This window comes from Saccopteryx leptura, chromosome 1, assembly GCF_036850995.1.
Source record: "Saccopteryx leptura isolate mSacLep1 chromosome 1, mSacLep1_pri_phased_curated, whole genome shotgun sequence".
Lineage (NCBI taxonomy): Eukaryota > Metazoa > Chordata > Mammalia > Chiroptera > Emballonuridae > Saccopteryx > Saccopteryx leptura.
Window position 1 is genome coordinate 255,460,739 of NC_089503.1, and position 69,864 is coordinate 255,530,602.

Consider the following 69,864-nt stretch of genomic DNA (forward strand, 5'->3'; position numbering starts at 1 on the left):
CAAGTAACCCCTTGCTCAAGCCAGCAACCTTGGGTCCAAGCTGGTGAGCTTTTTTTCTTTTTTTTGCTCAAGCCAGATGAGCCCGTGCTCAAGCTGGCGACCTTGGGGTCTCGAACCTGGGTCCTCCACATCCCAGTTTGACGCTCTATCCACCGCGCCGCCACCTGGTCAGGCAAGCAAGTTGTTTTATAAAGATTTATTCTGCCAAACTTAGCAAAAATCCGACATAAAGTACTTGGTAAGTAATTATTATTATATGCTTTAACTTGCTGTTACTCTGCTTTATAAATTTTATAAAGTAAAGTTATTTCCCTACTTTATAAATCACCATTACTGTAGAACCGGTGGGCAGTAAGAAAATTTTATTACTAACAGAGATACAAAAGTGGGCGGTAGGGGCCCTGGCCGGTTGGTTCAGTGGTAGAGCATCAGCCTGGCGTGCAGGAGTCCTGGGTTCAATTCCTGGCCAGGGCACACAGGAGAAGTGCCCATCTGCTTCTCCACCCTTCCCCCTCTCCTTCCTCTCTGTCTCTCTCTTCCCCTCCCGCAGCCAAGGCTCCACTGGAGCAAAGTTGGCCCGGGTGCTGAGGATGGCTCTGTGGCTTCTGCCTCAGGCGCTAGAATGGTTCTGGTTGCAACAGAGCAATGCCCCAGATGGGCAGAGCATTGCCCCTGGTGGGCATGCTGGGTGGATCCCGGTCGGGCGCATGTGAGAGTCTGTCTGACTGCCTCCCCGTTTCCAACTTCAGAAAAATACACACACACACACACACAGAACAAAAGTGGGCGGTAGGTATAAAAAGGTTGACTACCACTGATCTACAATGTCATGTCTATCAATAGCTCATTCCTTTTTATTTCTAATAGTATTCCATGGTGTAGATAGACCGTGGTTTATTTTTTCATTCACTTGTTGATGGACATTTGTGTTGTTTGCAGTTTGAGGCTATTATGCATAAAGAATGATCATTGCTTGTTCTCTTTTTGTGGGCACAAAGTATTTCATATACTTTTAAATCTCTACCTAGGAGGATTGCTTAGTCATGGAGTAGGTGCCTGTGTAACCCAATGGGTCTTATCTGGGGTGATTTTGTCTTCTCCCCCAGAGAGAACATTAGCCATTTCTGGAGATATTTTCGATTGTTACCACTGAGACAGGTGGTTGCTACTGGCATCTACTGGTTGAGACCTGGAATGCTACTGAACATTCTACAATGGGACAGCCCCCACCACAAAGAATGATCTGGCCCAAATAGCAAAAGTGACGAGGTTGAGAAATCTGGTTAATCTTATTATAAACTGCTGAATCATTTTCTAAAGTGACTCTTAGAAAAGCCCACCAGAGCCTCTCCAGCCCCTGGCACTGTCAGTCTTTTTCTTTTTAGCCCTTTGGGTGGGTATGTTTTAAATCTTTTATATCTTAAAATAATTCTGAAATGAATCAAACCATTATGAAAAATGTTAATATTTATTAATCTTGAGTGGTTAGGTGGTGGGTGTACTTTAGGAGAGGCTCTGATCTTTTCCTTTTTGGATTTAAAGTTTCAAGGTGGGTTGTTTGTTTTGTGAATAAGAGAAGCTCCCACTGGCTACATGAATGGTGGGTGTGCTGGAATGTTTTCCCAGACTTTTCAGCTGGACTCAGGTGGTTTCGGCCACCTCCTCCACAACTCATCTCAGATTATCCAATTACTGTATGCCCAAACTCACTTCCCATCTGCTTTCCTGGGGCACCTCCTCTTTCCTCAGGGGGATGGTTTTCTCTGGGTTTTGGTCTCTTTCTCTACCTTCAGAGGATGTTGGCCAAGTCTAACGGAGGGAGATGGCCTTGGCTTGAATCCCTGGCAGCCCTCGCTGGACTTCAGGTCACATCTCCTAACAATGAGTATGCTAAAGCACACACCTCTTTGTCGGGTGGAGATTCAATCTGTATATAAATTTAAATTTCTCAGGTCAAGGCCTGACCTGTGGTGGTGCAGTGGATAAAGCGTCAACCTGGAAATGCTGAGGTCGCCGGTTCGAAACCCTGGGCTTGCCTGGTCAAGGCACATATGGGAGTTGATGCTTCCAGCTCCTCCCCCCTTCTCTCTCTCTGTCTCTCCTCTCTCTCTCTCTCTCTCTCTGTCTTTCCCTCTCCTCTCTAAAATGAATAATAAAAAATTAAAAAAAAAAATTTCTCAGATCAAGGCTGAACACTAGGGCAGGGCCTTGGGTGAGGAGAGTAAGGCAATTGCCTCAGGTACATAATTTAAAGGTGTAATCCTGCTGGCAGAGGCCAGGCAGGTTCTCACTGAATTTGGGCAGACAGTAGAGGAACTGTGGAACTGGAGAGCGTCAGGCCATACCCGTTTATTGGAGGCTCGCAAGGACAGGTGAGCAAATAAACAACAAAAGGGAAAGAGCTAATAAAAAAGAAGAATCTGCTATTCGCAGTAAGGGCAAGGGAGCAAGGAAAACCACACCTCACGGTAGGAGAGTGATCTGGGAGAATCGCTGCCCAGGGGAAGCACCCATGGCCTTATATAGGCTATTGTATGGCCAGTAGCCATGGCCACCATCACAGCCGCCTGGCCCAGGCAGGTTCTCATTTTATTTGGACAGACGGTAATGAAACAATGGAGCCAAGAACTGGTGGGCCATTACATTTAATCCTAGCTTGCACCTGGCGGGCAAGAAATACACACAGTGGGAAAACACTTCCCTTTCCATTCAGGGCTTCCAAAGCCACTGACTTATCTGAATATTCCTAGAATCAAAGGTTTCTACCTCACCAGCCTTATTCACTTCTGTTCCCCATTTCCTTCTCTCTGCACAAACTCTGCACAAACTCACTTCTCTTTCAGCACTCCGCCATCTTGGCTGCCTCTCCTTGCAATGTTAGTTTCAGGAACCAAGAGAGAAAGCCCCAGGTCTGTCTCATTTTATAGTGTAGAAATCAAAACCTTCAAGCCAATATACAAATAAGGAAGTCTTTGATACAAAGTCACTTATCTGATGCATAAATGGGATTCCTCATAAGAGTGCACCACCCCACACAGCATGCAACAGTCAAGAGTGTAGGGAAAAGATTAGTGTTGAGAAGACCTTAGTATTAAAAGGGTGGGAAAGGCTTAATCTTAAAACTAAGCCTTAGGCTTAGTCTATGTTGACTTTACCGGCTTACAGCCTGTCTCCCACACCCAATGCAAACTATAAGCGAGCAAACATATATATAATATTAACAAACTTACTTGACCAACAGCTATGCACACGTGCCTTTGTCATGTGCTCATGCACTAATCAAGCACAGTGCTTGCAGCCAGTAAACCCAGGAGCAAGCCTAATACAGCTGCCCCACAAAAGGTATACCAGAATACTCAATATACACCATGGTTTTTTGTTTTGCTTTTACAGAGACAGAGAGAGAGTCAGAGAGAGGGATAGCTAGGGACAAACAGACAGGAATGGAGAGAGATGAGAAGCATCAATCATTAGTTTTTCGTTGCAACATCTTAGTTGTTCATTGATTGCTTTCTCATATGTGCCTTGACTGTGGTCCTTCAGCAGACCAAGTAACTTCTTGCTCGAGCCAGCGACCTTGGGTCCTAGCTGGTGAGCTTTGCTCAAACCAGATGAGCCCGTGCTCAAGCTGGCAACCTCAGGGTCTTGAACCTGGTTCCTTCCGCATCCCAGTCCAACACTCTATCAACTGTGCCACCGCCTGGTCAGGCTACACCATGTTTTTAAAAAATATTTTATGGCTTGACCTGCAGTGGCACAGTGGGTAAAAGCGTCGACCTGGAATGCTGAGGTCACTGGTTTGAAACTCCAGGCTTATCTGGTCAAGGCACATATGGGAGTTGATGCTTTCTGCTCCCCCCATTCTCTCTGTCTCTCTCTCTCTGCCTCCTCTCTAAAATGAATAAATCTAATGTAAAGCCAGCAGGCAGGGCTACCATCACTATAGCCCAGCCCATGCAGGTTCGCATTGGATTCGGACAGTCAGTAAAGAAACAATGGAGCCAAAAACTGGTGGGCCATAGTCTTTAATCCTAGCTTGCGCCCGGTGGGCAAGTAAAAACACACACTGGGCTCCAAAACCCACTCACATTCAGTGCTCGCAAAGCCACTGACTTATCCGAGTTTCCTAGAATCAAAGGTTTCTAGCTCACCAGCCTTATTCTCCTCAGTTCCCCATCTCCTTCCTTATCCCAGATACAAACTCTGCACAAACTGGCATCTCACTCAGCACTCCGCCATCTTGGCTGCTTCTCCTGGCCACATGGCCTCTTTCTGCTCTCTGCTCTGCTCCCTCTGCTCTCTCCTGCTAATCATCCCAGGAACCAAGAGAGCAAACTCTCGTTCTGCCCCCATTTTATATTGTAGCTTCACAACCTCTAATCCAATATACAAAATAGGGAAGTCTCTAATACAAAGTCACTTCTCTGAGGCATGATTGGATTGTGCCACCCCAGGCTACAAGGATTCTCAACACACATTAATATCACCTGGGCGACGGCCTCACATGGGCAGCGCCATTTTTAACAAAGTGAGCATAATACATTTTATCTGCCCAACATCTAAAAAAATATTTTATGTATTGACTTTAAAGCAAAAGGAGCGAGAAACATCAATTTGTAGCTGCCTCACTTTAGTTGTTCATTGACTGCTTCTCATGTGTGCCTTGATGGGGCAAGCCCAAGGTTCTTTTTTTTTTTTTTTACAGGGACAGAGAGAGAGTCAGAGAGAGGGATAGACAGGGACAGACAGAGACAGGTATGGAGAGAGATGAGAAGCATCAATCATCAGTTTTTCATTGCAAGACCTTAGTTGTTCATTGATTGCTTTCTCATATGTGCCTTGACCACGGGCCTTCACCAGATCAAGTAACCCCTTGCTCAAGCCAGCGACCTTGGGTCCAAGCTGGTGAGCTTTTTGCTCAAACCAGATGAGCCCGCGCTCAAGCTGGCGACCTCGGGGTCTCAAACCTGGGTCCTCAGCATCCCAGTCCGACGCTCTATCCACTGCGCCACCGCCTGGTCAGGCAAGCCCAGGGTTTTAAACCGGCAACCTCAGCACTGCAGGCTGAGGCTCTATCCACTGTGTCACCACAGGCCAGGCTCAATATACACAACGTTTTAATGCAATAATTTAAAAAAAGGATTAATGCAAAAAGTCCAAGTCAAGACAGGATCAGTAATCTTGATCTTTTTCTTCTGCCTTAGGCATCAACATGACGTGGCTTCATGCAGCACTGTTACTGATTTCTGTCTTTACTTAAAATTTTGATATTTTGTTTATCATAAATTGAAAACATTAGTTTAGATTTTATTTATTGATTGATTTAGAGAAAGAGACAGAAAGAGAGAAGCATCAACTCATAATTGTAGCACTTTAGTTGTTCATTGATTGCTTTCTCACATGTGCCTTGACCGGTGGGGCTCCAGCTGAGCCAGTGACCCCTTGATAAAGCCAGCAACCTTGGACTCAAGTCAGTGACCATGGTGTCTACGATCTTATCGCTCAAGCTGGCGACTCCTCGCTCAACTTAGGATCTACCAAAGCTACATGCATGACCTAGAGCCCACCATTCCATGGAGAAGTGATTTTATGTTCATAAGAATATCTATACAAGCTTTATTCATAATGGTCAATGTAAAACCAGTAGCCACAGCCATCTTCACAGCTACCTGGCCCGTGCAGGTTCACATTTGATTTGGAAAGATGGTAATGAAACAATAAAGCCAAGAACTGGTGGGCCATTACATTTAATCCTAACTTGCACCTGGCAGGTGAGAAATACACACAGTGGGAAAACACTTCCCTTTCCATTCAGGGCTCCCAAAGCCACTGACTTACCCGAGTTTGCTAGAATCAAAGGTTTGTACCTCACCAGCCTTATTCACCTCTGTTCCCCATTTCCTTCTCTCTGCACAAACTGGCATCCCCTTCAGCACTGCACCATCTTGGCTGCTTCTCCTCTTCTCCACGTGGCCTTTCTCTGCTGTCCTTTAGAGAAAGGACTCTCCTGCTGCATGGGCTCCTCTGCCCCATTTTAGAATGTAGAAATCAAAATCTTTAATCCAATATACAAACAAGGAAGTCTCTGATACAAAGTCACTTATCTGAGGCATAATGGGATTCCTCATGAGAGTGCACCACCCCACCATGCAACAGTCAAGAGTGTGGGAAAAAGCTTAGTTTTTTTAAAATTTTTTTATTTTTCTGAAGTTGGAAACGGAATGGCAGTCAGACAGACTCCCGCATGCGCCCGACCGGGATCCACAAGGCATGCCCACCAGGGAGCAATGCTCTGCCCATCTGGGGCGCTGCTCTGTTGCATCCAGAGCCATTCTAGTGCCTGAGGCAGAGGCCACAGAGCCATCCTCAGCACCCAGGCCAACTTTGCTCCAATGGAGCCTTGGCTGTGGGAGGGGAAGAGAGAGACAGAGAAGAAGAGGAGGAGGAGGGGGTGGAGAAGCAGATGAGCGCTTCTCCTGTGTGCCCTGGCCAGGAATCGAACCCGGGACTCCTGCATGCCAGGCTGACGCTCTACCACTGAGCCAACCGGCCAGGGCTGAAAAGCTTAGTTTTAAAACTAAGCCCTTGCCTGACCAGGCAGTGGCACAGTGGATAGAGCGTCAGACTGGGATGCGGAAGAAACCAGGTTCAAGACCCCGAGGTTGCCAGCTTGAGCGCGGGCTCATCTGGCTTGAGCAAAAAGCTCACCAGCTTGAACCCAAGGTCGCTGGCTCGAACAAGGGGTTACTCAGTCTGCTGAAGGCCCACGGTCCAGGCACATATGAGAAAGCAATCAATGAACAACTAAGGTGTTGCAACGAAAAACTAATGATTGATGCTTCTCATCTCTCTGCGTTCCTATTTGTCTGTCCCTATCTATCCCTCTCTCTGACTCTCTCTGTCCCTGTAAAAAAAATAAAATAAATAAAATTAAGCCTTAGGCTATAAGGATCCTGCCTACTTACTGTTGGAATTCATGGGAGTCCGAAAGACCAGAGTAACAGGCTTTATTGAAAGGAAGAAAGGAACCCTGCCAGGGGAGAAGAGCTTAGGTTACAGACTAGAGGCGAGTTATATAGTGTTTGGGAGAACCTGAGGGGATACTGAGGCAAAAGTCCTGGTTTGTCCAGAGCCCCTCCTTGGGGCAGCTTGTCAGCTTTTTGGAATTCCTCTGTCTCAGGGGCGATAGTCCAGTAAGGGTGAGGTCTGACAGATAAGCGGAACATCAAGAGGGCTGTTTGGAATACACATATCTATCACTTACAGCCTGTCCCCCACAGCCAATGCAAACTATAAGCGAGCAAATATATATATCATATCATATTTACAAACTTATTTGACCAACAGTCAAACACCGTAAATAACCAAATGTCCATCAGTAAGTGAATGGAAAAATTATATTGTGATATAACCACACAGTGGAATAGTATGCATCAATAAAAAAGAATGAAGTGTTGATATGTGCAGCAATGTAGACACATCTCAAATCATTTTTTTGAGCAAAAAAAGCCAGACACAAAAGACAATCTATGGCATGATTCTGTGGTAAGGTGCCAGAGAACTGTAAAACTTAGTATTGGTAACACCATTTTAAAGAGGAAAAGTCAGGTTTTCTGTCCTGTCCTTTCTTTAGAAAATGGAGGGAAAAGGATATAGAAATCTCCTGACTGACAAGGACAACTGGGTCATTTGGTTTTAGTTCTCTGAAAGGATTAAGGTTATCTGAAGAGCTTCCTTTCCCTTTCAATAAGAGACAAAATTAAAAAAAAAAAAATCAGTGTAGGGTGGTATGTAAATTTTGTCTCTCTCTTTTTTTTTTTTTTACTTTTTTTTTTTTTATATATCTTTCTGAAGCTGGAAACGGGGAGAGACAGTCAGACAGACTCTCGCATGCGCCCGACCAGGATCCACTGGCACGCCCACCAGGGGCGATGCTCTGCCCACCAGGGGGCGATGCTTTGCTCACCAGGGGGCGATGCTCTGCCCCTCCAGGGCGTCGCTCTGTTGTGACCAGAGCCACTCTAGCGCCTGGGGCAGAGGCCAAGGAGCCATCCCCAGCGCCCGGGCCATCTTCGCTCCAATGGAGCCTTGGCTGTGGGAGGGGAAGAGAGAGACAGAGAGGAAGGAGAGGGGGAGGGGTGGAGAAGCAGATGGGCGCTTCTCCTGTGCGCCCTGGCCGGGAATCGAACCCGGGACCCTTTGCACGCCAGGCCGACGCTCTACCACTGAGCCAACCGGCCAGGGCCAAAATCTCCTCCTTTAATCAAACTTTTCAAAACTCATCTGGACTTGGTGTCTCTACGTAAACTCGCTGAAGTGAGGTACGGTACTTTGCAGAATCTGGGGTACGGTACTTTACAACAATTCCATTAATATGAAATTCAAGAACAGACAAAACTTTAGTGATCGAAACCCACATAGTGGTTGCCTGGTAAGGGCGAGGAGGGTGGTAGTGTGGTCAGGGGTGTGGTTGACTTGAGAGGGACACAAGGGAACTTGTAAATGTTTAATGTCTTCACTGGGCAACAGTTACTCAGGTGGCAATCTGTTTCCTTTACTATGAACTTTACCTCAGTAAAGAACTGAGAGAAAACATCTTGATTATGATTTTGTGGCCTGAACCTGCTTGGCCACTAGCACAGAGTGTGACTAAGGACATGCCTCCGGCAAACACGAACTGTTACTTGTCCATTTTTTTCATTCCAGCTCCTGAAAGACCCTTTCCCAATTGTAGGGCAAATAAGTTTGCAAATTTGATGTTTATCTTTGCTGGCTTATATTCAATAGTTTGTAATGGGTGCGGGAGACAGGCTGTAAGCTGGCCAGGTCCTTATAGCCTACTAAGGCTTAGTTTTAAGACTAAGCCTTTCCTACTCTTTTAATACTAAGGTCTTTTCAAAACTAAGCTTTCCCCCACACTCTTGACTATTGCATGATGTAGGTGGTGCACTCTTATGAGGAATCCCATTTATGCATCAGATAAGTGACTTTGTATCAGAGACTTTCTTATTTGTATATTGGCTTAAAGGCTTTAATTTTCTACACTATAAAATGAGACAGACGGGGGCTCTTTCTCTCTTTCTCTCAAATCTTTCCATTAGCATTGCAGAGGAGAGGCAGCCAAGATGGCTGAGTGCTGAAGGAGTAGCCAGTTTGTGCAGAGTTTGTGCAGGGAGAAGGAGATGGGGAACAGAGGTAAATAAGGCTGGTGAAGTAGGAACCTTTGATTCTAGGAAACTCGGGTGAGTCAGTGGCTTTGGGATCCCTGAATGCAAAGGGAGGTATTTTCCCACTGTGTGTATTTTCTCGCCCAATGGGTGTGAGCTAGGATTAAATGTAATGGCCCACCAGTTCTTGGCTCCATTGTTTCATTACCGTCTGTCCGAATCAAATCTGCGGGCCAGGTAGCTGTGATGGTGGCCATGGCTACTGGCCATATACTGTTGTAAGGTACCAAAAACCTGCAAATTAATATTAATATTCTGGGAGAAAAGGTCAGGTTTTCCTGTCCTTTCTTTGGAAAATGGAGGAAAAAGAATATAGAAGTCTCCTGACTTACAAGGACAACTAGGGTCATTTGGTTTTAAGTTCTCTGAAAGGATTAAGGTTATCTGAAGAACTCCCTTTCTCTTTCAATAAGAGACAAAATTAACGTACCATCCTACACTGATCCTAGCTCTCCCTCCCTTCCTGGAATCTGAGATTAACGTGTACCTCTAGACAAAGGAGGAGAGATAGATACTAAAAGGATTTGTGAATGTCTTTGATTGTATTACCTTGAAAGTTAACGTTTCTTGTAAATCCCCTAGATAAATGTTAATCTTGTTAATGATTGTGTCATGCTATCATGCCCCCCAACCTGTATGTGGTCAAAGGGTATATAACCAGCCCAAAATATACTCGGTGCGCCTGATTTGGATCTGCAATTGCCCCATGTCAGCCATATGCGACCGGCATATTTAACAAATTTCCCCCTTCTTTAAAAAAAAAAAAAAAATTAATTATTTTTTTTGTATTTTTCTGAAGCCGGAAACGGGGAGGCAGTCAGACTCCTGCATGTGCCCGACTGGGATCCACCCGGCATGCCCACCAGCGGGCGATGCTCTGCCCATCTGGGGCGTCACTGTGTCGCAACCAGAGCCATTCTAGCGCCTGAGGCAGAGGCCACAGAGCCATCCTCAGTGCCCGGGTCAACTTTGCTCCAATGGAGCCTTGGCTGCAGGAGGGGAAGAGAGAGACAGAGAGGAAGGAGAGGGGGAGGGGTGGAGAAGCAGATAGAGGCGCTTCTCCTGTGTGCCCTGGCCGGGAATCGAACCCGGGACTCCTGCACGCCAGGCCGATGCTCTACCACTGAGCCAACTGGCCAGGGCCACAAATTTCCTTCTTCAATAAAACTCTTCAAAATTCATCTGGACTGGGTTTCTCTACGTGGACTCGATGAAGTGAGGTACAGTGCCTTTCAGAATCTGGGGTATGGTTCTTTATAACACCACCAATGCAGGTGCAAAATATCCTCTCCATGCTGGAGTCATTTCAAGCTCCCAATCTTTTCTGAGCCTTTTCAGAGCCTCCTCCATGGAGAAACAGGAAGTCACGATTATTGCCAGTACAAAAGCCCTAAGTTCCGTGCCCAATGTAGAGGTCACATTTTTTCTTTTTTTTTTTTAAGAGAGAGAGAGAGGGGTAGAGTAGACAGGGACAGAGAAATGAGAAGCATCAATCACTAGTTTTTCGTTGCATGTTGCAACATCTTAGTTGTTCATTGATTGCTTTCTCACATGTGCCTTGACCGCAGGCCTTCAGCAGATCCAGTAACCCCTTGCTCCGGCCAGCAACCTTGGGCTCAAGCTGGTGAGCTTTTATTGAAACCAGATGAGCCTGTGCTCAAGCCGGTGGGGGTCTCGAACCTATCCACTGCGCCACCGCCTGGTCAGGATAGAGGTCACATTTCATAAGAGTGACAAACTTGTTACACACAGGTCAATCATCCAGGCTTCAATTGCCAGTATCAAAAATGGCGGTACCCACCGTGAGGCAAACCATGATCACGTGATGCACGCAGCAGCCGATGGCCCAGCCCACTCGAGCGCCTATTTTTAGATTGAGCAATGAACGCGAGGTAGGTAGGCACGCCCTTTTCTTTCTCCACCAATAGTGTCCTGACTTCTTCGCAGAGCTCAATCACTGCTTCCACCTCTCTTGACTGAAAAGCCAGAGGTCCAGTGAGCAGATCCTCAGTCGGACGCAGGAGTCAGGAAGTGCTCTAGCTCGTGTGGAGGAGCGGGACCGGTAATCTGGGACGGTAGGTTCTCTTCGGGGCACGCGGAGGACGGGGGACCAGGTGAGCGGTACGTCTGGGGCGCGAGGTCGTGATGTGGCGCGTTGGACCTGTGGGAGAGCGGGCTAGGGGAGACGCCGGGAGCTGCGGAGAGAAGGAGGAAGGGGCGCGGGGCGAGGAGGCGGAGCGGTTGGGGTATCTGCGCGCGCGGCTGCGGCCGTTGGGCGCCGGGGCGCATGCGCCAGGGGCGGGACGTCAGCGCGCGGGACGCGGGCTTGTTTCCCGGAGGTGCTGTCATGGCGCCACACTTGGGTATCTCAATTTTGGGAGAGATCCTGCCTGTCCGAGGAGACCTCGTGGCATCCCGGGACTGTTTGGGAAGGGATTCGGAGGGTGACGCCGGGGTCTGGGGCCGCGATGAGAGAAGCTGGAGCTTGTGGAAGCGACAGGGTTCTCCGAGCCCAAGGGACTTACCACTCGCCCTCTCGGCTCTGTTTTTGCTCTGGGTTTAGGGGGGATTCGTGGTTCCAGAAATTTGGGGTAACAAAATATGTCCCAGTAGGGAACAGACTCTGAAGTGCATATCCTTCCTGGGATTTGTGGATGAAAGGGTACGCGCGTGTCTGAGTTGTCATGGTGTCGGCTTCAAAGTTCATGGGCTTCTCCAGCCTCAGCATTCTCTGTCACCCACTCTTAGTGGGGCAGATCTCGCCAAATTCTCTCCTGAGCTAATTTGTTTTGAGTTTTAGGTCCTGGCTAGATACTTTGTAGAAAATTTTGTATTTCAAACTTAGTGTGTTCCCAAATCTGTCTACCCATAAAGACGACTTTGATTATTTCTTTTAAACACACCATCTCCTCTGTGTCAGCTAGGTTTAAAGCCCAGCGTAGTATACACTGCTCTCTTTTGCCCACCTGGTACAGATCACCCAGGACATGGTCCCACCTGGTAGTGTTCCACACTCTTCCCTACTTAACAAGGCCCCTACCTTGATTAATCCTCTTTCCCTTGGTGACTGGTTTTTTCTGATGCTGGTCACATCCTCTACTCCTACTCCTAGTAACTTGCACTTGGTCAAATGAAAGGGAAGTACTTATTGAGTCACTCAAATCTAGAACATAATCAGAGATTCCTAGTTCAAACACCCTGGACCTGACCCTCTCTTCCACCTTTGTCTTCTGCCTCTATGTCAACCAGGCAGCCCTACTCTTCCCCAAAAGGGCCTGGTGCTTTGGGGACTGCTGGTCATTTTCCTGCTGCCTGGGAAATGACCCTTTCCTGTCTTTGCCAGTTGGACTCCTCAAGGCTTGTATCAGATGACTTCTTTGAAGAATGAGATAATATGTGCTCTCTTTAGTCTTTAAACTCTTCCTTGTGGCCTTGATTTTAGTTCCATTTACGCAGCCATTACTGTTGAGTGCTTACCTGGTGTATGCCAGGTCCTGTTAGGCTTTTGGTTAGGCAAAGGGGCTGTCATGACTTGGGGTGCTTTTTAGATTGGGGTCAGCAGGAAATGCCTTTTTGGAGCAATGTGCCTGAATGAAGTGGGGGAATTCGTGACCATTTTGGGCAGCAGAAGCAACAAGTGCAAAGGTGCTGAGGAATGTTTGAGGCCTAACAGTTAAAGCCAGTGAGGGAGGGCAGTGGGGGAGATGAGGTCTGACCATAGAGGGGACCAGGTCGTGGAGGGCCCTGTAGGATGGTGAGAACTCTTGAATTTTATTCTGACTAGAGTGAGAGCCTGTGGGGGTTTCTGAGCAGCAGTGACAGTCTCTAATTTAGCTTCTACAGGCTCCTCGCTGCTGTGGGCAGAGTAGGTGAAGGGTCATTGGGGATGGAAAACGAGGAGACCAGTGAGAGGACTGTTGCCATAAGTCAGGCAGGAGATGATGGTACCCAGATTTCTATCAGCAGACAATGGATAAACTGGTTTTGTGTTCCATACAATGGGAAATTCTATCGTGAAAAGGAATCAAGTAATGATACGTGCTACAGCATTGATCTTGAAAGCATGCTGTGTGAAAGAGCCAGACACGAAGGACCACATGTTGTATGATTCCATTATATGAAATGTCTAAAGTATGCATGTTTACAGGAGAGAAAGTACACTAGTGGTTACCAAAGGTGTTGGGGGGATATGATTACAGCTAAAGAGTACAGGGGTTGTTTGAAGTGCTGAGAAGTTCTAGAACTGATGATTATATGTATCTAAGATTACACCAAAAACTGTTGAATTGTATGCTTTAATGCTGTAGCATGTGACTATGTCAGTAAAGCTGTTCTAACTTAGAAAAGGTAATGACAGCTGGGGACCTGCAAAGTAGCAGGGGTGAGAACTGGCTGATCGTTCTGGTGGGGCTCATCGACTGATGGCCAGAATGATGGAGAGAAAATAGCCATTGAGAGGATGGAGTTGCCTTTTCTAGCTGGGGAAGCAGGCCTGTGGGGAGAAGTGGAGGGTTTACACTGGCCCTTTTGAGCTCTGAGTCTGGAACTTGAGGGGATTTGTTGCTGTTACTGACACAACTTTGAAAGACCTCAGTACAGAGATGGTGAAAGCCCTGGGCCAGATGAAGTCACTGGAGAGAATGAATGACAGGAGGGCCAGAAACTGGGCCCAGGACCCTCTGTACCCACCTCAGGAAGGGGGGCTTCTTCAGCACTTCTACCCCCTAGATTGGAAGCTGGGATGGGGCAGAAGTGACAACAGACAGTATTATCATATTTGGGTCCCTGTAGCACCTATGGCACTTCTCACCGCTAGTAGGCACTCTGTATGTATTGGATTAAATAAAATCAGGAGGTGAGCTAGCTTTGTATTAATTCCATTTACCATCTTGACTTTATTTTTATTGGCGCAGGTCCAGTGGGAGGCCTTTTCATGAGAGCACTTAATTATTCCCTAGTGCAGACCACAGAGTGGGAGGAGCCGGGGCTGAGCAGACGCTGATCTCATAAACTCAGGTCTCTGCATCAGGTGCAGGCTGGGTGGGTTCCCTGGGAATTGATAAAGACAGGGCTCCTTTAGGCTAGGTGGTCTCAGGTGGTTCATTAGAACAGATCAGAATGCTGAGGAGGCATTTGTGCAAAGACCTAGGATTCTGGTAGCATCAATGGGCTGTAAAAGCTTGGAACAGGTGTCCCCAAACTATGGCCCGCAGGCCGCATGCGGCCCCCTGAGGCCATTTATCCAGCCCCCTCCGCACTTCCGGAAGGGGCACCTCTTTCATTGGTGGTCAGTGAGAGGAGCACTGTATGTGGCGGCCCTCCAGTGGTCTGAGGGACAGTGAACTGGCTCCCTGTGTAAAAAGTTTGGGGACCCTTGGCTTAGAGTAAGGGCTCAATGAGTCTGGGCACCAAGCAAGGCTGGGGGTATTTTGAAAGGGATGGTATGCAAGAAGATGGGCTGGGAGAGCTGTGGGGTGGAATTAGAATATCACTCCGAGAGCAACTGAAGCCTTGGTGAGGGTGTGTGCACATGTGGATGCAGGGAGAGCTGCCAGGATATAGGAGGAGCTGAAGCAGCTTGGAGGAGAGTAGTAGAGATGTGACCACAACTGGCTGAAGCTGGAGGGACTGCACAGATGGAGCTGCTGGACATGCTACTGGGGTCAACGTAGGGATGAGGGAAAGAAGGGCCACCAAATAATATCCTTTCTCAGCTTTATTAGCTGGGTGGCTTTCTGGGCCAGCCTCTAAGGTATGACCCCAGTGCATTGCTTTTCTTGGACCTGTGTCAGTAGCCTGCAGCCTCTGCTAAGCCTCCTCCCTTCTGGTGGGTTTTCCTACATGCATTCAGTTGTTTCTCTGGGCCCTTCCTCCTCTGTTCTCAGCATTATGGCAGAACAGGATGTGGAAAATGAGCTTCTGGATTATGAGGAAGATGAAGAACCCCAGGCTTCTGCAGAAAGTACCCCAGTGCCCCCCAAGAAAGATGTCAAGGGATCCTACGTTTCCATCCACAGCTCTGGCTTCCGGGACTTTCTGCTGAAGCCTGAGCTCCTGAGGGCCATAGTGGACTGTGGCTTTGAGCATCCATCTGAGGGTATGCCTTTCTGGTCCTCCCCACTACACCTCTTCTCTGACCGCCTTCACTGTGGTTCCCTCAGCCACCTGGTGAGGGGCCCACACAGAGGGAGCATCCGGTTTCCAGTCACTCACATGCTCTCTCTCCCTCAGTTCAGCACGAGTGTATTCCCCAAGCCATCCTGGGCATGGACGTGTTGTGCCAGGCCAAGTCCGGCATGGGCAAGACGGCGGTATTTGTGTTGGCTACCCTGCAGCAGATCGAGCCCGTGAATGGACAGGTGGGTGGGCGCTCTCCCTCCCAGGCCTAAGCTATTTAAGGTAGCAGGTACCACAGCTCCTCCTGTTAACAATTCCTGTTCCCATGTTCTCTTTGTGGGCTCTTAAAGTGAAGTATAGTACTTAGATGTAACAAAACATCCTCCAAAATAATAAGGCAAGAGGAAAACTGGAAAGTTCCCAGTTTTATTATCCAGAGACCTGGCTGTTACTTGTTGGATACTTTCTAAATTGTCCCTATTCTGAAGGTGGATTACAGTTGCACACAGCTTTATTACTAATGCTGTTGCTGAGAGGCCATAGCTGTTTTTTCATGTCACAAAAATTATGTTCCACTCTCTTAGGGGATAATTGAGGTGAATACCGGTGTTCTGTTCTTGTCGTGCTGGGCATCATTCTTGGACTGTGTTTGGGTGCACAAGCCTTGTTTCCTTAGGGTAGATGGGGAAGGAGGGAGGTGTAGTGAGAGGTGGTGTGGTTTAAAAACCCTGGGTAGCTGGCTAGAGAGCAGTAGTGTGGGCTCTGGCCAGGATAGATTTAGGACATTGCCTGAGTGAGTCTCTCCTGCCCTCCTCATAGGTAACAGTCCTGGTCATGTGCCACACTCGGGAGCTGGCCTTTCAGATCAGCAAGGAGTATGAGCGCTTCTCGAAGTACATGCCCAGTGTCAAGGTGAGCCCCGGTGGGCCAGGCCTGGCGCCTGTGGTCCTCTGCGCTGGCTGGATGGCTTCAGCTCTGACCCAGTTAGCATTTACCAAACTTGGCTGCAGAGCTGCCTCTGAGGTTTGCGGTGGTTTATGCTTCTTAAAAGCCTGATGAATTACGCATGGCCCCCAGAGGCCTGTGCTGGTCCCAACCCTGGGCTGCTTTTTAGTGGCGCTGTGCCCAGGCTCTCAGGCCTCTCTAGCTGTGGGATATTGGGGCCTACAACAGCCATAGTTGGCAGGGCTGCAGGCTGAGTGGCTGTTAGTGTGGAGTGGGGTGCGAGGCTTCAGCCCCTAGACAGGTAAAAGTGACTTTCTCTCAACCTACACAGGTGTCTGTGTTCTTCGGGGGCCTTTCCATCAAGAAGGACGAAGAGGTGTTGAAGAAGAACTGTCCCCATGTTGTGGTAGGGACTCCAGGTCGTATCTTGGCACTCGTGCGGAACAGGAGTCTCAACCTAAGGAATGTAAAGCACTTCGTGCTGGACGAGTGTGACAAGATGCTGGAGCAGCTGGGTGAGTATCCTCGCCGGGTCTGGGGGCTGCCAGAGACTCACCCAGCTGTACACTACCCCTTTGCAGCCCCCTAGACTTCAAAGCTAGGTGGGCCCTGACAGGGCAGGCCAAGAGTTTCCCCAAAGTGGGTTCATGTGGGTGGGTGGCTGGCACACAGGTCTCCTGTAAACAATTTTAGGGTAAGTTTTTGTTTTGGCCTAATGTGATCTGCTACTTCTGACCCCAACGTGAGTGGGACTACAGGGCCCAAGTGAGCCACTGTCCGACACACATGCATGTTAGCTTTAGACTTGCTGTGACCTCACTTGTTGCAGGTGTTTATAGTTCGAGGCCCCATGCCTGCCCTCAGTGAGCCTGGACAGGGCTGGTCAGAGATGGGGCTTGTGTCCTGGGAGGAGGCTGCAGCTCTCACCCCAGTGGCTGTCTCTGCCTCAGGCTCGCCGCCCTGAAGCGTGGCTCGAGGTGCGCTGGCACGGCTGCTCCGCTCTGGCAGCGTGTAAGTGGATTGCAGCTCCTCCCGGGCCTGCGCTCACTCCGAGTCCAGTCCTATAGGCATTGGGGACTCAGCCCTTCCTCCGCTCCTTGCTCACACCACCCTCATCTTGGTGCCAGGTCGGGCGGGGCTGGGTTTGGTCTCAGGTGGGGGTTGAGGTCTGGCAGGCACTCAAGCCCACCTGTTTGTTGCCCTGCCCACCCAGACATGCGGCGGGACGTGCAGGAGATCTTCCGCCTGACTCCCCACGAGAAGCAGTGCATGATGTTCAGTGCTACCCTGAGCAAGGAGATCCGGCCCGTCTGCAGGAAGTTCATGCAAGATGTGAGTAGAGCAGTGGCCAAGACCTCAGTGCAGCAGCTTTGGCCCTCCTGGGTCCTGGGGTCCAAGCTGCTGCTGCTGCATGACACCCATGCTGCCCTGACAGCACAACAGTGCTGAGAGTCTGTGGAGTCCGCCCTCTCCCCTCTGTCTTGTCAGATTGGGAGCTGAGCTTGGTCCACACCTGAGCCAGACCAGAGCTTAGAGCCAGCTGTTGGGAAAGAAATGTGTACTGGGTACAGCAGCCTCTCTGGGAAGCGTCGCAGCATGGAATCTCTCCTGGAAGGTTCTGGGTAGTCAGAGTGCCCAGAAGTAAGCCCTGCCCGTCCCTGCTCCCCTCAGCCCATGGAGGTGTTTGTGGATGACGAGACCAAGCTCACGCTGCATGGTCTGCAGCAGTACTATGTCAAGCTCAAAGACAGCGAAAAGAACCGCAAACTCTTCGACCTCCTGGATGTGTTGGAATTTAACCAGGTGACGTTGCTGCCTATTGAGGGGTTCTGGGCCTTGGGGAAGGACAGTATGTGGGGACCCTGGCCCTGACTCCACTGCCTCTTTCTGGCAGGTGGTGATCTTTGTGAAGTCAGTGCAGCGCTGCATGGCTCTGGCCCAGCTGCTTGTGGAGCAGAACTTCCCAGCCATTGCCATCCACAGGGGCATGGCCCAGGAGGAACGGTGAGTACATGCCACCATGACCTTCAGAGGGGTTGCTACCTCAGAGGAACCGCATACCTGATGGGTGCCTCTCGTTCCTCCTGGACCCAGCCTGTCACGCTATCAGCAATTCAAGGACTTCCAGCGGCGGATCCTGGTGGCTACCAATCTGTTTGGCCGAGGGATGGATATTGAGCGAGTCAACATTGTCTTCAATTATGACATGCCTGAGGACTCGGATACCTACCTCCACCGAGTGAGTGGCTCTACAGAGGTGTCACCTCCCTGATGTCCCCTTCCTGGGGGCGTGGCCCAGCTTGTCCTCTGAACCCCAGGGTATAGCTGTGTGGCCGCCCCATGTTCCTATCTCCTTGCAGGTGGCCCGTGCTGGTCGCTTTGGCACTAAAGGCCTGGCTATCACTTTTGTGTCTGATGAGAATGATGCCAAAATCCTCAATGATGTTCAGGATAGATTTGAAGTGAATGTGGCAGAGCTTCCTGAAGAAATTGACATCTCCACATACAGTAAGGCTGGGCAGGAGGGATGGGCGGGGCCTGGGGGCCTCTCCGCCTCTCACTGGCCTACCCATGTGTGTCTTACAGTTGAACAGAGCCGGTAACCACGTGCCAGACACTTCCCATGTGCTTCCCATGTGCTGCTTCAAGTCTCCTTTCTAAGCGACTGGGTTTTTCTTTTTACTGTTTAAAAGCTATAGATCTGTGTAAGAATAAATTTTTATTATGGAAGCTTGGCTCTGACCCATCTGTTTCTTACTAGTCTCCACATTCAGAGGTACAAGGGCCTGGCCAAGGAGCCCCTAGCCAGTCAGCAAAAGCTACTTTCTGTATCAGTGAACGATTTAATTTTAAATGTCAACATTGAAAAATGTATACAGATTTAAGAAAAAAAAAATTACACAACATCCATCCACACACTACACAACATCCATCACCTTCAAAACAGAACCATCTGCGCAGGAGGCTGACTGGCCTCTGTACCGTGAGCCACAGGCATCGGGGCCAGGAGGGGCCTTGCTCTTCTCCCATCCTTGACCTTAGTCTTAGCTTAACAGGAAAGCTGAACCCTAGCACCCTGACCTCATTCTGTAGCAAAGACAGGTGAGTGGTAGGCCATGTGGGTACAGGAGCCCTCTCTGTCCAGGTGTTGTGTTACCAGGGCAAGGTATTACAGTCCTGGGCCAGTTCCTGCCCACCCTGGGTCCCAATGAGGGGCCCCATCAGGTCTGACTCTACCCTGGCTGTGTTCCAGGTTTTGGTGCCAGACAGCTGTCAACTCCCCCTCTCAGGAGCACATGAGGCAGGAGGGCAAAGGGAGCAGAGCGGAGGGAGAGGAGAAGACAGTCTTTAGCATGTGCAAAGCTGCTGAGGCCACAGGAGCTGCTGCCCTGGCCAGAACCTTGTCACATGCCAGACTCCGACGGCCTGAGAACCTGGAAAGAGAGGAACCCAGTGAGGACTGAGTCCAGCCCAGGGCTGCCTTTGGCCAGGCACCTCCACACTAGGGTTGGCCCTTACCCTAGTCTGGTTGGGGCCGGAGCTGGATGTAGACGTGGCAAACTCTGAGTACTTGTTCCCAGTGACCATACAGGCCCACTTGCGGTACTCCTCCCTCACCTGCGAGAGCCAGGATGCCAGGTCAGTGGAGAGGCAGTCCCGGAAAGGAAACGGTACTGTCCCTCCCCACTCCCTGTAGCTTGACCCCAGCCCACCTTCTTGTTGAGCAGGCAGTGTAGCAGGAAGAGGAAGAAGCCCTGCAAGCAGTTGAGGATGCTGAAGACATAGGCTAGCACCTGGCTCCTTGGGTCGAAGAGGAACAGGCCGAAGACCCATGTGCCTCCCAGAACAAAGAGCTGTGCGATGGCCGTGATGGTCAGCACCCTGGGGGGAGGAGGGCAGCTGCAGCAGGGGGCCACCTCACACATCCCCCCTCTCCCGGTCAGCCCCTGCCCTCACTTGGCCTTCTTTAATTTCTTCATGTCTGGGTTGATCTCGGAGAACTTCTGAGTGAGCTTCCAGACAGTTGTCACGAAGATGACAGCATTGCACTGGGTGGGGAGCAGACAGTTTGCATTAGGGGTTGTCCTTGGAACTTGGCAAGGAGAGAGCTGGTCTATTAGGTTTAATGAAGGGCCAGGTGGCTGGAGCTTTGAGGGTGGACTGTGGGTGGGGTATTGTTACCAAAATGATGAAGGTCACAGGACCTAGGAAGCTCCAGAGAAATCCACCTTCGGGGTTCAACCAGCAGCTGGATTAGAAGGGAAGAGTCTGGTCAGAAGCCAGAGAGGATCTCAGGGAAGTGGGGCACTGGTGTAGTCTAGCCTCCCCCACCAGCCCTTGGGCGCCTCCGAATAACCCCTCACTTACTAGATACGGCGGCCGTAGTTCTCGGGTTTGACGGCAGCCGAGATGGCCACGATGAGCCCTGGCACGCCGTAGCCAATCAGGTAGAGCCAGGGCTTCCTCAAGCCCTGGCCTTGGAACACGCGCACCACGAGGAAGTAGAGCTCCAACCCTTCAAGGCTCATCCAGCAGAAGGCGGCCAGGAAGCAGTAGTGCAGCAGCCCCGCCACCAGGCGGCAGCGCGTCCCCACCTGTGGGGCCAGGCAGAGCGACGTCAGCGTAGGGTGGGGCCACGCGCCGCTGGAGCCAGTCCTTGGCAGGAACATTATTGAGCCAGCCGCGAACAGAGTGTAGGGGGGTTCCGGCATAGCCAGGCGGTGCTCAATCCGGTGAGTGGGCAGGGCCACAATCTCCCCACCAAGCCCAGGGAGTGCGCGGAGCTACTCCTAGGCCTCGCTGGCCCAGCACCTAGGTGTGAGGGGGCACTGCACGGAGTCACGGTCTCACCTGTCTACCTTCATTCTCGATACCCGCTAGAAATATGGTGGAGCCCACGAAGAGGCATATGCAGAGGTGCAGGTGCACGGTGGTGCGCGAGCCCTGGATGGGCCGCACTAGCAGGAAGGTGAGAATGCACAGCAGCAGGCAGACCAGCGACAGCGACAGTCCCAGCTTGGTGATCAGGGCCAGCTTCTGGTCCTAGATGCAGGATGGGTGGGAAGGTCTCATTCAGCACCCTGAGGCCTTCTGCCCTCCTTGTGGGCCCCACAGCCCAGACCCACTCGGGACGTGCCTGGCCTGCAGAACTCAGATCAGATTGATCGTCTCACCCCACCTCTTCTGCCTTCAACATCTGAGCAAACCTGCTCTGTTTCTGCCATCCTAACTATACCCCCAAACCGCATACACACACCCAGGATCCCACCATGCACCCAGCCTGTTCTCCCAAAAAGGTCCCCAGTGAAGCCATGACTGTCACATTCTTTTCCAACACTGATGGGTCGGTCCCCTTTTCTAACCTCATCTTTTGCCCCTCCCACACCTGGCCACACCTATCAGCTCACAAATCCCACTTTTGTTTTTGTTTTTCTTTTTTAGAGAGAGACAGGAAGGGAGAGAGAGGAGAGATGAGAAGCATCAACTTGTAGTTACTTCACTTTAGTTGTTTATTAGTTTCTTCTCATATGTGCTTTGACTTGGGGACTCAAGCCAAGTCAGCGACCCCATGCTCAAGCTGACAAACCCACCCTCAAGCTGGCGACCTCAGGGTTTCAAACCCATGACCTCAGCATTCCAGCTCGACGCTCTGTCCACTGTGCCACTACCAGTCAGACACAAATCCCACATTTTAGTGCTTCCTGGGCCTTTAGCCTGCACCACCAACCTCCCCCTTTTCTTTCTGGCCCATTCCAGTTATCCACATGGCTCAGTTTATCTATGGATTTCTTCAGGCCACATACAGAAAGTTGTGCTCCAGCTTTTAGTGATATTTAGCAACTGGATCAATTGGATTGGGATTGGGGTAGGTAGTCAGAGGTCCACGAGCAGTAACAGGGCCTCCAGTGTCAGGCCATAATGTTTAGTCCTAGGGCAAGGGCTGGACGGATATGGCATGGGACCACCTGGGCTGTGCAATCATACAGAATCAGTTGGGCCACACCATCAAGAACTAGCTGCTTGTCACACCTAGGCCAACCTAGGGCTTTTGAGGGTGGCCCTGGGGTTGCTCACCTTCACGTCATAGTGGGCCGTGAGGATGGCGAAACTGCTCAGGTGGTCGCATTGACAGGTGGTGCTGACACTCCCGCTGCCCAGCTTCTTGCAGCCTGTGGTAGCCCAGTACCCACCGCTGTTGTTACCCTTCCAGAAGGCACAGATTAGCTCCTGCCATGGCTCAAGTTTCTCAGTCTTCTGTGGGCAGGTGGGGGTGGTTAGAGATGTTAGCCTAGACTAGAGCATACTCTGGGGTTCTGAGCTTGGCTGGATCTGAGGAAGACTGCTTTTCATTGACAAGTATTTGCTGAGAACGTACATGCGTGCCAGGCTGGGGGACACAGCAGTGAACAGGGAAGATACATGCCCCTGCCTTGTGGGGCTGATATCCTCATTGTGGAGGCAGACAATAAAAAATAAACCTCAGATAAGTAAACTAGATAGTGTGTTAGAAGGTGATAAGTGCTATTTTAAAAAGAAAAAATATAAAAGGAGAAAGGTGGGGCATGATTGATTAAATGAGGTCAAGGAGGGCCTAAAAGAGAAGATGGCATTTGAACAAGGACTAGAAACAGTTAAAAGATTGGGTCATCTAAGGGAAAGTTGTACTAGGCAGTGAGCACAGCAAGTGCAAAGGCCCTGGGATACATTTGAGGAAGTAGCAGAATGGGCAGAGGTGGGGAAATAAAGACGGAAGAGGGGCCATAATGACCTTGGCTATGGGGTGAACAGTGGGGCTAGTCCCCCTCCCGACCAAAGGACTCACAGGGTGGGAGAAGGAGAAGTTGACAGGGGAGCCTAGTTTCTCCGTGTTCTTGTTGCTCAAAAAGACCGTGTTGATGGCGGAGAGGAGACTGTACTCGTTAGCCTCGACAGAACTTTCATGTATCTCTTCCAGCTTGGCTTTCTTCTTAGGGTCCAGCTCCAAGGAGGCATTTTCCAGCAATTTCTGCATGTGTTTGCTGGAGAATATGCCTGCCACGATGGGGCCTGAGGGACAGACACATTGGCTGCCTTCTCCCTCTCTCCTTCCTCCCTCATACGACAGCTAAATCAGGCTCGGCTAGTCCACCATGACGCCTGGAGTCCCTTGCAATGGCTCAGTTTTCAATTGTTACATATTTGGAACTTCCTCCCTAGCCACATCCCATCTCTTTCTTCCCTCTCCCACAGGTGCCCCTCTGGATCCCTGCTGTCACCTGAGTCCCCGACTCCGGCTGCCTCAGCCCAGTTCAGCTGCATCCGTGCATGGCTCTGGCCGATGATGATGGTCCCATTCCCGTGCTCCTGGATCACCAGGGACAGCTCTGAGGGGAGAGGGACAGTGACTGGGGTCTCTGAATGCAGGATGGGGCACAGGGCTGGGACAGGGCAGGAAGAGGCCTCACCCGAGTTCGAAGGGGAATTGTAAGTGAAGGAGGATCCAGAAGGTATGGTCTTGGCCAGCTTCCTCAGGACATCTTCGAGATATGACAGCAGGTGGGTAGCCATGCGGTGCTGGTCACACAAGTCCAGCTCATTCAGGACCCCAGTGGATTTCAGCAGCTCATCCAATGACTCGATGAGTTCCTGAGGGTGATAGGTTACAGCTGCTGGGTCTCTGCACCACAGGGACCACCCCAAAACCCCTGATTTCACCCCCTCACTGGGGGTCACACTGGAGAACCACCCAGGTTGCCTGTGGGACAGGCATAGGGGAATCATCGAGACACTGCAGTAGCCAAAAGACAAGTAGAGGGATTGGGTATAAGCCTGTGTGCACATATAAAAATGACACCTGACATATATCAGTTACTGACTTCACCCAGGTTTTGTTCTAAGTCTGTACTATCCAGAACAGTTGCCATGAGCCATATGTGGCACTATGTTAAAACGGTAATTATTTTGGATCTATTGGGTTAAACGCAATCTTCACATTGCTTTTACTTTTTTTTTAAATAAAGCTACTGGAAAATTTAAAATGATATAAAGTGCTCTCATATATTTCTACTGGGCTAAGTGCACATGTTAAAACATATCTGTTTACTGTGTGCCAGCCACTAATTTTTATTTTTTTTTTGTATTTTTCTGAAGTTGGAAACGGGGAGGCAGTCAGACAGACTCCCGCATGCGCCCGACCGGGATCCACCCGGCACGCCCACCAGGGGGCAATGCTCTGCTCATCTGGGGCATTGCTTTGTTGCAACCAGAGCCATTCTAGTGCCTGAGGCAGAGGCCATAGAGCCAGCCTCAGTGCCCGGGCCAACTTTGCTCCAATGGAGCCTCGGCTGTGGGAGGGGAAGAGAGAGACAGAGAGGAAGGAGAGGGGGAGGGGTGGAGAAGCAGATGGGTGCTTCTCCTGTGTGCCCTGGCTGGGAATTGAACCCAGGACTCCTGCACGCCAGGCCGACACTCTACCACGGAGCCAACTGGCTAGGGCCCAGCCACTATTTTTTGAGCCTTCTCTTAGTTCACTTAAAACCTTCACAACCATTGCCTGGCCAGGCAGTGGCGCAGTGGATAGAGCGTTGGACTGGGATGTGGAAGGACCCAGGTTCAAGACCCCGAGGTCGCCAGCTTGAGTGCGGGCTCATCTGGCTTGAGCAAAAGCTCACCAGCTTGGACCCAGGGTCACTGGCTCCAGCAAGGGGTTATTCAGTCTGCTGAAGGCCCGCGGTCAAGGCACATATGAGAAAGCAATCAATGAACAACTAAGGTGTTGCAGCGTGCAATGAAAAACTAATGATTGATGCTTCTCATCTCTCCGTTCCTGTCTGTCTGTCCCTGTTTATCTCTCTGACTCTCTCTCTGTCTCTGTAAGAAAAAAAAAAACCTTCACAGCCACTGTATGAAAAAGGAAACTGAGACCAGAGAAGGGGAGTCACTTGCCTGAAGGCACAGCAGGAAGGTGGTGGTGGTGATGGTGGTGGTGGATTTGAACCTTTGTGGCTCAGCTCCAGAGGCAAAATTATTAATTGCTTCATTCTGTTGCCATTATAGCCCTCTTGAGTGTGAATGTGCGTGCAGGCCCTGTTCCAGCCATTGGGGAACTCAGGTGTTTGTGGCCTGTGTGTGTGATGTGGATATATACTTTATATATATATTGTGCATACAGCCACATGTTTCTCTGATCAGAGGCCCTGCTTGGGCTGTCTCCATTCACACTGAAGCATCCCCAGCCACCCCAGCATGTCCCAGGGTCCCCCCCCCCAGGTCCTGCCTTTACCGTCATAGTGTCCTGGGCTGAGGCTGGCTTGAAGTCTCTGCCCAGAGCCTGGACTTTTTCAAAGAAGCGGGAGAAATTCTGGAGATAAAGGAGATTAGGGGGTCAGAGAGCCTCACTGTGGGTAGGGGAGCATGAGGGAAGTTAAATGGAGGGATTCTTGCCTTCTAGTCCCTGCTGGAGTCACTCACCTGGCTCTTGACTCCAGGGGGCGGGGTCCAGGTGGGGAAGATCTCTGCAGGGAACAGAACAGCCATTCATTAGGCCTGAGAGTCTGTGTTCTGGAGGCAGGGTCTAGGGACAGGTCAGGCTGGGTACCTTCACACTGGGTAGTCCTTTGATTATTCCGGAATCCAGATTTGGGCACCCAGCCTGGGCGGCAGAGGCATGTGTATGAGCCCAGAGTGTTGTTGCAGAGGGTGGAGTTGTCACACTGATGCTTCCCGGAGCTGCACTCGTCCACATCTGGGGACATGAAGAAGGAGTCAGACCCTGCCTGTCCCGGCCGGATCAGGCCTCTCTCCTCTCCGTGCTCCTCCCACTTCCCCGTGTTGGTGCCCCCTACCCCTCACCCTTTGGATGGAGGTGATGCTACCTGGTGACTGCACATCCCTGAGTGGTGGACATATGTCAGGTGAGCCCCATACAGATAGATGCACTGGGTGTGAGGTGTTTCAATACCTCACTCCCCATTAGTTACTTAGCTACTGCCTGGGGTCCTCCAGTAGCCGTTATCTTGATACCCCAGCTCCTTCTCTGAGATTCCCCAGATCTATTCCCATTTAGCCTCAAGGAATTAAATAAAGGCTGGCCCAGCAGGGTACCCAGCATTCATTCTGCTGGGTTTGTGTAGGTGCCACTGAGTAGGTGATCAGATGGTTTGAGCTGTGAGCCTTTGGGGGTGTGGGATCTGAGCTCTGAACCTTCACAGGCGGTGCTGTTTGGGCCATTGGGGGACCCAGGAACCTCAGGCCCTCCCTCCACTCACTGCACACATCCTTCCTGCCCCTTCTCTCAAATGCCCTAGTGTTCACACTGAGGACACCCCCACTACGCCCTGCTTACCAGCCACCTAGCCCATCAGGACACAAATCTGTGATGATGTTTTTCACTGTAAAAGCATCATAATCTCAGAGCATCCCCACAACATAAACAGGGCAGGACTGTGGGTGTGCAGGTGTCATCCCCACACTGTGTCCCCTAACGTGTGCTGCAGGATGGACTGTGGGGTCCTGTGATGGACCTTTAACCGGGAAGGCTGCAACACTCATAGCTCTCCACGTGTTGATGCTGTGGGCTGTGGCACCGATGCCACTCAGAGCGGCACCCTGCCCTTATTAGAACAGAATCAGAAGGCGAGCCCTGCCCGGCCCAGGCCCCCGGTCCTCACGGCCTGCAGAGGACACACCATCGCTGAAAGTGCTGCCACCTTTCTCTGCCAAAGCTCAGTGCAGCCGCTTCCTTTAAGATGGCTAATCAAAATAATGAAGATGTGGTACATTTATGGGAGGGGAACTTCGAACCTTCACAGATGGTGCTGTTTGGGCCATTGGGGGACCCAGGAACCGGCTTCCAGCCAGGGCGGCAGCGGCACTCATACCTGCCCACAAAGTTGAGGCAGTGGGTGGATTTGTGGCAGGGGCTTTGCCCCGAGGTACATTCATTCACATCTGAGGACAAAGCCAGAGCGTCAGGCCCTCCCTCCACTCACTGCACCACTTCTTACTGTCCAGCACGAAGGACCCCACCTTTAGTACACATGCCACCACCTGGTGACCTTCAGCTTCACCCTCAAAGCCCCTTATGGTGGATTCCCTGCAAGACGGACATGGCAGGGACCATTGTCCAAGTTTATAGGTGGCAAATCCAGGAGGGAAGCTGAGTCATGGGGGCTGGACCTCCTGACCAAGGACTCCTGCCTACTCCCTCCTGGGCCCTGGCCCAAGTTTCCTTTCTGGGAACCGGAAGTCACCCCTTCTGCTTGCCTGTGACAGACGAGGAAGGGGAAGGGTCTGGGGGTGCTCTCAGGGGCTCCACAAGGAAACCCCAGGCCCAGAAGTCCCTGCCACCTCCCTGCTCTGTGGCAGGACCTTCCAGGGAGGTGAATCCCTGGGCAAGGCCTTGGCAGGCCCTTGGCATCTGGGGAGCTGAGAATCTTCTCCCGCCCCCTCGGCTGCAGGACCTGCCTGGGCTCCTTCCCCAGCTCCAGTCCAGCCACGCAGTGGGGGCTCTACCTTTGCACAGCTTCGGGTCCTCTGGGCTCATCTCCAACCCAGGCGGGCACTTGCAGGCGTAGCTGCCCTGGGTGCTGACACAGATGCTGTGCCCTTTACAGATTCTGGGGTTCAGCTGACATTTGTCCACTTCTGCAATGGGAAGGAGAGAGCGGTGGACACCTGCCGCAGTGGGCAGCCTTCAGGGATGGGAGTCAGCCATGTTTCCTGGCATAGAAACATCTGGAAGGCCCCATCGTCTCCTCCCAGGTGAGTGGGTGCTTTTTCTAATCCACATGGAAGTGTCCTATGGGTAAGCATGGTGGCCTAGCCTCTATGCCCTGTTGTCCAGATGTGGCCAGAGCAGCTCAAGTCCTCCCTGCCAGCTCTGATCCCCTCAGACTCCCGGGCCACTCCCAGCTAGAGCAGGGACATTGCTGCCACCTGTGTCCCAGCCTGAGGACTTGGGCAAGGGCCCGAACGGGCCTTCCTGGAACCAAGAGCAGGAGAAATGCTGCATTCCCTGAGTAGGGTCATTTTGGTGGCCTTTGTCTTGACTCCCCCAGGGTGGGTCCTGTTGGCTGAGTTCTCCTTGAAATCCTGGTGACTTTGGTGAGACAGTTCTCTCCTCTCCACACTAACTCTGAGACTCCAGCCCATGGACTGGACTAAGAACACCCTGAGCCTGAACCCTGGAGGGCAAGGCTTTTAGGCAGGGACCCAAAATGAAAAATTTTGCCAGATGGGCCAGGGCCACCTGGACAGTGGGTGCCAGGCTGTGATGGACAGTGGGCTCACATACAGCCATGTGGCTCTGGGACAATAAAAGTGCATCTTCTGATCCCCATGAAGGCATGCCCTGGATTGGCAGGAAGTGATGAGAATGCACGTGTGAGCAAGGCCAGCAGTGGGCAAGGGCCAGTGCCTGGAGCAGGGAGCAGGTACCAATGGGTGAAGAGTGGAAGGGGTTTCTGGCTCCTTGTCCTCTCACCAGGGACACAGACCTGTGGGCCTTGCCAAGTTGGGTTCAGTCTCCATCTTCTGTCACCCAGTGGTCTGGGCCCCCACGGCACCTGGGTTGACTTTCTTGGGAAAGGGTCGAGCGTGGGGCAATGGTCCCTGATGATACTCTCTCTTATCATTTGGTCCAGATGGGAGCCTCTTCATTGATCCAACTCTAAGTTTGGGGCAGGGTGGGGGCGGTCAGTGTCACCCTGCCCACTCCTGATAGGTAACCCGTCTGGGTCCCAGTCATCCAAGCTGCCCACAGTCCCGTGAACTGAAATTACTGAGGAGAGTCAGGGTGAAGGCTTGCTTGAGAAAACAGATGGAGGCTGAGTGGCTGAGAATTGGGGTCAGGGTGGCAGAAGGCATCTTCTCCAGGTGGCATTGGCCAGAGCCAGGGCCAGGTGAGCCTGATTCTCCCTTCTCCCAATTTCCTTGACAGGGTCCCAGGTTCCTCATGGCCCAGGGGGTCTGTGAGGGCTCCTGGCATGGCCGATCCTGTGTGCTCTGGTGACTTCAGGTCTCACCCCGGCAGTCACGGACGATAGTGAAGATGATGGATATAGCTCTGGAAAGCACTTTGCCATGAGCTCTTGAAGCAGCTTGAATGCCTCCCCCCTCATTTGTTTTATAGGTGAGCAGGGAAGCATTCCGAACTCCTAGAAGTGGCCTCTGCAGAGGGTTCTGAGCCTTGGGGTTCAGAGAGGTTTGGGAGAGCAGGTAGGTGCCTGGAGTAGCCCTTTGATGCCTGGAGAAAGTGGGGTGAGCAGCTGTGGAAGTGGCTGGGTCTTCTGCTCAAAGCAGACCTCGTGGGCCATGACATGAGAGGACGTCCTCAGGGGCGGCAAAGGCTGGAATGCTGAGAAGACCGTGCAGAGACGGCCCAGCTGAACCCGTTACAAAGCTGTGTGGCAGATCCTGACCCAAACCAGCAGACTGCTCTCTTCTTTGAGGTCCCACCTGTCCCACCTCACTCTTGCATCCATGTCTCTGCCCAGCAGCCCCAGCCCTTTCTCTTGGCCCTGGCCTGACATCTCCTCCACACTCACAGCCACCACCTGGGCCACACGGCTTGCAATAGTCTGGGTGCACTGAGTGGGACCCATGACCACCACGTGCATTGCTTACTGCACACAGGGGTCCGGCCAAGGAGACAAATGGGGGCTAATAACCAATTCATTCTCCATTCCCCAACCACATTGTGTTTACATGGAGGAGAGAGACCTTTCTCCAGTTCGCATAAAGACTGTGCTCTCTGGTCAGGCTACATATTTGGGACATAACATCCGACCACAGAGGTCCCTGTGGACCAGCAGTGCGGTGGATGGAGCCATCCCACTAGGCTCTAGGCAGGTGCAGATGCGCACTTCCCTCCCTCCCTCCCACCAGGAGGCTCTGCCATCTCCCTCTGCATTGGGGCAGGAGGGAAGGGGCTGGGACGCTGGTGTTGGGCTCTCCTCTCTGCAGCAGGGTGGGCCTGTGGACCCTGCTCAGAGTCCCCCAGGGTCCTCAGCTCAGACTCCTCCTCCCCTCTCTGTATTCTGCACTAACCCCTCTCTCTGGGTGAGTCCCAGCTTCTTCCTGACCACTGATGGCCCCATCTGCCCCTGCGTATGCCTGAAGCCCCTTCCTTGCCCGCCTGCTCCACCTGGAAAGGGGCAAAGCCGAGTGATGCATGGAGGCCTGGCTCCTCCTGGGTCCCTGGTGAGGGGATGCACTGGGCCAGCTGTTCTCTGAGAAGCCACCCTGGGGCACTGTCCCCCGGGGTGTCCATCCTGGAGAGGGGCTGTTAGGTCATAATGATTACAATCTAAAAACCCAGCAGCCACCACTGTGTTGTGCTCTCTGATGTCATATACCTTCCCAGCAATTAGAACTAAGTGAGGTAAGCACCATTGTCACTCCATTTTACAGATGGATAAACTGAGGCACAGAGAGGTGAAGAATGTGTCCAAGGTCATACAGTTAACAAAACGCAAAGCTGCTTTTGTTTTTATCTGTAAAAGAAAGGCACCCTATTTTTTTCTTTTTTCTTTTTTTAACATAAAATCACAATACTATCACATCTTGCACATTACCAGTGATTTCTGAATAAGTGTCCTGGCCAGTGTCACATACATAGTCATCAGGTAGCAAAACCAGGAGTTGGGTCCTTGGCTCTCATGCCATCTTGCCTGTCTGTGCTGGAGGGACAGGCACACTTGTCCCCACTCAGACCTGGGCTCTGCCCCTGTAACCAGGGCCCTGCACCCTGTGTGCTGCAGGAATGGCTGGGTCTGGTGACTCCAAACCTCATGGATGGGGAGATGGAAGATGCAGGTCATCTTACCTTCACATGTGTTTTCACTCTCATTATGGAACTTGACTGCCCCAGAAACAAGCCTGTATCCCCGGGTGCACGTGCAGTGGTAGCTTCCCTCCGTATTCTGGCAGTCTGCGAATCTTCCACAGGTCACTGTCGACGGTGGTGCACATTCATTGATGTCTGGAACAAAATGAAGTAAAGGGTCACCTCCCAAAGACACGAGTGCCCTCAGGGCAGAGAGCCTTACCCTTCCTAGCAGGGGGCCTGCTGCTTACTCAGTGCCTTTCAGGAAGGACTAGACTCTGGGGCAGCCCGCTGCAGCAGCCATCCACCCGGGAGCTCACGGTCAGCTCTGCTCTCCTCAGCCTCCTGCCTGTCACCCTGGGTTTGGGTGCTGGAGGAAGCGCTAAGTGGAGGTGCTGCACACTCTCCCCAGTCCTGGAAGGGCAAACTGAGGCACAGGTTCCAGACTCCTGGAGACTCAGCTCCTCTTTCTCTTTAGGAAGCCGTGTTTATTCACTTTTCATATTCATGTTTTCTTTTCTCTGTCCTTGATGACGGTCCGAGAGCAAAGGCTGAGGCCCCCACAACCGTCTACATGTCCATGTGGCCCTCCACCACCCCAAGCCTCTGTACCTTCACAGCTCTCCGCAGGGCTGGTGAAGATCTCCCCAGATGAAGAGCTGAATCCCAGAAGACAGCGACAGGCGGAGGCACTGACACAGGTGGAGTTGGGAGGGCACCAGGGAGCACAGGCTGTGGGGGCCGAGGCTGTGGGGACCGAGACCATGGTCAGAAGAGGAGGGCTGAGGCAGGGGCTGGGGAGGGTGGTGGGAAGGGTGACCCTGAGCCTCCCCCTGCAACAGCCTTTCTCTGGGCTGGGCTGAGAGGCGGGGGGTGGGGGGGAGTTGGGGGGCTCTGGCTGTGGGCTGAGGGACTCCCAGAAACTCACCCCTGGTGTTCTGGGGCCCATCTTCCAACAGAGTCAGCAAGACACACAGCGCTGGAACAGAGAGATGGAGGGTGGGGACACAGAACACAGAAGGTTAACAGAGACCTGCAGGTGACACATCTGAGGAAAGGGGACTGCTCACCCCTCCCAGGCTCTGGCCATCACTCAAGCAGAGGGGCACAGGTGGCACCTCCCTGGCTTCCAATGCCCCTGGCCAGAGGGTTTGCACCCATAGCCAGAAGGTGGGTTTCAGAAGCTGAAGGATGGGGCGGGGCCAGAGCCTGGCAGGGGTCTTGGTTTTTGTTGACCTGTGGGCAGCAGTTCAGGAAACAGACAGGAACCAGGTGGCCTTGGTTCTAATCCAAGACCTTGGTCAGGTGCCTCAGTTTCCCCTTCTGTAGAATGGAGATGAAGAGGGGATCTCTCTTTTTTTTTAAATTATTTTTTAAATTTATTCATTTTAGAGAAGAGAGACAGAGAGAGATAGAGAAGGGAGGGAGGAGTAGGAAGCATCAACTCCCATATGTGCCTTGGCCCAGCAAGTCCAGGGTTTTGAACCAGGGACCTCAGTGTTCCAGGTCCATGCTTGATCCATTGTGCCACCACAGGCCAGGCTTCTTTTCTTTTTTTTTTCTTTCTTTCTTTTTTTTTTTACAGGGACAGGGACAGAGGGGGGTGGGATAGATAGGAACAGAGAGAGATGAGAAGCATCAATCATCAGTTTTTTGTTGCGACACCTTAGTTGTTCATTGATTGCTTTCTCATATGTGCCTTGACCGTGGGGCTACAGCAGACCGAGTAACCCCTTGCTCGAGCCAGTGACGTTGGGTCTAAGCTGGTGAGCTTTGCTCAAAGCAGATGAGCCCGCACTCAAGCTGGCGACCTCGGAGTCTTGAACCTGGGTCTTTTGCATCCCAGTCCGACGCTCTATCTATCGCGCCACCGCCTGGTCAGGCGAGGGGATCTCTTTTCTAAAGTCATGTGCGAATTAAGCACACAAGTACTGCCTGGTGTGTCAAAGTGTTTACTGCCATCATTTCTTTATGTGAAAATGAAGGGGTTGGAGCAGGTGTTTTCTCAGATCCCCCCAAACCTACGGTGCTCTGACCTCACACCATTCCTCAAGAACAGGGGTGTAAACACACCTTACCCACATCTGTCAGCCCTGATGACCACATGGGCCCCAGTAGTGAAATTTCACCCCCTGGCTCCCTGCACACAGGAAGATGCTGTGGTCTCACGTTGGGGGTGCTGCTGCACAGCCCCCAATCCTGCTGTTCCTGTCACTCAGGTCACCCTCCTCCCCAGGGCATGTCCTGGGGGTCCTCCTCAAGCATCAGGGGCTCTAGAGATGGGGACCTCCTTGCCGTACACCAGAGAGACAGGCAAGGGGACAGAGATGGACAGAAGAGGGACAGAGAAGGATCTAGAGCAGGGGTCGGGAAACTTTTTGGCTGAGAGAGCCATGAATGCCACATATTTTAAAATGTAATTCTGTGAGAGCCATACAATGACCCGTGTATGTTATGCATTATCCAATAAAAATTTGGTGTTGTCCTGGAGGACAGCTGTGATTGGCTCCAGCCACCCGCAACCATGAACATAAGCGGTAGGAAATGAATGGATTGTAATACATGAGAATGTTTTATATTTTTAACGTTATTATTTTTTTTTTAAAGATTTGTCTGCTAGCCAGATGCAGTCATCAAAAGAGCCACATCTGGCTCGCGAGCCATAGGTTCCCGACCCCTGATCTAGAGACAGAGAGAGGAGAAATAGGGAGAAAGGAGATGGAGAGGTGGAGAAAAAATTGAGAGATAAGGAGATAGAGATGGAGAGAGAAACATAGAAGCAGAAGTTAAGAAAACAGTGACGGAGAGAGAACAGAGAAATAAGGAATTCCTAGAAATAGACTGAGAACCAGAGATTGTACATGGAGACACAGAGAGATAATTGAGAGGGAGATGAGAAACAGAAAGAGAAAGAGAAGGGGAGGGGCAGAGGGAGGAGGGGAGCTGGGCAGGAGGTGGGGATGTGTAAGGGCTTCAGGGAGCTGTCCAGTCCCTGCTGATCTGGAAATGCTGGGAAGACAGCCCAGACCCCGATAATCTGGGGAGACCAGATGGGGTGGGGGGCTCAGAGGGATGGGAGCCAGGGAGGAAGGACATGAGTCACTTCCTGGGTCAAATGAAGGGACAACTCATGGCTCAGTCTCCATGGAGGGGCTCCCAGGGGAACTTTGGGGTCAGTCATTGTGAGCAGGGCTTGAGGAGCTGTGGGGGTGCAAGCAGGAGGATCCCCTGAGCACTCAGCCCCAATGTCCAAACTTGACACCCCCCAGGTCAGCGGAGGGCAGAGTCACCCCCCAGGTCCTCCCGGTGGGGTAAACGAGGTTGGAATCCCTTTTCCTCCTCTCTGGCCACAGGGTTTGGTTAGTTCTCCTCTTGGAAGGACCCAGTTCCTCTTTGTAAGACAGGCCACAAAATGACCTTCCCTGGCAGGGTGGGACCTGGGCTGATTCGTCCCCAGCTTCCAAAGCCCCAGTAGCAACTTTCACGCTCACAGCTGCCGTAGGAGGCAGAGGCTCTGTTCATGTGTCCACTCTGCAAAGGGACACACTGAGGCTCAGAGCCCAGGAAAAGCTTATGGAGAACCCGGTGAAGAGGGGTCTGGGGAAGGTGGAAGTGAGGGGTTCAATTCCCCAGACCCTGCAGGGCGGGGCTTCTTTGTGCCCCATCAGGCTGAGCTGGGCTTTCCTCCCTCACTACAGAGGCTGCTGGGCCAGACCTCCATCTGGGGCCTTGGAAGTCTCCCAAACAGGAGCCCAGAGAGGAGCTGCGGGCCGTCTGCTCCCAGTGCCATCTGGTCCGCATTCCCCTAGCTGAGCCCCGGCAGCCAGATTCCTGCTTAGGGACCCTGTGGCAGGGGTGGGGCAGTCATTCTCTCCTTGCTCCTCCTGCTAAGGACCCTGCAGCCCATCTCCAGACCCGCCAGTGAAATAATAACAATAAATAATAAATACTGTTTACTTAATTCTTACCGTGACTCACTCAACCATTTAGCACAACCCTGTAAAGTGGAGGCCAGTCTTTTCCTGCCCCCTTTTACAGATGTGGCAAGTTTGGATCAGGGCTCTGTGACTGGTCACCTTCCCCTTCAGGTATGTTCCACACAGACTCGGTAAATTTACTAACAATCATCTAATTGTATGCATGCAACAGGTGAATTATATGCTATGTAATGACACCTGAATAAAACTATGAAACTCATGCTTGTGGCCCTGGGCCAGGACAGGGAGCTCCATCTCTGTGGCCTGGGGAAGCTCTGGCACCCCAAGTGTCATTTCTTAACTCTCTTTGTTGCTTAGTTACCCAGGCAACAAGCTGCCCTGATAACCGTTAGAGCTACCCTGGGTGGGGCGGGAAGGGAGGCATGGGGGAAGTCACAGCAAAACTCAAGTTCAAACCCACAGCAGCAAATTCCACCCACAGCTGAGTCTCAGCCAGGTCTGAGGGAGCTAGAATGGGGGTCTCTGGGGACTCCCCTGCTACTGGGACAATGAGAGATGCACTGGGGTCACCCTAAAGTGGAAGGGCTTCTGTCCTTAGCTCCCTAGCACCCCTCTATGCCATCTGTTAAGAGTGACTTCCTGAGGGGGTCACAGAACTCACTCTCCCCCCACGTCACAACCCCCCCCCCCGGACCCCGCTTTAGTTTCCCTCCTTAGGGAGCAGCTTCCAGAGTGATCCGGCAGGGAGCTTAGAGATCCCTCCAAGGTGGGGAACAACCTCTTGGCGAATCCAGAAATTCCTGCCCCGTGGGGGTTCCGGCATTGCCGGCTGCTCTCCCCATGTGCTGCGGCACTCGCCTAACCATGTGGTTTCCTCCATGTCAGGCCCCAGAGCTGCCAGCTGTGCCTCCTATTTCTCCACACATGGAGGGGGGAGGGACAGGGAAGCAGAGGCACCAAGAGGTGCTGCCAGGGGCTCCCTAGCCCCTCCCAGAGGGGCCCCCAAGTACTCACCCTGTAGGACCAAGGAGACGCTGAGGTGGGGACCTCCCATGGCCCGAGTTGCTGGCAGGGTTTGGGGCAGGGTGGTCCCGTGTCCCCAGGCTGGGCAGCTGTGTGTTGTCTAGTGGCCTCTGGGCATTTATAAAGCGGGGGGGGGGGGGGGAGCCACTGCCCCAGGCCCCTCCCCGGAACTGGTGGGGCAGCTGGAAGCCAACAGGAAAGTGAAGTAAAAACACAGACCCAGGGGCACTGCATATGTACAGACACACACACACACACACACACACACACACACACGCACACTCTGAGCTCAGATCCTTTGCCAGCAGTTTCACCATTTGAGCATCTGACAAACACTCTGACTCCTGTGTGCTCACGGGCACTTATCCCAGGGGAAAGTGGGGCAACAAGGGCAGGAGTAGGGGAGTCTTCCCCAGGGGGCTGTTTAGGTTGGAGAGGAACCACTTCAGAATTAGCTTGGGGCTTCCACGTTGGGGACCCCCTGTGCTCATTGCCTTGACTGCTCCAGTCTCCAAGGCTAGCCCCTGAGCTAGCATTACCCCCCATCCCCATGGTTTTCAGAAAAGGAAACTGAGGCACAGGGAGTCCAGCATCCAAACAGGAGCTGGAGGAGTGTGAAGGTGCCCTTCACAAATGCCAGACAGGCACCAAGAAGAGAAAGTTCAGACACCAAGGGGCCATATCATGCTAGAGAGAGACTTCTGGGCCAGCGTTTCCCCTGGTGGGAAACTTACACTTCAGGGGATCATGGGCACCGCGTTAATCAACAGAGAATCACATGATAGGAGGGTTGTTTCCTTTTTGAATAAGTCACACTACTGGACGTCTCTGAGACCATCTAATAATTTTGAAAATACGCTGTTATTATCAAGCACTTAATGTGAGCCAGGCCTGACTCTAGGTGCTGTGTCTATTTCAACGCATTGATTCTGCAAAACACCTGAGGCAGGTGCGGCTCTGGTTCTCCTTTACAGAGGGGGACGCTGAGGCAGCGCAGCAGAGACCCATGGGCAGGAGGCCTGGTCCCCAGGGTCCAGGAGACAGTGTCTGCCGGGTGCTAATGTGTCTTAACACCTTAGTGGCCCTGCAGTTGATCCCGATAGAGTCCATGGTTTTATGTTTCTTGTATTCGTCATTTTTAAGTTTATGGAGTCTCAGGGGGTAAAAAAGGGTTTTCCAGTTATGACATCCATATGTAGTTTCCTTTTTAAGTGAATGTATTCAAGGTTGCAAAAGTGTAGAAAATTAAAGAAAATATTAAGTCCATCATAGTTCAAAAGAGGAAGATTATAGTCATGGAAGAATGAGGTCACCAATGGCTGAAGGCAGAGAGGCATCATGCCAGGAACATGGAGCCCCTGTCCCTAGAATTAACCCCTTCTTACCCACTGCCGTTCCCTTGACCTGAACAGATGTGGGAAGGGGTTCCAGCAGGGTCCCCAGGGGCCTGGAGGAGGAAGTGGACACTGGAGGAGGCTGGGAGGGGAAGGGGGCAGATCAGGTCTAGAGTGTATTTTGGCATTTTCCCCCAAAAGCTGGAAACCTCAGGACTGGACATCCAGCCCCTACAGACTAACAGCTGGTTCTGGAAGAAGCTGGAAGGGAGAGCTCTAGCCTGGAAAGGTGGGTGGTGAGGCCTCATGGCATTGTCCCCTCCCCCATCCACGTAATCACACATTGTTTTTGCCTTCTCCTCCCGGGATATGTGCCTTGGACCCTTGGTCTTACCCAGGGGTAGTCAACCTTTTTATACCTACCGCCCACTTTTGCATTTCTGTTAGTAGTAAAATTTTTCTAACCGCTGACTGATTCCACAGTAATGGTGATTTATAAAGTAGGGAAGTAACTTTACTTCATAAACTTTATAAAGCAGAGTTACAGCAAGTTAAAGCATATAATAGTAATTACTTACCAAGTACTTTATGTCGGATTTTTGCTAAGTTTGGCAGAATAAATCTTTATAAAACAACTTACTATAGTTAAATCTATCTTTTTGCAACACCTTAGTTGTTCATTGATTGCTTTCTCATATGTGCCTTGACCGCGAGCCTTCAGCAGACCAAGTAACCCCTTGCTCTAGCCAGAGACCTTGGGTCCAAGCTGGTGAGCTTTTTGCTCAAACCAGATGAGCCCGTGCTCAAGCTGGTGACCTAGGGGTCTCGAACCTGGGTCCTCGGTACCCCAGTCTGATGCTCTATCCACTGCATCACCACCTGGTCAGGCTAAATCTATCTTTTTATTTATACTTTGGTTCTCCGCTACCACCCACCATGAAAGCTGGAATGCCCACTAGTGGGCAGTAGGGACCAGGTTGACTACCACTGGTCTAACCCATCTGGGACTCAGTTTTTCTGTCTGATGAATGGGATTAAAATGTCTGCCCACTGGCCTCACAAAGCAGGGTAAAGAAGAACTGGGGTAACACAGGAGAAAGGGCTTTGAGCTGTCTGCCGCAAGCTTGGGGGAGGCACGAAGAGGAACATCCGCACCGCCACCACTATAATCTGGCCTGTCAGCGAGCCTTATGGCTCTGACTTCAACTATACCCAAGTCCTCTCACTTCTCCCCACTGGCCCTCAGCCGGTCTTGCCTCATCATCTCCCACATTGGTACTCTGGCTCCTGTCCCCTACACTCTGTTCCCCTCACAGTGACCAAGGGTTTTTGGTACCACCTGAGTCAGGGCGCATCCCTCCTCTGCTCAAGAATCCTCCATGGCTCCCACGTCACTCAGCGTAAAACATCCAGCAATGCGGAGGACCCTGTAAGCTCTGCCCTGTCATCTCCTGCCCTCAGCTCCCCTCTCCCCATCTCCCCTGTTACTTGACTACCATTTTTCTTGTGGGAAACACCAGGCACATTTGACCTCAGTCTCTGACCTTTGCAAGGGCAGTTATCTCTGACAGGAGCACTCCGGCCCCAGATAACCTCCTGGTTCCCTCCCTCCTGTCCTTCATGGTTTCGCTCCAACATTCCCTGACCTACTTCCCATGTCTCATATGTAATCCTCTCCCGTCCTCAGCAAACCCAGTGGCTCCCCACTTTCCCTAATCCCTGGAGTACCTCATCAGACCCCCATCACGGAACAGAATGTACCTGCTTCCCTGCTTACTGTCTGCCCCCACCCATAGACTGTCAGCCCACAGGGCAGGACTTTGATCCCTTTGTGTCCTGCACCTTGCAGGGTTCCACAGTTAGTGATACCACCCCTGCTGCTGCCGCCTCAGAAGGAAACCCTCAGCCTTCCTGATCTGGCCCCTGTTGGAGTGTTGACAACAGTCCTGCTCCGTCCTTGCAGTTGTCTGAAGTTCCAGACCTGCTGACCTATTTGGCAGCCTCGTGACCTCTGTTCCACAATAAGGTGAGGCAGGGACATGGGTCCCCATTTGTCAGATGGGAAAGGGGCTATGGGGTGTTGTACCACTGGCCCGAGATTCCTCAGCTAGGAAGTGGCTGAGCCAGGATTATTCAACCAGTGATAATAAGGGTATTATTTACTATATTATAATATTATTTTCATTATTATAGCTGCAACAGGAACAAATCTTCGTGGTAATAGTGGTGTATGGCCAGTAGTCGTGGCCATCACTGCCATTCACTTGCAGATTCTCATTGGATTCAGGCAGATGGTAAAGAAACAGTGGAGCCTGACCAGGCGGTGGCGCAGTGGATAGAGCGTCAGACTGGGATGTGGAGGACCCAGGTTCGAGACAACGAGGTCGCTAGCTTGAGTGCAGGCTCATCTGGTTTGAGCAAAGCTCTCCAGCTTGAGCCCAAGGTCGCTGGCTCGAGCAAGGGGTCTCTTGGTCTGCTGTAACCCCCCTTCCCCCCATCAAGGCACATATGAGAAATCAATCAATGAACAACCAAGAAGCAGCAATGAAGAATTGATGTTTCTCATCTCTCTCCCTTCCTGTTTGTCTGTCCCTATCTGTCCCTCTCTCTGACCCTCTGTCTCTGCCACAAAAAAAAAAAAAAAAAGAAACAAAAAATGGTGGGCCATTCCTTTATTAAAGTCTCTCACCGGCCAACAAGCAAACACAGAGGGCTCCCAAAGCCACTGACATATTCTCTGGTTCCACAATGAGGAGAATCTTCTCTGGTTTCTCCTAGAATCAAAGGCCTCACCAGTCTCAGCGGAGCTTGCAAGAGCCCCTCACCTCTGGTTCCCCATCTGCACACCTCCTCTCTGCATAGACTGGCTTCTTCTTCAGCACTCCTCATTCTCTCTGCTCTCCCTGCAAAACACAGCTTTCCTCTTCTTCTCCTTCTTCTCTTCTTTTTTTCAAAACCTTCTGGTGTGAAAACCCCTCCTCCAGCAAACATTAGCAAGACAATGGCCTTTCCCAAGCAGGAAGGTAGTTTGCAATTTCACAAACATATACGAGGTACTGCCCAGCACTATTTTCTAACAATAAAAGTAAGCAAACTAAAAAAACACAGATTTTACAAACTCGTTTGTCCAACAGGTGGTCATCCAGCACCTACTATATGCCTGGCCCTCTTCTAAGCACTTCATAGGGATCCAACTCACTTAGCTTCCCAGGAGCCCTAGGAGGCAGGTGTTGTGACCTGTATTAGACAGATGGGGGAACTGAGGTACAAAGGGTGAAATGACTTCCATAGTCACAGAACACCCCCATCTCACATCAGAGGTCCTAGGCAAACCCTGTCTCTTCCACTTTTGGACCATGTGGCCTCAGGTAGGTTAAATGACCTCTCTGGGCCTTAGCTTCTCTGTTTGTGAAATGGTCTGAACTTCAGCAAGCACAGGTGAGGGTTGTAGGCAGTGACCAAATCACAGGGGCGCTGCTCAGAGTGGAGGTGCAGTCAGCATCAGCAGTGGCAGTTAGGATGATCGCCTTCTCTGCAATGCCCTCTGCTGTAGGGAAGAAGTCAGGGGACCCCAATGCCCTGCCCCCCCCCCCTTCTTGTACCATCAGCTCATGCCCAGCATCCTTACAAGCCCCAGCTGAGGTGGGGGTCAGGTGGGGTCTCTGGATGGAGGGGGGCATAACAGGAAGCCCCCTGACTGGGAGACAATGGCAGAGGAAGGGGCCGAGCCAGCCCCCACACGGATGAGCCCAGCTGCTGGCTCCGGGAGGGCGGAGCAGCTATTGTGAAGCCAGACAGTTGTCCCCAAGCAGGAAGCCCCAGAGAGTGAGGGAAAAGGGTGGGAAGCTGCTGGCTAGCTCTGACCCCAGACCCAGGGGCAGGCGGGACAATGGACCCTTTGTCTCCTCCTACAGGCTGGACACCTGAGATTCCCTCAGGCCAAGCTTTCAGTGCTTGACCAGGTACTCCTGGTCAGACCCTGCCCAGCCCCAGCTGACATCCTCCTAATCCCTGCCCCTCACCCAGCCAGCCCCAGGGAGTGGGAGGCAGCACTGAGCTGGGCCTGTTTATAGTTCCCTGGCACTGATGAGTGAACTCCTAAATATAGAAGCCAAGCTATTCGGGGCCTTGGCCTGGGGCAGAGTGGGGGTGGGGGCACTGCAAGTGTATCTCCCTGGCTTGGGTCTCCAAGACTTGCGTGGGCCTCTCAGTTTCTGGGTTTGGGGGCTGGGGGGGTGTTTCAGGTGGGGGCAGTATATCTGCTTGAATGGGGATATGACAGTCCTGGTGGCAGAGCCACAGTGATGAGAAGGGAAGCAAGGCGTTGGGAGGCCTTAGAGCACCGATTATCAACTTTCTGTTCTTTTTTCCACCCCACTCAACTTTTTCATCTCATGGCACACATAAACTAATGACTAAAAATCTGCAGCACACCAAAAAAAAATTTTTTTTTGCCGATCTGACAAAAAAAAAAAATAGGTAGAATTTTGATTCATTCAATTCAGACAGCTATTGTTGTGTTAACTGTTGTCATTTTTTTAAATTGGCAACCTAAGGGAAAAGGGGTCAGTGCCCCTGACTACATATGCAGGTGTTACTTCTATTAAAAATTCATGTAGCACACCTGTGCTTTCTGCCGCATAGGCATGCAAGTCTCTCTAAGGCTGAAAATCTCTGTCTTTGAGGGATGTGGTTCTGAGAGGCAGAGGAGGAGGGTAGACTTGTGGCTGGGGTCCCAACACAGCACCCAGCTCCTCTGTGTCCTTCACCCCAAGGCCCTATATTGCGTTACAAAAAGGAGGTTGAGCTGTCACCCCTAGTGTTCTCTGATTCTAAGAAACGAAGTCCTCAGGAAGCTGCTGGGACACCCCCAAACCCCAAACAAACACCAGCTCCTAGAAACCCACTTCCCCTTCCCCTTCAACGCAGACCTGGGGGGGGGCGTGGCCAGGGCTAGGAGTGGGGGGAGGAGTTATAAATAGCCGGTTTATAAGCTGCAGCCAAGGCTGCCAGGCAGGGCCCCTCTAAACTAGCGGACAGGGCTCCTAGCAGGGCAGCTAGATCCCAAAGTGTCCCTAGCTACACCCCCTCCCAACGATTGCCAAGATTTGGGGAAGTAAGGGCAAACTGAAGGGTGAGTTATTTAAAAGGGGCAATGCCAATGTTCTTTAAGGAGCCCAGGAACACGACGGCCATCAAGACTTGAATGAAGCATAAAGCTTACTCAGCCGCTGGATAAAGTGAATTAGAATATTACACACCTGTGAAAAAGAACCAACCCCAGGGGCATCCAATGAGATGGCTGGGTCTTGGCAACATACTCCTTTTTTTTATTTTAAAAACTGAGTCAAGTACAAACATGTTAATTTGCTTGATAGGTAGGTTTTATAGTAGAATCTTATTTTTTCAACTTTATTGAGGTACAAATGGCAAAATAAAAATATATTTAAAAGATATGACTTAATGATTTGGTTGTAATAGAACCTTGAGTAAAAAAAAAAAGTCCCAGTGTCCCATACAAAAGCCACCTTTGTCATAAAGCTCAGATACAAAGGAAACGAAACTAGATAAGGCCACAGCCCACAATCGTGTAAGAAAAGAAGGAAAATAAAAACGAAATAGAGGATAAGAAATTCGGGGTTGTGGAGGGAGAGAGCAGGGTCATGTCCCAGTTCTCGGTGGGGGGTGGTTGAGGGGGCTTTATAGAATTAAAAAAAATAAATGAATAAAGTAAACTAAAGCTGGCCATGGCACATCGACTGTCATGAGAATTATATTTAATTCATTCTGTGAACCTGAGACACTGTAAAGCTTTTTTTGAAACTTTCAAAATGTTTTAAGTTTCTACTGAGAAGTAGTTAGAGGAAGCACAGACGGGATGGAAAGAGCTGCCCAGGGCGGGAGCAGCCAGAGCGGGGAGGCCCAGCTGGGGAAGGGGGTCAGCTGGGGGTGGGGGTGGGGGTGGGCAGGGGAGGAACTGACAGTGGCCAACAGGAAGCTGCGCAGTACTGAGCTGGGAACCCTCAGTGCTGTTTCTGCCTCTTTCTCGAAGCTCGCAGCCTCTTCCTCATTCTGCAAGGGTGTCTGGGAGTGGCGGGCTGGGGGCTGACAGTGCCCAGTGAGGATGGGCTCCAGCCTCCCAGGGACCCTGCAAGAGGGTCCCAGAATGTGGGGCAGGGTGGGGAAGGAAGAGGGTTTAGTCTGAGAGCCCAGGTCAGGTCAACCTCTCCTTATGCCTCAGTTTCCCCAGCTGGGCCCCCCGTCACTGGTTTCTGGGGTCATGGGCAATGGTGCTGGTGGTCGTGATCAGTCTCAGAAAGACATGATGTATTCTGGGAGCCAGGGGGCTTCAGTAGGATAAACCCCTCCTGAGCACTATTAGATTGGGCTCTCCCTTCACCAGCTGTGGAGAACAGTTTGGCATTTCCCCTAAAAGTTAAACAGAGTTCCCCCATGACCTAGCAATTCCACTCTTGTGTAGATACCCGAAATAACTGAAAGCAGAACTCCAACAAATACTGTACACCCATGTTCATCGCAGTGTGGTTCCCAGTCGCCAATAGGTGGAAACCAGTGTCCCTCGATGGCTGAAAGGATGAAAAAAATCTGGTCCATCCACACACTGAAATAGTATCAATATTTAGTCACAAAACAAGAGTGAAGTTCTGATAGAGGTGGTGGTCACATACCGTTGTGAATGTGCTGAATGCTACTGGACTGTTCACTTTTTCTTTCTTTTTTTTTTGACAGTCAGAGAGAGGGACAGATAAGTACAGACAGGAAGGAATAGAGACGAGAAGCATCAATTCTTTGTTGCAGCATGTTAGTTGTTCATTGATTGCTTTCTCATATGTGCCTTGACTGGGGGACTATAGCAGAACAAGTGACCCCTTGCTCAAGCTAGTGACCTTGTGCTAAAGCCAGCAACCATGGGTTCATGTCTATGATCCCACGCTCAACCCAGCAACCCCGCACTCAAGCTGGTGAGACTGCTCTCAAGTCAGATGAGCCCATGCTCAAGCTGGTGATCTCAAGGTTTTGAACCCGGGTCCTCTGCATCCCAGTCCGATGTTCCATCCACTGTGCCACTGCCTGGTCAGGCACTTTTTTTTTTAACTGAGAGGAGGGGAGGTAGTGAGAATCTCACATGCTCCCAGACCCAGGTCCATCCAGCAACCCCTGTCTGGGGCCAATGCTCAAATCAACTGAGCTATCTTCAGTGCCCAGGGTTGACACTCAAACCAGTCAAGCCACTGGCTGGAAGAGGGGAAGAGAGAGAGAAGGGGGAGGGGAGGGGTGAGAAGCAGATGGTCACTTCTCATGTGCGCTCTGACTGGGGATCGAACCCGGGACATGCACACGCCAGGCAGATGCTCTCTCCACTGAGCAAATGGCCAGGATACTGTTCATTTTTATTTTTTTTAATTTTTTTTCTTTCTTTCGTTTTTTTTTTTGTTTTTTACAGAAACAGAGAATCAGAGAGAGGGATAGATAGGGACAGACAGACAGAAAAGGAGAGAGATGAGAAGCATCAATCATCAGTTTTTCGTGGCAACACCTTAGTTGTTCATTGATTGCTTTTTCATATGTGCCTTGACCCCGGGCCTGCAGCAGACCCAGTAACCCTTTGCTCGAGTCAGCGACCTTGGGTCCAAGCTGGTGAGCTTTGCTCAAACCGGATGAGCCCGCGCTCAAACTGGTGACCTTGGGGTCTCAAACCTGGGTCCTTCCACATCCCAGTCCGACGCTCTATCCACTACACCACCGCCTGGTCAGGCCTTAAATATTTTTTAAGACTTTATTTATTCATTTTATAGAGAGAGAGGGTAGGGGGGAGCAGGAAGCATCAACTCCCATATGTGCCTTGACCAGGCAAGCCCAGGGTTTCAAACCAGCGACCTCAGCATTCCAGGTCGATACTTTATCCACTGCGCCACCACAGGTCAGGCTGGCACTGTTCATTTTTAAATGGTCATTTTATATCATTGTGAATCTCACTTTCATTTTTAAAAATCCTGCATGGGTGATGGTACTGTCCCCAGTCCCACACTGGGCATCTTTGCTGTCACAAGACCGCTTGGTTGCTCACAGGTTGCCCCTTTGTTCACCTTTCCACTGTCTGAGGTGAAGTAGGCTTTACCCTCCTCCTTTTACAGTCTGACAGTCACGTATCCACTCCACAAACACTGTGCACCAGGCACTGTTTTAGGCACTGAGGGTGCAGGATTGAACAAGCCAGAGCAAAACCTCTGCCCCATGAGGCTGACATTCCCATGTGGGAGATCATGACCGTGATACATGAGAATGCCGTGAAGAACGTCAGGAATGGCAACATCAGCAGGAATGGAGGAAGGGGGGCTTGAGGGGGAAGGTGCCAAGCTAAATAGGGTGGCGGGGGAAGGCCTCACTGAGAAAGTGACACTTAAGGAGAGACCTGAAGGAAGTGAGGAGGGAAGAGCCATGAGCGTATCTGGGGAAGAATGTTCCAGGCAGGAGAAAAAGCCTGTGCAGAGGCACTGAGGCTGGAGAGGGCCTGGTGTGGAGGAGCAACGGGGCCTGTGTGGCTGAAGCTGAGTGAGCGAGGGGCAGGGAAGTGGAAGATAAGGGGGGAGAGATAACGGGGTGACACTGCATGCAGCAAGCAGTGAAGTCAGAGGTGAATTCAAAATACAGTGTGTCCGTAAAGTCATGGTGCACTTTTGACTGGTCACAGGAAAGCAACCAAAAGACCATAGAAATGTGAAATCTGCACCAAATAAAAGGAAAACTCTCCCAGTTTCATACCTATTCAGTGCAGTTTGATGTGGGCTGACGCACAGATTTTTTAGGGCTCCTTAGGTAGCTATCCCGTATAGCCTCTACAGACTCGTCACTGACTGATGGCCTACCAGAACGGGGTTTCTCCACCAAACTGCCGGTTTCCTTCAACTGCTTATCCCACCGAGTAATGTTATTCCTATGTGGTGGCGCTTCGTTATAAATGCGCTGATATTCACGTTGCACTTTGGTCACGGATTCAAATTTAGCGAGCCACAGAACACACTGAACTTTCCTCTGTACCGTCCACATCTTGACTGGCATGGCCGTGGGCTGCTCCGCTGTATACACGGTGGTCCATCATCATCTGTGCATGTGCACATGCTGCCACATCATCCTACAGAAACTGGGAGGGTTTCCCTTTTATTTGGTGCAGATTTCACATTTCTATCGTCTTTTGTTGCTTTCCTGTGACCAGTCAAAAGTGCACCATGACTTTATGGACACACTGTATGTAACACCCAGTCAAACATGGAGGTTGACCGGCTAGACTGGAGTTGTCAGCCCTGCGTCGGTTTTCTTCTGCACCTCCATTTCTGATGGACTCTGCTGAAGGCCTGGGGGACTGGGCCTTCCACAGCAGCTCCCCTACCCCAGGAACAGCACAATCTCACCCCCCATACACACACATCAGGCCAAGAAGGTGAATGGTCCAAGAAGGACCATTCATCCTTTACAGATGGGGAGCAGGGTAGAGTCAGGCAGGATCACTCAGGGCTACACAAATGCAGGCAGAGCTGGGGATCCTGACGTTCTCTCCTCCACTGGCGTGGGAACGTGGACTCAGGGTGACTTCCTGCATCCAGCCCCCATCCTCACTCACCTGGACCAGTGCAGTCACCACCCTGTCCCTGACTTCCACCCTCCCTCTCCGCAGCAACCAGAGGGTACCTGTGAGTACCCAAGTCAGGACCATCTCTCCTCTGCTCAACAACCCTCCATGGCTCGCACCTCACTCAGAGCAAAAGCCTAAGTCCTCACAAGGCTCTGATCATTCTGCCCTGTCCCCTCCCTGCCCTCATTACTTTCAGCTGTCCTTACTCTGCTGCAGCCACATAGGTCACTGCACTGTTCCTCAATGCTGCAGGCACATTCTGCCCCCGGGCCTTTGCACGGACTGTTACCTCTGCCTGCACTGCCCTTCCTCCCCTAGACATTCACATATTGCCCCCTCACCTCCTTCAAGTCTTTGCTAAAATATCACCTCCTCACTGAGACCTTCTCTGACTGCATCCTTTAAATTGCAACCATCTTACTCTCCCTTAACCTGTCATACTTTTTCACTTTCCCAAAGCACTGATCTCCTTCCAAGTCATTTGTTTCCATTGTTCACTGTCCACCTCCCTCCAGCGCACCTGCCGTGGTCATGGCTGCATCCTCTGAACCTTCAACAGCGCCTCACACACAGCTGGTGTCCAATAATGGCTGCATAAATGAATGTCAAAGTCTGAGTTTATTGCAGCTGTATCTTTGACACCTTTAAACACCTCAATAATCTCTTTCCATTTTCTTTTCGTTTACCTTTTCTCTTTTTTAACAAAAGGAGCAGTCTCTCTGATCCACGGCTGTAACAGAGGGTGAGGCTTCGGCTCTCAGGACCCTGGGAGTGCAGGCACAGTCCTGAGCACGAGCGCCCCCTACATTTTGCTCCTGGGCATCTCACTCTCCTCACTCTAGTCCAGATGCTGAACCTTCAGAATCAGGAACATTAACCAAATTTAGTATCACCCTACCTGCCCCGCCCCCACCGATGTTGTTTTTTTGGGTTTGTGGGTTTTTTTTTTCTGCTTTACACTTATGAAAATGGCCCTGGCTTCCTTTTATGACAGTAGAATAAGAATCCTTTCTAAATAAATTTATTTAAGAAAAAGAAAAAAAGGAAATTCAATTTGATTGAAGGAATAATCTGTGGTTCATGGAGAGAGGAATAAATGATGTTTGTAGGCTGCCAATCAACTCCACGCTGCAGGAAGCGAGGATGGGGGGGCGTGTGGGTCCTGTGTGCAGGTGGGACAATGCCTTGGCAAAGTGACCTGTAGGGGATGCCATCAGGAGCTGGGGAGGGGAGAAAGTGCCTCTGGGGAAATAGCATCATTTTTTTTCTGAGTGGTCTAAGGAGAGACTTTTTCTGAGATAATTTCCTGTTTGCATCCCCGTATCTGGGGGCGTAGGTGTCACTGGGGTTTTTCGTGGCCCCTGGCTTGGGTCCTGGCGCCGAGTGATGAAGTTCAGTGGCAGTGCCTTCATGGATGTGCTGCCACCATGCCTGCCTCTTGCCCCCAGCATCTGCCTGATACAGGAAGCTAGTCCTGGGGGCCTCCGCTCCCCACCTACTTGATGTCCAGCAAGCCAGGTGGCCCTGGAATTGGCAGAAAGACTGGTACCCACATCCTGAGCTTTCCTTGAAACAGAGTCATTTAAAGCCCTAGAGAAATGGCAATCAGCCCATGAAAAGATGCTGTCACTAATCATCAGGGAATTGCAAATCAAAACCACCATGAGATATCTCCTCACTTTTATTAGGATGGCTACTAAAAACAAACAAATAAACAAACAGAAATAACAAGTGCTGGGGAGAATGTGGAGAAACTGGAGCCCTTGTGCACAGTTGGTGGGAACAGAAAATGGTGTAGCTGCTGTAGAAACGCTATGGCAGTTCCTTAAAAACTTAAACATAGAATTAGCACACGACCCAGCAATTCCACTGCTGGGTGAACGGCCAAAAGAATAGAAAGCAGGGCCTCAAAGAGATCCCTGTGCACCCATGTTCATAACAGCATTACTCACAATAGCTAAAAAGTGGAAGCAGCCCAACTTTCCATTGACGGATGAATGAGAAACAAAATGTGGTGTACACACACAATGGAATATTATTCAGTCTTAAAAAGGGAGGAAATTCTGACACATGCTGTAACATGAATGAACCACGGTGACATTATGCTCAGTGAAAGAAACCAGTCACAAAAAGAAATACTGCATGATTTCACTTAAATGGCATATCTAAAGTAGTCAAATTCATAGAAACAGAAAATAGAATGGTGATTGCCAGGTGTGGGAGGAGGGGGACTAGCGAGTTAGTGTTTGTGGGTGTAGAGTTTCAGTTTTGCAAGATGAAAATGTTCTGGAGGTTGGTTGTACAGCAATGTGAATGTACTTAACACTGTTGAACTGCACACTTAAAAATGGTTAAGGTGGTAAGTTTTGTTATGTGTTTTTACCACTTAAAAATTTTTTAAAGGAAGGAAATTCTGACACATGCTACAACATGGGTGACGTTGAAGACATTATGCTGAGTGAAGTAACCCAGTCATAAAAGGACAAACACTAAATGACTCCAATTTTATGAGGTCCGTAAAGGAGTCAAACTCACAGAGAAAAGAAGTGGAATGGTGGGTGGTGGGTGCCAGGGGCTGGGGGAAGAAGATGAGAAATGAGTGTTTAATGGGGATAGAGTTTGTGGTGATGGGAAAGTTCTAGAGATGAATGGTAGTGATGGTTGCATGTGAATGTATTTAATACCACTGAAATATACCAGTATACTTTAAAAATGGTTAAGATGGGTCTGACCAGGCAGTAGCGCAGTAGATAGAGCATCTGCCTGGGATGCTGAGGTCCCATTCTGATGTCGCTGGCTTGAGCACAGGCTCATCTGGCTTGAGCGTGGGCTTACCAGCTTGAGTGCAGGGTCGCCAGCTTGAGTGTGGGGTCATTAGCTTGAGCATGGGGTCATAGACATGACCCCATGGTTGCTGGCTTGAGCCCAGGGTCGCTGGCTTGAGCAAGGGGTCATTGGCTCGACTGGAGCCCCATCCCCGCCCCTGGTCAAGGCACATATGAGAAAGCAATCAATGAACTTAAACTAAGGTGCTGCAACAATGATTTGATGCTTCTCATCTCTCTTTTGCTAAAAACAAACAAAAAATGGTTAAGATAGTAAATTTTATGTTATGTGTACATTACCACATCAAGAAAAAACAGACACACACACAAAAACAAAAAACCAGGGCAGGAGGCTAAGAGAGACCACACACTTTTTTTTTGTTCCTTTTCACCCAGACAGCCAGGTGAGAAGGAGAATCTCTAACATCTTATTTAGTTTTTAACATTTTATTGAATTTATTGGGGTGACATCAGTTAATAAAATTATATAGATTTCAAGGTTCAATTCTGTAATCCATAATCCATACATTGTATTAGGTGTTTACCACCCCAAGTCAAGTCTCCCTCCATCACCATTTATCCTCCTTTTACTCTCTTCTACCTGCCCCCACGTTCCTTTCTCTCTTATAATCCCCATACTGTTGTCTGTGTCCAGGAGGATTTTTTTTTTTTTTCTGTATTTTTCTGAAGCCGGAAACGGGGAGAGACAGTCAGACAGACTCCCGCATGCGCCCGACCGGGATCCACCCGGCACGCCCACCAGGGGGCGATGCTCTGCCCCTCCGGGGCGTCGCTCTGTTGCGACCAGAGCCACTCTAGCGCCTGGGGCAGAGGCCGAAGAGCCATCCCCAGTGCCTGGGCCATCTCTGCTCCAGTGGAGCCTTGGCTGCAGGAGGGGAAGAGAGAGACAGAGAGGAAGGAGAGGGGGAGGGGTGGAGAAGCAGATGGGCGCTTCTCCTGTGTGCCCTAGCCGGGAATCGAACCTGGGACTTCTGCACGCCAGGCTGACGCTCTACCACTGAACCAACCGGCCAGGGCCTCCAGGAGGATTTTTTTGTTTGTTTAATCCCTGACCTTCTATACCCGGTCCCCCACCCCCCACCCCATCTGAGAGCTGTCAGTCTGTTCTCTGCATCTTTGAGTCTTTCTTTCTTTCTTTCTTTCTTTCTTTCTTTCTTTCTTTCTTTCTTTCTTTCTTTCTTTCTTTCTTTCTTTCTTTCTTTCTTTCTTTCTTTCTTTCCTTCCTTCTCTCTCTCTCTCTCTCTCCTTCCTTCCTTCCTTCCTTCCTTCCTTCCTTCCTTTTCTTTCTTTCTTTCCTTCCTTTTTTCTTTCTCTCCCCTCCCTCTCTTTCTTTTAAATATTTTATGTAGGTAGCGAGAAGTATCAACTCATAGTTGCTTCACTTTAGTTAATCATTGACTGCTTGTCATGTGTGACATGACTAGACAAGCCCAGGGTTTCAAATTGGTGACCTCAGCATTCTAAGTGGATGCTCTATTCACTGCGCCACCACAGGCCAGGCTATGAGTCTGTATCTATTTTGTTTGTTAGTTTATTTTATTCATTAGATTCCACATATAAGTGAGATCATATGGTACTTGTCATTCTCTGACTGACTTATTTTACTTAGCATAATAATCTCCAGGTCCATCCATGCTGTTACAAAAGGTAAGATTTCCTTTGTTTTTAATGGCTGAGTAGTATTCCATTATGTAAACATATCACTCTCTGATGTTTTAAACCCCTGAGCTTTGGGGTTTGTTTGTTACTAAAGCAGAACCGAGCCCACCCTGACTCGAAGGTGGCAGCTGCCACTCGAGTCCTCTCCTGTGGTGCTGATGCCTCCACCGTGAACTCCAGAGCTGGAAATAGGCTGAGAAGTAAGGCACTTGTCTCAGAAGCAGAATTTAAGGGGTGCCAAAGAACTCAATAGTCACGATGACTATTATTCAAATGCAGTGTTTTAAAAAAATCAAACTTACTGAAAAACACTCATGATTAAAATAGCAAAATTTCAAATTGAGACCGGATCTGTCATGGCAATGTGCGAGACATTTTAGAATGGAGGCAAAGGGAACGATCAATCTTTGTGCCTCATTCGTCTTGCTCTAGTCCCAGCCCGAGGGGCACTCATGACGCTCTGCCTGGGGGCTTCCTATGGTCCATGCAGCCACATGTCAGCATTGATAAGGGGCTAACATCCCCGGGAATAACCCTCCATCACTTTTGGTGAGCCAACGCCCAGCTCCCTCACTCGTCAAGTGTGCGTCCTACACCCTCAGTCAGAGGTCCCTGGAGGGGTGAGCCCAGTTGCCCACTGCAGAAATGTGCTCATTCAAACTCTCAGTATTTGCTGCCCACACCTCCCTATCTCACTTCCCCTCTCTACTCATGCTTTCTAAGATCCCCTTCTTACGAAGTACCTGCGCTCAAGATTGTCTCAGGCTCTGCAGTTGGGGGAAGCCAGCCCAGGGCAAATGTCTACTGCAATTTTATTTCAACATGGCAAACACTGTAACTCCCAATCACCTCCTAATTTCTGGCCAGATCTGCTGCATTAGTGATGTGTTGTTGTGCAACAAACTGCCTCAAACAGGGGCTAGCCCTGACCGAATAGCTCGGTTGGTTAGAGTGTCATCCTGAAGCATAGAGGTTGCTAGTTCGATCCCCTGTCAGGGCACATACAGGAACAGACCAATGTTCCTCTCTCTCTCTCTCTCTCTCTCTCTCTCCCTTCCCCTTTCTATAAAATCAATAATAATAATAATAAAACATAGGGGCATAAAATAACAGCAAACAGTTATGAGCTCACAGTTTTTGTGGGTCAGGAATTAAGTATGACTTCTCTGGGTTCTTTGCTTCAGGGTCTCTCAGGAGCTGCCTTGTCATCTGAGGGCTTGCTGAGGAAAGGGTCCTCTCCCAAGCTCACTCAGGTGTTGTTGGCAGGATTCAGGATCTTGCTGGCTATTGAGCAGATGGCTCTCAGCTTCTCATCACATGGGCCTCTCCACAGGGCAGCTCACAGTGTGGGAGCTGGCTCCACCAGAGTAAGAGAGAGAGAGAAGGAAAGGGAGAGGGAGTCATGGGAGCAAGATGGAAATCTCACCTTATCGCTGGTGACACAGTGGATAGAGCCTTCACCTGGGACGCTGAGGTCCCAGGTTCGAAACCCCAAGGTCACTGGCTTGAGCGGGCTCATCCAACTTGAGTGAAGGCTCACCAGTTGAGCATGGGGTCACCAGCTTGTGTGCGGAGATTATAAACATGATCCCAGGTCACTGGCTTGATCCCAAGGTTGCTGGATTGAACACAAGTGTTGCTGGCTTGAGCAAAGGGTCACTGGCTGGCTCAGCTGGAACCCCCGAGTCAAGGCACATATGAAAAGCAATCAATGAACAACTAAAGTGCCACAACTATGAGTTGATACTTTTCATCTTTCTCCCTTTCTGTCTGTCTTTCCCTGCCTGTCTCTCTCTCCCTCTCTCTTGTTAAGGAAAAAATAAGGGCTGAAACTCCACAGGGAGGAGACACCTGGAAGTTCATGCCTGGTGCCTCCTGAGTCCCACCCCTTTTGTCTTGTCCTCTGTTGATTTTAATTGGTATCCTTTCCCTGTAATAAATTGTGACTTAGAGAATAATAGCTTTTCTAGTTTATGTGAGTCTGCATGAATCATTCACCCCCCAGCTCAAATCTCCATCCCCCCAGCCCCCCTCTTTTGAGATCTTCATTGCCTTTGTCACTGAATGGTATGTTTTCGCTCATTTGCTAATTCCTGTCTCTTTTGTCTGGACCAAATGTAAAGGCAGACTTTCTCTATGCCTCTCATGAAAGGCAGAATTGCAGAGTGGTCAGGGGTCAGGTCCTAAGTCTGCCACCGTCTAGAGGTGTGGCCCTGGGTGAGCAACATCACCTGTCTGTGCTCCAGTCTCCCTGTCTCTGAAACAGGGACGTGAACATGAGTTTCTCTTTCAGAGACCATTGGGAGATGCATGGGCTGGTTTACTAATGCCCAGAGAGGCCTCTATAAGTATCAGCTTCTAAGAATCGGTCACTCTGCCTCCTCAGTAGCTAGAGCAAGGGTCAGTGCTCAGTGAAGGACCAATGAATTAAGAAAATCCCTCTAGGGCATTTGCTATGGGGAGGCAGGAGGAAACCAGTGATACCCAAAAGGGGGAGAGGAGGACTGAAGGAGTGCCAGGGAGGGTTGGACATCTGCTCTGTGGCTCTGGCCACACACAGGCCCCGTCAGGGCTATTTGGGACTTATTGGAAAGCCAGGCCCATGCTGGCCACTGGGGAGGAGGTCCCCAGTGAGTGGAAGAGCTGGGTAGAGAGGGAGAGGGTGGGGAAAACCAAGTCCCATGGTCAGGGCTCCTGTGAAGAAATGTGTGGGAGGGTTGGGGTGGAGGGAGGGTCAGGGCAGCTGGAACTGTGGGTCTGGCTGTGGGCCGCCACAGGAGGGACCCAAAGAAAGCTTGTGCTGGACGGTGGCCAGTCTGGTCCGGCCTGGGCCAGGGAAGATGCCTCCCTTCTGCTGGATGCCCGGGAGATGCTGCTGGGCTTCTGGACACAGCACTACCCTCCCCCACGGGGGAAATGTGCCCCCTCCCCACCCTCTGCTCCTAGACTCTTCCACATAAGGCTTTCAGGGATGCTCATGCCAGTGAGTTCAGGACAAAGGAATCAGAAGCACATGATCTGAGTCCCCAGGGAGAAGTAATTCTGGAAACAAGACTAAAAGGAAGAGAACAGAGCCAGAGGGGGAGTGCTAAACTGTGGACTTGAGAGGCAACAGGAGGAGGTGCCTGGCTCTGAGCAGGCTCTGCCCCTCATGGTGTCCACACGGCTCAAGTTCTCAAATCAAGGCCATGCCTTGACTGGGGATGAGGGCCACTGTGGACCCGTGTGTAACCTGGCACCTGCTCTGCCTCTCTGAGCCTCGGTGTCCTTCCTAGTGGCCCAGACACTCAGGTCAAAATACTTGGAGTTGGCTCTGGCTGGTTGCTCAGTGGATAGAGCACTGGCCTGGCCTGGGGACATCCGGGGTTCAATCCCCAGTCAGGGCACACATGAGAAGTGACCGTCTGCTTCTCTTCTCCTCCTTCTCCTCTTTCTCTCTCTGTTCCTCTCTCACAGCCAGTCGTCGACTGGTTCAAGAGTCAGCCCCAAGTGCTGAGGATAGCTCAGTTGATTCAAGCATTGGCCCCAGGGTTGTGGGGTGGATCCTGGTCGGGGCACATGTGGGAGTCTGTCTCACTATCTCCCCTCCTCTCACTTAAAAAAATACTTGGAGTCATCTGTCTCTCTGTCTCTCTCCACCTCCCCCACCCCCAAACCATTACTACATCAGCAAACCCTGAGGGCTCCACTTTCAAAATCTATCCAGAATCTACCCACTCTTCACCTTCTCTATGACCCTACCCTGGACCAGCCTCATGACCTCCCACTTGGAACAGCACAGTCACCTCTGCCCTGGTCTTCCAGCTCCCACTCCACCCCTGCAGGCTGTTTCCCCAACGTTGGCCAGATGGCAATCTCTGCTCAAGAACCCTGGGTGGCTCCCACCTCACTCAAAGCCAAAGTCAAAGTCCTCCTTATGACCCACAGGCTCTGCATGTCCTACCCTGTCCCCTCCCTGCTGTTATCTCCTCCCATTGTCCCCTCACTGTTTTCTCCAGCCCCATTGGCTTCCTACTGTTCCTGGCTCAATTCCATCCCCCAGGGCTTTTGCATTTGTGGTTTCCTCTGCCTGGTACCCTCCTCCCCCAGATCTCCACACTACTGTCTCTTCACTTCCCTTATAGGTCTTTACTCAAATGTCACCTCCTCTGAGAGCCTTCCTCCCCTTCCTGACTCCCAACTTAAAACTGCACTCTCCTATGCCTACTTTATTTTTTGTAACACGTCACCATCTGACACTAGATTTTGGTTCTGATGTTATCTTCCCAAGAGACTGTCTGTTCCACAAGGGCTGGGCTGGTTGTCTAGCTTGTTCTCTGCCATGTCCGCAGCGTTCAATGTTCAGAACAGGGCCTGGAGCTGCAGGTCCCTGTTGATTTAATTGACTGATGACAGTCCCAGCTATAGATTATTGAGGTGACTTTTTTTTATAGCTTTTTCAAAAAGACTTTAGAAAAATAAGAGAGAGAGAGAAAGGAAGGGGGAAGGAGAGAAAAACATCAACTCACAGTAGTTGCTTGTTGTATGTGCTTTGACCGGGCAAGCCCGGGATTTTGAATTGGCGACCTCAGCATTCCAAGTCAATGCTTTATCCACTGCGCCACCATAGGTCAGGCTATAACTTTATTTAGGTATACTTGACATAGCATGTAATTTGCCTGTTGTATGCAATACAGTTAGGTGATTTCTAGTAAATTTATTGAGTTGTGTAACAGTCACCACAATCCAGTGTTTGAGCACAGTTTCATCACGCAAAAGTTCCCATTCCCCCTTTGCAGTCCACCTCTGCTCTCCTTCCTCAGGCAACCGCTGGTCTGCTTTCTGTCTATAACTTTACCTTTTCTAGAAATTTCACTTAAGTGGAGTCATATAATATGGAGCATTTTGTATCTGGCTATTTTCACTCATTATAATGTTTTTGAGGTTCGTCCACATTGCTGAGTGTAACAATAGTTTATTCCTTTTCACTGGTCAGTAGTATTCCATAGTATGGGTGGGACCACATTTTGTTTATTCATCTGTTGGTGGACATCTGGGTTGTTGCCACCTTTTGGCAATTGTGTGAATGATGCCTCTGTGGACACTATTGTACAAGTTTTTGTGTGAATGTATGCTTTCATTTATGAATAATATGGTAAATGTATGCTTAATTTTAAAAATAATTCACCAGATTGTTTTCCAAAGTGATGGTACCATTTTATATTTCCACCACGAGTAGTTGAGGTTTCCGCTGCCTCCATCCTCACTAACATTAAAAGTTGTCAGCCTTTTTTTTTTTTTAAGATTTTATTTATTGATTTGAGAGAGAGAGAGAGAAAAGCAGGGAGGAGCAGGAAACATCAACTCATAGTAGTTTTTTCTTGTAGGTGCCTTGATCAGGCAAGCCCAGGTCCTTGAACTGGCGACCTCAGCATTCCAGGTTGATGCTTTATCCACTGCACCATCACAGGTCAGGTGGGAGTTGTCAGTCTTTTTAATAGGTGTGTACAGTGGTATCTCATTGTGCCTTTAATTTGCATTTCTCTAATGACTAATGATATTGAAGACCTTTTCCTATCCTTATTTGCTACACAAATAGCTTCTTTGCTAAAAGCCTTTGCCCATTTTTAAGTTGGTGTTTGGTTTTGTTATTGAGTTTTAAAATGTTTAATTATTGATTTGAGAGAGAAACATCAATTTGCTGTTTCACCTATGTATCCACTCATTGGTTGATTCCTGCATGTGCCCTGACCAGGAATCGAACCCGTAACCTTGGTGCAGCAGGATGACCCTCCAACCAATTACTAACTGAGCTACTCAACCAGGGCTGTTATTGAATTTAAAAAAAAAAATAGTTTTCAGCCCTGGCCAGTTGGCATCGGGGATAGAGCGTCAGCCCAGCATATGGATGTCTCATGTTCGATGCCTGGTCAGGGCACACAGGAAAAGCAACCATCTGTTTCTCTCCCCCTCCCTCTCCCTTTTCTCTCCCTCTTCTCCTCCCACAGTCAGTGGCTCAATTGTTTTAAGTGATGGCCCTAGTGCTGAGGATAGCTTGGTTGGTCCAAACCATCAGCCTCAGGAGCTAAAAATAGCTCCATTGATTTGGGAATCAGCCCCATACAGGGATTGCTGGGTGGATCGCAGTCAGGGTACATGCAGGAGTCTGTCTCACTATATCTCTTCCTCTCAAAAAAAAAAGTATATATATATATTTCAGTTGCTTGTTGCTGGTATATAGAAAAGGAATTTGTTTTTATATATTGACCTTGCATCTAGGGATCTTGCTAAATTCATTTAATTCTATTAGTTCATTACATTTTATTAGATCGGCTAGTTATATAATTGTGTCATTCACAAATAGTGAAGATTTTATTTATTGTATTTCAGTTTAAAATTTTCTATGATCTTTTCTCTGTGTGTTGTCCTGGCTAGATCCTCTGGTGCAATGTTGAAGAGAAGTGGTGATAGCAGCCATCTTTTTCTTGTTCCAATCTCAGTGGGCAAATCTCTCATTATTTCACAATTAAGTTTGATATTTGCTGTGGATTTCTTGGTACCTACCTTATATAAGAATTTAGAAATTCCCTTTTACCTTACTTAGCGTTTTAAACATGAATGGATGTTGCATCTGCATTGTTGAATTTTGAAAGCTCTTTATATACATTGTGGATACGACTCCTTTATCAGAAATATGACATGCATATATGTATTTTCTCTTGGTTTGTGGCTTGTCTTTTTGTTTTCCTGATGTCTTTCAAAAAGTACAAGTTTTCATTTTGATTGTGCTTTGGTAACAAATATAAGAAATCCTCATGTAAGTCAAGGTCACAAAAATTTCCTCATAGCCTTGGCTGGGCAGCTTAGTGGGTTAGAGCATCATCCCAATATGCCAAAGTTGTGGGTTCAATCCCTAGTTAGGGCACATACAAGAATCAAACAATAAATGCCTAAATAATTAGAACAACAAATCGATGTTTCTCTCTCTCCCTTCCTCTCTTTCTTTTTTTTTTTTTTTTTTTTTTTATAATAAATTTTTATTAATGGTAATGGGATGACATTAATAAATCAGGGTACATATATTCAAAGAAAACATGTCTAGGTTATTTTGTCATTAAATTATGTTGCAAACCCCTCGCCCAAAGTCAGACTGTCCTCCGCCACCCTCTATCTAGTTCTCTGTGCCCCTCCCCCTCCCCCTAACTCTCTCCCTCCCTCCTTCCCATGTCCTCCCTCCCCCCACCCTTGGTAACCACCACACTCTTGTCCATGTCTCTTAGTCTCATTTTTATGTTCCACCAATGTATGGAACCATGTAGTTCTTGTTTTTTTCTGATTTACTTATTTCACTCCTTATAATGTTATCAAGATCCCACCATTTTGCTGTAAATGATCTGATGTCATCATTTCTTATGGCTGAGTAGTATTCCATAGTGTATATGTGCCACATCTTCTTTATCCAGTCTTCTATTGAAGGGCTTTTTGGTTGTTTCCATGTCTTGGCCACTGTGAACAGTGCTGCAATGAACATGGGGCTACATGTGTCTTCACGTATCAATGTTTCTGAGGTTTTGGGGTATATACCCAGTAGAGGGATTGCTGGGTCATAAGGTAGTTCTATTTGCAGTTTTTTGAGGAACCACCATACTTTCCTCCATAATGGTTGTACTACTTTACAGTCCCACCAACAGTGAATGAGGGTTCCTTTTTCTCCACAGCCTCTCCAACATTTGCTATTACCCGTCTTGTTGATAATAGCTAATCTAACAGGAGTGAGGTGGTATCTCATTGTAGTTTTGATTTGCATTTCTCTAATAACTAATGAAGCTGAGCATCTTTTCATATATCTGTTGGCCATTTGTATCTCTTCCTGGGAGAAGTGTCTGTTCATGTCCTCTTCCCATTTTTTTATTGGATTGTTTGTTTGTTTGTTGTTGAGTTTTATGAGTTCTTTGTAAATTTTGGATATTAGGCCCTTATCTGAGCTGTTGTTTGAAAATATCACTTCCCATTTAGTTGGCTGTCTGTTTCCTTCCTCTCTTTCTAAAGTCAATAAGTTAAAATAAAATTTTTTAATGTTTATTGATTTTAGTGAGACAGAAAAGGAGAGAGATAGAGAGACAGGAACATTGATCTGTTCCTGTATGTGCCCTGACCAGGGATTGAACCAGCAACCCCCATGCTTCAGGATGACGCTCCAACCAAGTGAGCTATCTGGCCAGGGATAAGATCAATAAATTAAAAAAAAGATTTTCTTGTATGTTTTCTCCTAGGAGTTTTATGGTTTTAGGTTTTATATTTATGTCTAGAAATCATTTAGTTACTTTTTGTGTAGGATGTGAAGGTCTCAAGTTTTGTTTTGTTTTTGCATGTATTTCTCCTATTCTTAGGAAAGATTGAAGAGGGGTTATTGCTATTTCTGGTAGAGTTAACAGTTGGAAGGTGACCAGTTGTCTTCCTTTAGGGAGGACAGTCTTTGTTTTGTAAGTTTCATCTCCCTTGAAAAGTGTCCTCCTACATGTCATCCTTTTTGACATTGGAAGACTAATCTGTAAATGTCTATATTCAATCAATTCAAAGTCAATCTATTGTGTGTGCTATGACACATTTGTATTTTTTTAAAATCTTTTTACGTCTGTTAAATTTTTTAGTTTTTATTTTTATTTTTATTTTTTATTTTATTTATTTATTTTTTTTACAGAGACAGAGAAAGAGTCAGAGAGAGGGATAGATAGGGACAGACAGACAGGAAGGAAGAGAGATGAGAAGCATAAATTATCAGTTTTTTGTTGTGACACCTTAGTTGTTCATTGATTGCTTTCTCATATGTGCCTTGACCGTGGGCCTCCAGCAGACTGAGTAACCCCTTGCTTGAGCCAGCGACCTTGGGTCCAAGCTGGTGAGCTTTGCTCAAAGCAGATGAGTCCGCACTCAAGCTGACGAACTCGGGATCTTGAACCTGGGTCCTCCACATCCCAGTTCGATGCTCTATCCACTGCGCCACCACCTGTCAGGCGATATATTTGTATTTATTTATTTATTTATTTATTTATTTATTTTTTACAGAGACAGGGAGTGAGTCAGAGAGAGGGATAGACAGGGACAGACAGACAGGAATGGAGAGAGATGAGAAGCATCAATCATTAGTTTTCCATTGCACGTTGCAACACCTTAGTTGTTCACTGATTGCGTTCTCATATGTGCCTTGACTGTGGGCCTTCAGCAGACCGAGTAACCCCTTGCTGGAGCCAGCGACCTTGGGTTCAAGCTGGTGGGCTTTTGCTCAAACCAGATGAGCCTGCGCTCAAACTGGCGACCTTGGGGTCTCAAACATTGGGTCCTCTGCATCCCAGTCCGACGCTCTATCCACTGCGCCACCACTTGGTCAGGCAGCATATTTGTATTTGACATGAGGATTTGTTAAGAAATATACTGAGTGTGCAAATGGCTTTGTATACTTCGTACTGAAACATGACATGGTGCATACGACATTGTAGACTCATGGTTATTTCTTTCTCAATGAATATTCAATCATAGACAGGTAAGCACAATTCACATTTTATTAATTCATTATCTATTTAATAATTTCCAAATACATATAATTTTATTTACAAGTATTTTCCCAAAATTCGAGTTTTAAAGTGGAAATCTAACCTCAAACCATATCTATTAATAACACATTTTGATTAAATAGTTGCATAAAACATTTTTTATTTTTATTATTTTTTATTTATTTATTTTATCTTTCTGAAGTTGGAAATGGGGAGGCAGTCAGACAGACTCCTGCATGCGCTCGACCGGGATCCACCCGGCATGCCCACCAAGAAGCAATGCTCTGCCCATCTGGGGCATTGCTCTGTTGCAACCAGAGCCGTTTCTAGCGCCTGAGGCAGAGGCCATAGAGCCATCCTCAGCGCCCAGGCCAACCTTGCTCCAATGGAGCCTTGGCTGCGGGAGGGGAAGAGAGAGACAGAGAGGAAGGAGAGGGGGAGGGGTGGAGAAGCAGATGGGCGCTTCTCCTGTGTGCCCTGGCCGAGAATCGAACCCAGGATACCTGCACGCCAGGCCGACGCTCTACCACTGAGCCAACCGGCCAAGGCAGAAAAACATTTTTTAATTAGAAAATGATAAATACACCCGAATATCCCTCCAAATTAGTGGTTTTGTTTGATATTTAGTTTTACAAAATGAGTACTTTTTTCTTACAATTATTAAAAATTAATAGGTATGTAAGCATAATTACAGTATAAAATATTACAAATATTTTTATTACGCATTTATCATATTATAGTGTATTATTGTTGCAATGAATAAAATGTTTCTTTTATTTACGATATTGTTTTCTTCAATTTATTTTTGTCCTCCTTTTCATTGTAAAAAAGTTGGTCACCTTAAACAGTTGCCACATGCTCCCCTGGCTGTAATTCTCCCACCATGGCCAGGGCAGGGCTGCAGAAGAGAAAACCATTGGCACTGCCCAAACAGGAAGCTGCCCAACCCTCAGGGCTGAAATCCAACTTCGAGGTTCCTTATCAGCACTTCTATCAACAGCTCTGGCTGCAGGGCCTGCCACTCCAGCCCTACCCCTTCCTATGGCGTTGGCTTAGGCAGGGCAGCCTTAATACCCAAACAGAGCAAGGTGCCAGCGAGGAGGCCCTGTGTCCTCTCGGAGGGAGCCGCCCCTCCTCTGCAGCCTTCCCCTCTTGGGTCTGGAGTCTGGGTGACCCAACTTCCCACCTCAGCCCCATTCCCACGCTAGATTGGGCCTCCCTGTGCTCCCAGCCACACCTGTTCCCACCAACTTAGTTCAGAGAGCAAACATTCCCAGCAGCCCTGCCCAAGTGTATCCCGGATTGGGGTAGCCCTGTCTCCTGGGGAGGCAACTGCAGATGACCTGTCCTCCCAACCCCTCCCCCCACCTGTTCCTCCCCCCATGGATGATGGGAAAAGGCAGCAAACCAAAGGAGAGGGACGGGATGGCAGCTGACAGACATGTGGAGACCACGGGGAATAGAGACCCAGCCTGGGGTTAAGGACTCACTGCCCTGAGGCCAAATCCAAAACCACATTAAATATCTCTCTGTATATTATATACTTTGTTGGTCTGATCATCAATCTGACCATATATTCTTCCTGTGAACCACTGAGTCAGATCAGATCCCAACTCTCTGCTCAGAGCCCTCTCTGACTCTCACCTCACCCAGGGTAAAATCCAAAGTCCTCCCCAAGGCCCATAATGCCCTGCACAATTTGCCCCATCACCTCCACGCATCACCTCCCAATCTCCCCCTCATTCACTCCCTCCAGCCACACAGGCCTCCTCACTGCTCCCCAAACACACCAGCCACAGTCCAGCCTCAGAGCCTTTGATAATTTCATTTCGTATGCTTCTAGTCACTCAGATACCACCTCCTATTTAAAATCTCAGCTCCCTTCCCCTCACCATCCCTGTCCTTTGTTCCTGCTTTAATTTTCTGTACAGCCCATGTTACGTACGTTCTAATATCACTGTAATTCATCTTTACCAAGTGTCAGCCCCGTAAAAGCAGAATTTCTTCTGTCCTGTTCACTACTGCATCCCCAGCGCCGACACCAGGCCCAGGCACATAGTAGGTACTTAATAAACATTTGTTGAGTGAATTGTCTCCCTTCTCTTCCATCCTTTGTCTACAAGGTGGCTGGCTCCACCTCTATCAGCAGGAGTGGTCACATGAGCCAGGCCCGGCCAGCAGGCACGGTCCATTCTTTCTGGCCACCGTAATTGGTTCCTAAGTGATATGTGACCCTAGAATGTCCAATGAGAAGTAGCTCCGAGATTTTTGCTAGAACTATTGGCCAAGTAGCTTCTTGTTTTCCTCTTGTTTCTGACAAAATACAAGCCAGGGGTTGATAAGGCCTTTTTACCCCAAGGGAAATGGCTGCCTGTGAAGCTCCCCACAGGAAAGCTTAGTTGGGGGGGGGGTACTTTGTTTGAACCCCTGGCTCCAGCTATGCCTGAAGTTCGTTAGCTTAGACTTTTCAGTTACATGAAACAATAAATTCTTTTTTTTAGTCAGTTTGGATTTGCATTCTTACTTGCAACTGAAATAGTCCTGACCAATCCTTCCTTCCTTCCTTCCTTCCTTCCTTCCTTCCTTCCTTCCTTCCTTCCTTCCTTCCTTCCTTCCTTCCTTCCTTCCTTCCTTCCTTCCTTCCTTCCTTCCTTCCTTCCTTCCTCCTTCTCTCCCTTCCTTTTCTTTCTTCCTTTTTTTTCTCCTCTCTCTCTCTCTCTCCCCCTTTACCTTCCTTCCCTTCCCTTCTTCCCTCTCTTCTTTTCTTCTAATGCTAATTTAATCCTTATCCCATATTGGCCTGAACCACCATCCCCCAGCACACAGTAAATCAAAACTACTTTTTTACCTTCCTGCCAAACCGCCCTCCTCCTGCCATGCCCTCCCATGCCTCCCCAGGCCTCCCCCTCCCCCATGCTGGGCCTGTGAGACTCTTCCAAATGTGAGTGTGAACACCAGCTCCCCCACTAGAGGGCTTTGTGCCTTCTATAAGTGACCACCTCTCTGGGCCCCAGTTTCTTCCTCTGTTAAAAAAAAAGGGGCATAACATCCTGATCCCTGTTCCCAGGTCTGTCTCCTCTCTAACGTCTTCTGACTGTAGTCACCTGAGCCTCAGCCCTGCCCTCTGCTCAGAACTTCGAGTCCACCCTGTGACCTGCAGCAGGTTTCACCCCAATCAGACCCCAGGACCCTGAGGGGGACTGTTGACATTGCCCCCATTTTACAGATGAGGAAACCGAGCCCCAGGTCACTAAGCCAGGATATAAACAAGGCTGTATTTTGCCAGTTGGATAAATGCATGGTAGGTTGAAGAATTCCCAGGGAAAGAGTGGTTCCTAGGGAGACAGAATAGTCAGGGAGAGCTTTGTGGAGATGACATTTTAAGGCCAGAGTTTCCCAGATACAGCGCCACTGGGGGGAAGTAATTCAGCCAGGGAGACCTGCAAGGGCAAAGGGCCTGAGGTGGGCCCTTCAGTATGGTATATTTAGGCTCCAGCAAAGGGGTCAGGACCTAATACTGGCATTGCTATGAGCCCAGGTAGAGGGTGCCAGGAGAGACAGGATGGCTGAAGGGGCTGGGTAAGCTCCCATTGAGGGCTGTCACCTGAGTACCCATCCCAGTCTCCTCTCTGCAAGGGCAGCTGTTCTTGGCATGCTGCATTTTGCTCAATCACAGTGCCTAGTTCATGTCAACTTTGGCCCCATTTAACAGAGGAAACTGAGGCTTCAAACAGCAGCCCCCCCCCCCCCTCGTCAGAATCATCAGCTTTTGCAGGTCTTCTTGCTACCCCCACACACACAAGTAAAATAGGATATTAGGAGCCCTGGGCCTGAGAGTCACTTGGGGTCCTTAAAACTAGCCCTCAGCTACCTTTTCCAGGAATTTTCCTCAGCTTTCTCTGGCCAGAGACTTTCCTCCTCTGAATTCAGCCCTTGCCTGTGTGAGGCCCAGAAAGTGGTTTCTTTCTTTCTTCCTTTTTTTTTTTTTTTTTTTCTTTGCAGGCAGACTGGTAATTTCCGGTCTTCCTGACTCTGCCCAGCCCACCACACACCTCCACGCTGGGAAACTGAGAAGATGAGGGGGGGTTGCTTTTGGGAGGGGAAATATTTTGGTTCTCAGAAGGCTCAAGAATTGCCTGATTCCCAGCCCATTAGAAGTAATTAACCCTTCTCGAGACAGTAATTAAGTCTGCTCCTCTAAAACCATAATTAGAAGCTCCACGAGGCCCCACCCCCTCCCCAAGAGCCAGGCAGTCCCCAAAGCTGAGGCTGCAGAGACTGGGGACGGGGCCCTGTTCCCCTCGCGGAGCTGACTGATGGAGACCCACAGTGTTTCTTGTGTCCCCACCCCGCCCCCCAGAGCGGGGAACAGCATTCGTGGAACCTGAGCGCATCTGCACAATCCCTTTTGGAGTTGTCAGACTACACAAAGGGACTTTGCTCTTGGCGGGGATGAAGGCAGGGGGATTGCACTGGGTTGGGGCCCGGGCTGTGGAGTTGGCAACAACCCTTGAGGGCTTTTCTCTGTGGCCAAAGAGGGCTGAAGCGGAGACTCCAGCCTCAAATGAGGGTGAGGAGACCAAGGGCACAAACTGCCACAGGAGGATTGGGGCAGTTCTGGGGGCTCGTGGAAGACAGGCAATGCCCTCTGGTGCGAACGCTCACCACCACTGCCAAAAGGCATTGGTCAGGAGGCCAGACTGGCTGTGTGGTTCCTGGCTCTCGTAGAGGAGCAAGGTGGGGGTTTTGCCAGCAGAGCCAACCCACTGCCCCAGTGTTCATGGAGTGCCTGGTGTAGGGCAGTTGGTACACAAGGAACCTCGTCGGCATGCAAGACCACACAGACATCCTGTTTTGCTCAGTCCCAACACTCTAACCCTTGCTGTCCCCCAACGAGCTGTCTCAGGCCAACTCTGAGTCCCCCAGCCCAATGCCAGTCACCATTCAGTTCCTCTCCACTGCGCATGCCCCTTGGTGGTATAATTGCCATCAATATCATCAGAGGCAAAGGCTAGGAAGAATGAGGTGGGGGCAAGTGGGCTGGGGGCTTTTCTCTGTGAAAGAGACCAGGTCCTGGGCTGTTGTGGTGGGTGAGAAGGATGTGGCAGGAGGGTGTCTGTGTAGAGCTGGGTAGTGACAAGTGCTTTCTGACCAGGGTGCGGTTTATTCTTCCCACAAGAATACAGAACTACATTTATCTCCAAAAGGAGCCTGATGTCCTACCTCTCCTCTCTCAGCTCTGGCCTTCTTTCTTGTTGTCTAGCGTCCCCAAGCTCCTTTCTGTCCTAGGAACCTTGGTCTCAGTCTGCCCTCCCCTGGACTCTCACGCCCTTGACATGGCTGGGCCATATTTCCCTCAAGCCTTAGCACAAACATTATGTCATCAGAGAGCCCTCCCCACCCACCTTATCCAGGGTAGGCTGCCCCTCCTGTTACATCCCTTTGCTTATTTTCTCCTTTAAAACACTTATATCTACCAGCAGTGCCCGCCAAGGTTGTTGTCTCCTTCCTCTTCTGTATTCTCCCAGATAGTAAATTCCAGAAGGGCAGGGAAGTTTACCTGTTCTGTTCCTTTTCTTTCCTCTGAACCCAAAACAGAGCCGGGAACACAGTGGGTGTACAATAAATGCTTGTTGTAAGTGGTGATGAATAAATGAACGACAAAGTTAGCATGAAAAGAGTGGCGTGGAATAAGGAAACGTGGAAGAGAATTTCGTAGGCGTGGGTTTTATTGTACACTGATGAGGGTCCCCGGGATCCTAGGAGCGGTGAAACGCTCTCAACGACCCACTTTCTCAGGAGTCGCACGCATCTCCCGCAGTGGCCCACAGGTGGCGCTCGTTTCCTGCGTTGCAACCACGAGAAGCAGAGGTGGGAAAATCCAACTGCTAGATGGTGGGGAAGGCACCTCCAGATTTAGCCCTCTTCTCTGTTTTCCTCCTGGGGTCAGCCCCAAATTTGGACGCCAGGCCCTAGGACCCTTCCTCAGACTCCAGCTCCTCGGGTCTCAAAGACACGGAGGTGGAAGCTGAGGGTTATGGGAGCTGAGGGTTCCGCTCCTAGGCCGGTGCCTGGGGAAAGGGTATGGGACTAGAAAGCACTTACTTTGCGCATGTCCTGCCTTTAGAGCTAGGCGGTGTGCAGGGTTCTCGGTGGGTCCTCAGTGCATACCTGTAGAATAGTAAATAGGTGAATCCGAATTTTAAAGATGCGGTAACTGAGGTTCAGGGAGGCTGCATGGCGTGCCCAAGTTCACAGAGCAAAATGGTGCTGGAAATGGAGCCTCAGGTATGTCCAACTCCAAGGTCAGCAGTTTAAAAATGTTTGAAGATGGATCTCTTAGTTACCCACTGTGATAAAGAAATCCCTCTGGAAGGTTAGTCTCCTGTGACCCTCCTTACTTCAGCCCCAAGATGACAGGTGTGCCCTGCCAGCCTGCTTCCTCTTCATTCACACACATACTTGGGGCAGAGAGACAGGTCTCTGGGCATAAACTTCCCCTCTCTGGGCCTCAGTTTTTTCATCTGTGGACTTGATGGCCATTAAACCATATGCCCAGATGGCTGTGAGGATTGAATGAGTTATATTCACAAAAGCCCTACAAGGAGAGGCTGGCATACACGGGCAGGGCCCAGACCCACAGGGGCCTTCTGGTGGTCTACACATACTGAGGGGAAACACACCAAGCTTGAGTGTTTTCTGCTTGCTTCCCTAGTGGGAGAGCCTGGTGCAAGTGTGTATCTGGTCTGAGGCCACCTGGGAACCCCACTGTGTGTCTGTCTGATGAGCTGTACTCAGCTGTTTCCACATGACTGTGCCAATACAGCTGGTTCCTGGAGACCAGGGTTCTCAACCTCAGCACTCTTCGCATTGGTAGCGGGTCAGTCTTTGCTGTGGGGGCTGTTCTGTGCACTATAGGGTGTTGAGCAGCATCCCTGGCCTCCATCTATGAGATGCTAGTAACACCTGTTCCCCCAACTGTGACAATCCAAAATGTCTGCAGACTTTTCCAAATGTCCTTGAGGGGCAAAATTGCCACTTTTGAAAACCACCACTGAATATTCTTCTGGTGTGTGTATACACTGGTCAGTGCACTTCAGTGCACCCTGGTGAGCTTCCACTCTGGGTGCCACAAGGATTACAGGGCACTTGGTTTATTTGGTAGATGCAATGGTCTGAATGTGTGTGTGTCTCTCCCAAATTATGTTGAGCCTGACCTGTGGAGGCGCAGTGGATAAAGCGTTGACCTGAAATGCTGAGGTCACCAGTTTGAAACCCTGAGCTTGCCCGGTCAAGGCACATATGAGAAGCAACTTCAACAAGTTGATGCTTCCCGCTCTGCCCCCTTCTCTCTCCTCTCTCTAAAATCAATAAATAAAATCTTTCAAAAAAATTTATATGTTGAAATCCTACCCCCAATGTAATAGTGTTGCAATGTAGGGCCTTTGAGAGGTGATTAGGTCATGAGGGTGAAGCCTTCATGAGTGGTATTAGTCCCTTTATAAAAGGGAGCCGAAAGAGCTCTCTTATTCCTTCCACCATGTGAGGAGGACAGAACAAGAAAGAGGCCATCTATGAACTTGGAAGTGGGCCCTCACCAGAATCCCACCATAATCTTAGACTTCTAAATCTGTCAGAAATAAATGTCTGTTGTTCATAAGCTACCCAGTCTATGGTATTTTTGTTATAGCAGCCAAAGTTGACTAAGACAGGAGATGTTCAGCCCTGGCTGGTTGGATGGAGCATCGGCCTGGCATGTGAACATCCCAGTTTCAATTCCTGGTCAGGGAACAGAAGAGAAGCAACTATCTGCTTCTCTCCCCCCACCCTCTCCCCCTTCTCTCTCCTTTACCTTCCCATAGCCAGTGGTTTGTTTCAAGCATATAGCTCAGTTGGTCCGAGTATATCTGCCTCAGGCACTAAAAATATCTCAGTTGATTCAAGCATTGGCCCTAGAAGACGATGGCTGGGTGGATCCTGGTTGGGGTGCATGTGGGAGTCTGTCTCACCATCTCCCCTCCTCTCACTTAAAAAAAAAACCCAGGAGATATTCACAGGAAACTTGGGGAAGGGGGAGAAAGAAGGGAGACTGGCTTGGTCCCTCAGGGCCCTCTGGGATTCCATGTGGTCCATGCACCAGTCAGGAGAAGAAGCTAAGGTATTTATCCACTAAGTCCCTTTTGCCTTTGGCCAACGTCTGTTCCTGGGGCGTTCATTCCTGAACTTGTGACTCCTGGCCATATGCACTGCTGTGTTCAGGGCCCAGATGTCTGGCTCTGTAGCATCTGTGACAAAGAGGGTGTGGGGGTGAAAGTGGGGCCGTTCCTGGGGTATCTTTGGGCTGTCGGGACAGGACTGTAGAAGCCCACACCAATTTCTGCAGCCGGCTGTGTGTGTATCTAGTGTGCCAGTGTGTGTTTATCTGCCGTGCATGTGTTTGAGTCTGTATTTATCTGGCATGAGTGTGCTGTCTTTGTTTTCCCTTCTGCTCCGTCTCTGAGAATGTGGGGGAAACTTCTGTTTTTAATCAGGGGCCAGGGAACTGTCTCATCGTTGCCGAAGTAGTGATGGTATTATTAGCCTGATCTGAAATGATCCTTCTGAGCCTTCCATGACATTGCACCAGAAGTGCCTTGTCCTGTGATCCTCACAGAAGGAACAGTAGCAAGAATGTGCTCTGCCTACTCCTTGCATGCCAAAGAGGGAAACTGAGGCACATGGCTGCAGGAGGACCCCTGATTGGCAGCCAGGGAAAGGGGGTTAACATCTACTGGAAAATAATTATGT

General features: G+C 49.9%; 2 protein-coding genes across 5 annotated transcripts; one reads left to right on the forward strand and one right to left on the reverse strand.

The window, feature by feature from the left end:
• The first annotated feature begins 11,199 nt into the window (after positions 1 to 11,199).
• DDX39A (DExD-box helicase 39A) lies at positions 11,200 to 19,024 on the forward strand. The gene is made up of 11 exons (XM_066347131.1): positions 11,200 to 11,341; positions 15,113 to 15,324; positions 15,459 to 15,586; positions 16,164 to 16,256; positions 16,621 to 16,804; positions 17,503 to 17,621; positions 17,961 to 18,092; positions 18,184 to 18,293; positions 18,384 to 18,528; positions 18,650 to 18,797; positions 18,876 to 19,024. The coding sequence occupies exons 2-11, from the start codon at positions 15,117 to 15,119 to the stop codon at positions 18,890 to 18,892; spliced, it is 1,284 nt and encodes a 427-aa protein (XP_066203228.1). The 5' UTR covers positions 11,200 to 11,341; positions 15,113 to 15,116; the 3' UTR covers positions 18,893 to 19,024.
• On the reverse strand, positions 18,996 to 36,176 carry ADGRE5 (adhesion G protein-coupled receptor E5). Of its 4 annotated transcripts, XM_066346909.1 has the most exons (20): positions 36,048 to 36,176; positions 32,024 to 32,074; positions 31,708 to 31,842; positions 31,096 to 31,251; positions 27,783 to 27,914; positions 27,072 to 27,218; positions 25,867 to 26,013; positions 25,740 to 25,783; positions 25,552 to 25,629; positions 23,735 to 23,915; positions 23,546 to 23,653; positions 23,113 to 23,336; positions 22,365 to 22,544; positions 21,141 to 21,332; positions 20,658 to 20,884; positions 20,472 to 20,538; positions 20,247 to 20,338; positions 20,003 to 20,171; positions 19,809 to 19,907; positions 18,996 to 19,723 (listed from the first exon to the last, which is right to left on the reverse strand). In XM_066346909.1, the coding sequence occupies exons 1-20, from the start codon at positions 36,085 to 36,087 to the stop codon at positions 19,694 to 19,696; spliced, it is 2,499 nt and encodes an 832-aa protein (XP_066203006.1). In that variant the 5' UTR covers positions 36,088 to 36,176; the 3' UTR covers positions 18,996 to 19,693. The 4 variants fall into 4 exon arrangements, with proteins under 4 accessions (XP_066203006.1, XP_066203008.1, XP_066203009.1 ...); XM_066346911.1 differs by lacking the exon at positions 27,783 to 27,914; XM_066346912.1 differs by lacking the exon at positions 27,072 to 27,218.
• Positions 36,177 to 69,864: the final 33,688 nt, after the last annotated feature.

Excerpts from the sequence above, each read along its gene's own strand:
- DDX39A (XM_066347131.1), top strand. The coding sequence starts at position 15,117 with ATGGCAGAACAGGATGTGGAAAATGAGCTTCTGGATTATGAGGAAGAT. Across the intron at positions 16,805-17,502 it reads CAAGATGCTGGAGCAGCTGG|ACATGCGGCGGGACGTGCAG; the intron begins GTGAGTATCCTC and ends CTGCCCACCCAG. Across the intron at positions 18,294-18,383 it reads GGCATGGCCCAGGAGGAACG|CCTGTCACGCTATCAGCAAT; the intron begins GTGAGTACATGC and ends TCCTGGACCCAG.
- ADGRE5 (XM_066346909.1), bottom strand. The coding sequence starts at position 36,087 with ATGGGAGGTCCCCACCTCAGCGTCTCCTTGGTCCTACAGG. Across the intron at positions 23,337-23,545 it reads AGCCGGAGTCGGGGACTCAG|GCCCCATCGTGGCAGGCATA; the intron begins GTGACAGCAGGG and ends TCTGTCCCTCAG. Across the intron at positions 20,339-20,471 it reads CTGTGACCTTCATCATTTTG|TGCAATGCTGTCATCTTCGT; the intron begins GTAACAATACCC and ends CTCCCCACCCAG.